The sequence below is a fragment of the Tachysurus fulvidraco genome, chromosome 17 (genome assembly GCF_022655615.1).
Source record: "Tachysurus fulvidraco isolate hzauxx_2018 chromosome 17, HZAU_PFXX_2.0, whole genome shotgun sequence".
In the NCBI taxonomy this organism is placed as follows: Eukaryota; Metazoa; Chordata; class Actinopteri; order Siluriformes; family Bagridae; genus Tachysurus; species Tachysurus fulvidraco.
Genome location: NC_062534.1, coordinates 19,851,438 through 19,921,593, shown reverse-complemented (window position 1 = coordinate 19,921,593; position 70,156 = coordinate 19,851,438). Strand labels below are relative to the sequence as shown.

The 70,156-nt window shown below is 38.5% G+C and overlaps 5 protein-coding genes and 1 long non-coding RNA gene across 20 annotated transcripts in view; 3 read left to right on the top strand and 3 right to left on the bottom strand.

The window, feature by feature from the left end:
* The window catches only part of tmem60 (transmembrane protein 60), a 3,606-nt gene extending 75 nt beyond the window's left edge, over window positions 1-3,531 (top strand). Inside the window, exons 1-2 of one of the 3 annotated variants that reach the window (XM_027136080.2) lie at window positions 1-95; window positions 941-3,531. The exon at window positions 1-95 is cut by the window's left edge and continues 75 nt beyond it. In XM_027136080.2, the coding sequence (XP_026991881.1) occupies window positions 961-1,356 (396 nt within the window). In that variant the 5' untranslated portion in view covers window positions 1-95; window positions 941-960 and the 3' untranslated portion in view covers window positions 1,357-3,531. Of the gene's footprint in view, window positions 96-282; window positions 555-633; window positions 844-940 lie in introns of those variants that run through there. The other 2 variants (XM_027136082.2, XM_027136081.2) reach the window with 2 other exon arrangements.
* Window positions 3,532-5,121: 1,590 nt separating this feature from the next.
* Window positions 5,122-11,939, bottom strand: fgl2b (fibrinogen-like 2b). The gene is made up of 2 exons (XM_027136083.2): window positions 7,725-11,939; window positions 5,122-6,697 (listed from the first exon to the last, which is right to left on the bottom strand). The coding sequence occupies exons 1-2, from the start codon at window positions 11,878-11,880 to the stop codon at window positions 5,988-5,990; spliced, it is 4,866 nt and encodes a 1,621-aa protein (XP_026991884.2). The 5' UTR covers window positions 11,881-11,939; the 3' UTR covers window positions 5,122-5,987.
* A 5,558-nt stretch (window positions 11,940-17,497) lies between these two features.
* Window positions 17,498-38,259, bottom strand: erc1a (ELKS/RAB6-interacting/CAST family member 1a). 6 transcript variants are annotated; one of them, XM_047802262.1, is made up of 20 exons: window positions 38,110-38,258; window positions 37,854-37,946; window positions 36,356-37,236; window positions 31,464-31,841; window positions 30,812-30,886; window positions 30,149-30,304; window positions 28,619-28,786; window positions 28,368-28,535; window positions 28,127-28,264; window positions 27,877-28,017; window positions 26,698-26,838; window positions 26,349-26,542; window positions 26,036-26,047; window positions 25,597-25,684; window positions 25,325-25,456; window positions 24,547-24,707; window positions 21,957-22,104; window positions 21,115-21,216; window positions 18,209-18,367; window positions 17,498-17,741 (listed from the first exon to the last, which is right to left on the bottom strand). In XM_047802262.1, the coding sequence occupies exons 3-19, from the start codon at window positions 37,040-37,042 to the stop codon at window positions 18,323-18,325; spliced, it is 2,934 nt and encodes a 977-aa protein (XP_047658218.1). In that variant the 5' UTR covers window positions 37,043-37,236; window positions 37,854-37,946; window positions 38,110-38,258; the 3' UTR covers window positions 17,498-17,741; window positions 18,209-18,322. The 6 variants fall into 6 exon arrangements, with proteins under 6 accessions (XP_047658218.1, XP_026991946.1, XP_026991947.1 ...); XM_027136145.2 differs by lacking the exon at window positions 37,854-37,946 and having other exon boundaries at window positions 38,110-38,259; XM_027136146.2 differs by lacking the exon at window positions 37,854-37,946 and having other exon boundaries at window positions 25,597-25,691; window positions 26,043-26,047; window positions 38,110-38,259.
* Window positions 33,215-38,371, top strand: LOC113636166. Its single transcript, XR_007138280.1, has 3 exons — window positions 33,215-33,556; window positions 37,498-37,556; window positions 38,236-38,371. It is a non-coding gene; the product is annotated as an uncharacterized LOC113636166 (long non-coding RNA).
* A 1,933-nt stretch (window positions 38,372-40,304) lies between these two features.
* On the top strand, window positions 40,305-60,993 carry wnk1a (WNK lysine deficient protein kinase 1a). 7 transcript variants are annotated; one of them, XM_027136151.2, is made up of 25 exons: window positions 40,305-40,636; window positions 42,786-43,880; window positions 46,727-46,899; window positions 47,245-47,465; window positions 48,990-49,147; window positions 49,804-49,892; window positions 49,981-50,200; window positions 50,317-50,608; window positions 50,691-50,866; window positions 50,983-51,063; window positions 51,177-51,278; window positions 52,661-52,753; window positions 52,963-53,036; window positions 53,246-53,390; window positions 53,490-53,606; window positions 54,086-54,199; window positions 54,278-54,329; window positions 54,436-54,576; window positions 54,666-55,372; window positions 55,475-55,573; window positions 55,659-56,065; window positions 56,156-56,355; window positions 56,433-56,519; window positions 56,630-56,799; window positions 56,954-60,993. In XM_027136151.2, exons 2-25 carry the CDS (start codon window positions 43,137-43,139, stop codon window positions 57,239-57,241), a joined length of 4,950 nt encoding a protein of 1,649 aa, XP_026991952.1. In that variant the 5' UTR covers window positions 40,305-40,636; window positions 42,786-43,136; the 3' UTR covers window positions 57,242-60,993. The 7 variants fall into 7 exon arrangements, with proteins under 7 accessions (XP_026991952.1, XP_026991953.1, XP_026991949.1 ...); XM_027136152.2 differs by having other exon boundaries at window positions 50,980-51,063; window positions 56,436-56,519; XM_027136148.2 differs by having other exon boundaries at window positions 50,980-51,063.
* Window positions 60,994-61,393: 400 nt separating this feature from the next.
* Window positions 61,394-67,387, bottom strand: rad52 (RAD52 homolog, DNA repair protein). Of its 2 annotated transcripts, XM_027136156.2 has the most exons (11): window positions 66,974-67,387; window positions 65,967-66,068; window positions 65,777-65,870; window positions 65,060-65,127; window positions 64,778-64,896; window positions 64,294-64,369; window positions 63,673-63,953; window positions 63,178-63,356; window positions 62,046-62,123; window positions 61,692-61,937; window positions 61,394-61,550 (listed from the first exon to the last, which is right to left on the bottom strand). In XM_027136156.2, the coding sequence occupies exons 1-11, from the start codon at window positions 67,031-67,033 to the stop codon at window positions 61,492-61,494; spliced, it is 1,362 nt and encodes a 453-aa protein (XP_026991957.1). In that variant the 5' UTR covers window positions 67,034-67,387; the 3' UTR covers window positions 61,394-61,491. The 2 variants fall into 2 exon arrangements, with proteins under 2 accessions (XP_026991957.1, XP_026991958.1); XM_027136157.2 differs by lacking the exon at window positions 62,046-62,123 and having other exon boundaries at window positions 66,974-67,386.
* Window positions 67,388-70,156: the final 2,769 nt, after the last annotated feature.

Below are 70,156 nucleotides of genomic sequence, written 5' to 3'. Positions count from 1 at the left end.
GAGCAGGCAGAGATGAAACATGTATGTTCACATTTAAAACACTGCATTTTTAATTCGTTTTGAGTCCGAGCGAGAAGTTGTTTTCATTTGGCTGGGTAAGACATTTTAATAGTGTCAATAAACACGGTTTATTTTCCTGTCGTTTGCTGAAATTGACTAAGAGCTAGGTTGAATCCCGAATCAATCCGTTACGGAGACGAAGTGTCCTAAGTGGTTGAGCTAAGCTATTATTTGTAGCATGTGTAGTGCACTAAACTAGGGAACAGTGAGCGGTTTGGGATTCAGCCCTAGTCAGTCAGTTAGCACGTTAGCTTGGCTGCAGTTGCTAGCTAAGCTTTTGAGCTAGTTTAGCCATTTATAGGCTTCATGTGTAAGAAAACCAAAGTGATGTAACTTGTATAATATACAAACAGCAGACCAGAATAAATTATAAAAGTGAATTTGTCAGATTAGATACCACCATGCATGATTTTAAAGTCAGTGTTCACTAGTATGTTTGCTATTAGCTTTGGTGTAGCTCCTAATTTGACATGTCGAGTTACAATTAATTAACTGTAAGTGACCAACAAGTCTGTCTGTTGATATACATAATTTGTTAACCTCAATCAACGTCAGTGTAACTGCCTTAGAGGAGATGTTTGGGATGGTTGTTGGCTGGTTTAAGTTTATTGTTTTACATACAAGTCAAAAACATTTTTGAAGCTTTAATATCATTGGAGGTTTGACAAACAGTCCAACAATCACAAATATCCTGACAGCAGTAAAACTGTACCTGGCTAAAAAAAAGAGCTTTTATCCGTTTTTTTGAAATGAACATTACATTAAGACACTAACATTAAGTCAGTAAGTGCAACTGTACTGTAAGTATTTAAACATCTAGTGCTTCTTAAATCATGCCTGTGACTAAAGTGTCCTGTTGGTGTCTTTATATGCAATTTAGGACAGAGTTAGCGTTTCTGGATGAGCATGTCTCTCGCACAGCGAGTTCTCCTCACTTGGATCTTCAGCCTCGTCTTCCTCATCATGCTGGTACTCAAGTTGGATGAAAAAATTCAATGGAACTGGTTTCTCGTCTTTCTTCCTGTCTGGGCCTTCGACACCATTCTCCTGCTCATGCTCATTGTGAAAATGGCTGGCCGCTGTAAGCCAGGTTTTGACCCTCGCAACGCAGCTGACAACCTGAAGAAGCGAGTTTGGTATCTTGTGGCCATTTTGTTAAAGCTGGCCTTTAGTCTGTTATTGTGTGCCAGGCTGGAAGAGCTGAAAAAGATACAGCTGAGTTTCATTTGTATCCCTCTGTGGGCTCTTCTTATCGGTGCAATGGTGGAGCTCGGCTACAATGTCTTCCACTTCTGAAGAGACTGACAGGAAGACGTTGGATTGACTCAGAAGGAAATTGAAAATATAATTTGTGTACTATATAACAACATTATTTATAAGTATCCATATGGATTAGAACTACAGCTATTTGTAAAGTCTGAAAAGCCTCACTAGTGGACACATTGATGGTTTTTGTTGTGGGTATCAGGTAGCAGGTCCTACATGCCTACATTTTTTTTTAATCTGTCTTTTTGGTTTCCACATTTTCCTCTTTACCCCAAATGCAGGTGATCATCCAAGACTCATTTGATATCTGAAACTCTTTGCACTGGATTTGTAAGACATTGATGCTAACAAGTAGATAAACTTTATAGCTACAGGTGTAGCACTGCACACATCATAATCAAAATATTTAAAATGCCTTCTATAGACAACATAGCACACCTACAAATAAAACTGAATTTGTAGTATCACCTGAAGGACTACTACTTTCAATTGTGTATTTTAAGATTGCTAAACTGGCTTTGTCACAGCAAGCATATCAATGGAGCTACATGGCCTTGAATGTCAAACATTTCTTGGGTGAATGATTATATTTGGGATAAAAAGGAGAAACTGGATATTTTATTTTTGGCTTCAAAGTATGTTTCGAGATTTCTTCATAAGACATTACATTGAATTTTGGGTATTGTGTTTTCATTTTTAAAATATTTGTGCAATTATTACATACACACCATAAAAGAGATTTCAGCTGATGTTTTTTCATGCACAATAGAAAATGATTGTCTCTCAGCAGAAGCATATTACGTTTAATGCTTTATGTTAATGTGCAATAAACAAACATTATTTATTGCAGAGGTGTTATCATTAAAGAAACCACAGCTTAAATAAAATCAAATTTGCAAAGTAAGTTAACACCTGTATTAACTAAATTTTTTGTAAATAATACATACGCCTATGTTAGGAAAAGTTCGTTCAGATCCTTTCCATAAATGTTTCCATTATTGTGTTACAAAAGTAGAAGTCATTAGTTTTCTGTTCTGAAGACAATTTTGTGTCTGAAAATTTCATGTTCTTTACTTCTAACTGTTAGAAAACTCAGACACTGGAGACACTAAATAAAAATGATTAGTAAGGCCACCCTTAAAAATATTTTGGTTTGCAGTAACAATTAAAATAATAATAATAAAAAAGGTAGGTAGGTCTATTTTTTATTTATTTATTTTTTTTTCAAGTTTCAATGTAATTTTGGTGACGGTGATTACGTAGGTATGACTTTAAACAAATTAGCATATCGTGACGTCACTGACTGGGTCTTCAACCCGTGCCTTCGGGCGCATCATTGCAAACCTTATTTTGATGCTGGGCAATATTTATATTTATTTACAATACTTACTAAAATATAATTAATATTATTTTATTGCTTTTGTATTAGTTGTTTGAAGAGTAAAAAAAAAAGGTCGGTCTTAACGCAAATTTACAACCGGCAAGTCGGTCGGACTTAAAGCAGAAAACAAAACGAAACATTTGAGTCGGTCGGGTTACGGCAAACAAGAATATTTTTAAGGATGGCCTAATTAATTAATCAATCAATTGATATTAATGTAATCTACATTGACATAAAATGTTAACTGTATTTGAAAGACTCTTGTTTAAGAAGTACGCACTGCAGAAATATTCCAAATACAGGTCTAGTCTCCAGATACAGTTTGATTCCTTATGATTAATTAGACAGGTAGACAAACAACCTAAGATAATGAGGCACAATCCAGTCCAACCATGTAAACCAAACAGTTGAGGGCTTTGCTCAGGAGAACAACGGTGGTTCTTTGCTAATAAAATTCCATAAGTACATTGCTGGTACTTTCTCAAGGACTCAGATTTCAACTCACAAACGTATTATGCAAAGCCTTGCTCGCTGAGCCGTCACCCCCAGTGAGACAACGTTCTGCTGTCAAAATTAGTTCTGACACTAAAAACCTGCTGGTATGAATTTGAAGGTTTAGTTATGTTGGTGCTTAAGAAGGTCAAGTTGCTTTACATAACCACAAATGAAAAGTTAAATACACAGAGATGATGATGATGATGAAATATTCTCTCCTTTTTTATCTTTTTTTTTTCTCTATAACTTTATCTATGATGATGTTTTTGTTATGTGTGTAGATCATGAATTATTTGTTCTCGAAGCCAGAATTAAAACATTTAAAACTGTCCAGGCTTCTTGTTATTTTTAGTCCCTGTGTCAGAAAACCTCTACTTTATTACTATGTAATGGTCCAGCTGTCTAACTGGTAGGAAATGGTGCATGCATAATTTTCCCCCACTGTTTCTTATTAGATTACATTTCTTCAATCCAGACACCAAGTGTGGAAACTTGTCTCCAATGCAGAGACCTCTGGTTAATTTATTGGTGTAATATGAGCTTTGCACATGTCTTAGCGAGGGATAGTTGTTGTTCATATTGTATGTGATGTTACATTGCATTTAACTGGAAAGAATTTTGTTTACATTGGAGCACTCATACACTCAAGACATACTAAGTGTTCTGCTTTGGCTGATTGTGCTCTGGCGTTATGCAAAAGTAGCTCTAATGTCAATCGTGAATGTTTTCCCCCTTTTCTGTAAATAAAATGAAACAACCTTTTCTCAAACCTTTTCTCCTTCTTGTTAGGCTTCTGTGATCTGCTGATATCAACAGTTTATTAATGTTTCTATAAATATCGGGAACTACAGAGACCGGAGGGTGAGCTAATTTTTCTTTGTTTCAGGCTTTTAGCATCATTTGAGACATGGATGGAAAGACTCCAGACTTTGGCTTTGCCGAAGTCAAGTGCTAACATTAACATTCCATGCAGGGCAGTTTGGTTAATTGTCATTTAGGCCAAAGGAGTAAATGCTTTTGTCTTCAGTTCTGTTTCAGATGTCTACTCTTTGAATTTTTTTTTTCTAGAAGTTTTTAAACCCTGAGTTAAATTCAAAGTAACTTTTACTTTCATTTTACATAGTGTACCAGTTCATTTTAAACATTACAAAACTGAACTATTTACAGTAGCTAAGCTATGTTACTATGCTATACGTTTTCCCTCGAATATACACATTCACCCTCCATTTTAATATGAACACCTGCTCTGTTATACAGTCAGTGTGGCAGAAGTTTATAATCATGCATATACAAGTCAAGACTTTCAGTTAATCTTCACATCAACCATCAGAATTCACTATGTACTGCAACAGCTATACATATACAGTATGGTTGAAATGACAATAAAAGCTTCTTGACTTGACTTGAGAATGAAGAATGTGTTTTATCACCGTGATTTTGATTGAGGCCTGGATGTTAGTACCAAATGCGCTGGTTTGAGTATTTCAGGGTCTCCTGGGGTTGGTACACACAACAGAATAGTGGGAAAACATTGATTGAATGGCATTTCTGTGAGTAAAATCACCCTGTTTAACATCACTTTCATTCACAGGAGAAACAGAGTAATTAACATGCCATGTCATGAAAATCTTGCCCTCTCAATCCTTTTCAACTGCATTGGTTTCCACAGTCACCAGGCCTAATAGATAACCTTAAAAATTTGATGAAATTTGGAGACTTAGAACATAGATGTACTGCAACTATGTGATAGTCTCATGACCTGGGTGGGAATGTCTAAGGAGTGTTTGTATCTTCTTTAGAAATCCATGCCAGTGAAAACATTTCTTGGAGTCAATTGGGATTTCCCAGAGTATAATGAAAGATGTTCTAGCAGAAAATAGCTAGAGGCATGATGATAGAGACATGAACTAAGGCTTACCTTTGGTGTGTTTATCTTTTTTTATTTGAAAATGACTTCATTGTACATTATACCATCCCTGATATAGTCATAGAAAAGCTTTAATGTCGACACGTATTAATAAAACATGTTCAACCCATTACATACATTTACAATGGTTAGCTTAGAAGAAATATGATTTCAGAAATAAAACATGTAAATAAAGAGCTTATATTCAATGAGATAGAAGAAAATCATCAATTAACATTATACATTTAGTAATTGGATGTATTATATAAACAACATTAATTCGTTCATTCAACACTGTTTATGCTCCTCAACAGATTCTTGTATTTTAAAACATTGTCTTAAAATATGATAATCCCTTTTATTTTACATTTAGGAACATTTGGTTCTGTTTCCTGTAGGGTTTTATTTTTCACTCTAATGCACAGAAAAATATATTTATTCCAACAATCCAGAGAAATGTCAGATAGGAGGGTGGTTTTGCTTTAAATAAAACAACATCTTTTAGATATCTTTTGGACACAGGACACAATTTCTAACTTGTTCACATATACACCTCACATTTACTACCTTCTACTTTACTACTGTCTTCAATCATTTAATTCACCAGTAAGTAAATATAACTATAAAGTCCCCTTAATAAATATTTACTCTATATCTGCTCTGGCCCTCTGCATCAAAAAAATAAAATGGACCAAATTGTAAACCGTTGTCTTAATGTCCTAGAACTAGATAATATTAAAATAGTGCACAACAATCTGTTAAAAGAGAAAGAGGAATTTTCTCCAAGAATTATCCAAGCACATCTAGTGCATGGACAACTTCTTTCTCAAAGTGGCAGGGAAACAGCTGTCCTTTTGATTTTCTCAACATCAACATCAACTAGTCCATCAAAAGCCCTGTCCTCGGTCTGATCATCATTCTAACAGTCTTAAAAGATTGCCGGTCATGGGTTAGATAGGACTCACTGGAAATATTATGCCATGTGCCCCAAAAGATGCCATTTCGCACTCCTTTATATCTTGTCTCATAATACTTCCCGTTTAGGTTTGCAGCCATGCATGCATCAAACCACCATCCAGAGCTGTAGTAGGCGCCACAGTTTCCTGAGGTGTATTGATCATTGTCTCTATCTGGAGTGGTGAAGTTCTTTCCGTTGTGGTTGAACATTTTGCTGTACCGCATAGCATCTCCGGCTGTGCCTGAGTATCCTTCTATCATCAACCTGTAGTACTGGCTTTCATTGGCCACATGAAAGTGGTCGTACTGGGCATAGTCCTTTATCCCATCTAGATCCTCAAATTCAATGCGCAGTACCATGGCTTTAGTTGATGTCAGCCAATGGATCTTTTCATTACCTAGCCAGAACTCACCCTTTAAGTTACCAAAACCGTTCTTATAGTCATTCCATGTACGATTGAAGCTGATGCTCCCATCAAAGCGATGCTGAATTAAAGTCCAACCTCCACCAGAGGACTTCATGTCACAGAAGACAGGAAAAGTCCTGTTGCCTGATATGGTTGGTGTCACATTGTAGATGCCACTTGTTGGGTTTCTCATGATGAAGTCAGAACAGTCTTGGGAAGATTTATCTGTGAACATTTATTCATTTTATTAACCAAAAATATATTTATGATCTCATAGTTAGCAATGAACGATACATAAGACATTAAACATGACAGGGTGAGCTTGTATAGGAAAATAATTTACAGTGCAGTGTTTATAGCAGCTAAAAATGGCTTCTCTTTTTTCTGTCTCTTTTAATTAATAACTAAAAAAACAAAGCTTTTTGACATTTATGATACAAATCTGGATAAAACCTCAGGATAAATACAACTATTTTTGTAACAGGAGCAATGGCTCCTTCTGGAATCCCTATACAGATGAAACTGGTAGCACATCTGGATGCATGTATGCTATTTAGTGAACAGTGAATTGGAAGCAGGAAAGGTGCGTGTGCATAAAAAACACGGTAACATGTTTTTTCCATTGCTTAATGTTCCCCATTTGTTACTTCTTAATGCTGGGCAAATGACTGAAAACTATGTAATGAGCCCCCATTTTGTTATAATAGATGAATCACTTCCATCTTCCTGTGTTTCCTAAGAGCACAACATCTGCTATTCAGGTGAAATATGACATTCAGTTATTATCAACCATTGATCCTTGCAATGAAGAACAGACCAGAAGACTTGACACTTCAGAAAAGTCTCAGACTAACAGTAGGGCTGGAGAGCAGCTGTTGGTATTTACAGTTATATTATGTCATTTCCTGTTATCTACCCAGATTGAATTCACCTAAATGTTTTAGTTCAAGAGATACAGATGTCCGCAAATGAACTCCTCCTAAACCACAGATGTAATTAATCAAAAAAGCTCTGATATTCTCAAGCACTCTAGGCTTTGGATGCATTAAGCAGGCATAAATCATTTTGCCATTGTACTGTAAATATTTTTGAGCGCCAGCTTTGAGTGATAGTCAGTTTTATTATGTAATCATAAGTCCTCACATTAAGCTAATCTACTACAATAGATATCATGGAAGCATGTGCATGTTTCAGGATATTTTAATGGCTTTGATACTGTACATAACCATCCAAAGAGCAAGACATTGCTTACCTCTGTCATTGTTTAATGATTCATGGCTGTTGCGTTCTGACCAAGGAGTTGGACTGAGATCACAATCACCATGACAGTTGCTGAGCAGCTGCTTTTCCAAGCCCTGTCTTTCATTCACGTTGTTAACAGTAAGTGGTTTCTTGTTATCTCCACTGTTGGTTTGCCCATCTGGGATTTTGTATAAGGTTTCCCCTGTTATTATGTCTACAGCAACTGGGTAAGATTTCCCATTATTTGTATCAACTGAATGTCCTCCGTTATTGCCCTTTACTGAGTCAGAGTCTCTTGCTCTGTTTTCATCGGTGCTTTCTGTAGATATTGTTGACACCTTTGAGCCGGCAATTGACTTGACTAAGTCCATAATGATACCTGTTGAGCCAGCTGTTCCATTTTGGTTGCTGTCTGAGAAGTTGGGTCTCAAAACTATTGACTCACTGGATTCTTGACCATTTCTCGCATTCTGCAATTCTTTGTTTCCAGTGTCACTATGAGATTTTTTGGACTCCATTTCCTGGCCGGGGTTTTTGAGTCTGTGATGAACATGTTTATTCGACACTTTAACTCTAGAAGTGGTTTTGGCTTTTTCTGCATGGTCTTGATCCATAAAATGTGGTGTTGTTATAATAGGAGGAGTAAACTGAGACATTGTGCTGTGTTTGTCCTTAAACTCTGTTTTCATTGTGTATGAGGTGGTTGTAGTTGTTGGATAGTTTAACTCATTCCTATCATGCCTTGCCACAGTTAAAGGTATCATCCCATCAGGAATTCGAGTGCCTCCTTCTCTGAGTGTTTTTTTATGTTTTTCCTGGTTGGTCTGTACACTGCTAGATTTAAATGGGGTTTCTGCTGTTCTTCTGTTGTTGCCTTTTGTCTCTTCCAAAACAGGTGGTTGTGAGTCCCTTCCAATGTTATTTACTATGTCCAAAACAAGATCCTGTTGTGAACTTCCACCCAGTTTTTCATGTTCGGTCACAGCAGTTTGAGAGGTGCTTTCACTCTGGCGATTAACCATGTCTAATACTTCGACTGCAGGGGCAGTTTTTGCACTTTTTATATGAGCTGTACTATTTAACACATTATTATGGCTGGATACAGTTTCAGAATAAACACGCGTTTTCACAATACGTGTTGTATAATTACCCTGCCCACTTGTGTATTTTGGGTCACTCGAACCGAATGCTTTACTTTCATTGACTGGTCTTCTTTGCCAAATATATGGTTTTCTACGTCTAGGATCCTTACTTGGGCTCATTCCAGGATTGGTTCTTTCTGGTTGATTTGTGATGTCTTTCTGCTTCTCTGGCCTCCTAGGAAGAAGTCCAGTGGGCAGGTGCCTGCCACTTGTTATCGCATACTTTCTCAAAGCTGTAGTTTTGTTGTTCCTTAATGTCTTTTGTCTTTCAGAATCTATACTCCCTGGGTTTGAACTCTTAATCTGTCCATTCCTGGATTGTGTCATGTTAAGTTTTGATTTTGGCAGGAGCTGTCTTTTGGGTAGGTGATCATTACTATACAGACGGGGATTTGTATCATTTACATTAAGTCTGGAATCAGAGATGTGTATTTCTGATGTCTCATCAGTCGAGTGATTTTGATAAGGATAAGACTTCTTTGTATCAACTTTAATAAGGGGGTTTGAATCTATTTCAGGCTTCCTCTCCTTATCTGTCCCAGGTTGTAGTTGATTTGTAAAAGTACCATCCAGTGTTACTGTATATGTTTGATTTACTTCACTTGCATCTGTTATGTCTGAGATGGATGACCCTGAATTCTTTGATCCACTATCTGTAGCGACATTATGGACTGTGTATAGGTCACTTACAGCATAACTCTCTGAATCTGCACCAGCTTTAAACTTACTTTTGCTGTGATATGTTAGACCTACATCACCTATAGCGTCAGATCTTGACATCTCTTGTCCACGGATTGTCTCAGAATTATTTACTGGGTGTGAACCCACTCTAGCATCACTCCCTGAACCCGAGCCAGCTTTGACCTGGTTTTTGCTGTGCATTATTTGTGGATTGGTTGGACTTACATCAACTGTGCCATCAGTTATGCCTGGGGTGGGCGATCTCGAATTATTTAGTTTGTTGACTGGATTTGAATTCATATGATGCTCGGCATCTGTACTAGATTTGAATGAGGTTTGAGAGTAACTGGACTGTGTTTTTGGATTTATTAGATTTAGATCAACCGTCGCATTAATTCTATGTGAGATGAGTAATGTTGAATTCTTTAGCCCACTCACTGTATCGTTATTAACTGGCTTTGAAAACATTACAGCATCAGTCTCTGAATCTGTGTGAGTTCTCGATTGTTTTCTACTCTCTACTATTTGTGTAGTTGTTGGACTTACATTAACTATGCCATCATCTGTGCCAGAAATGGGTGATTGTAACACATCTTGTCCACTTACTGTCTTAATATTTTTGACTGGATTTGAGTTCATTCCAGTGTCATGTTCTTCATATTTGCTATATTTTAAGGAGGATTGAGAGTTACTACTCTGTCTTTTTGAACCATCTGGAGCTACATAAGCTATGCTATTAGCGCTGTCTGAGATGGGTGATCTTGAATTTTTTAGTCCAGTGACTGTCTCACTGTTATTAACTGCAATTCCAGTATCACTCTCTGAATCTGTGTCTGCTTCGAATTGATTGTTATTGTCTAGGATTTGTGGATTTGGTAGACTTACATCAACTATGTCATCAGTTATGACTGAGATGGGTAATCCTGAATTGTTCAGCATTACTCCAGTATTACCTTCTGCATCCGATCTAGGTTTGAATAGGGTCTGAAAGTTAGTTTTCTGTATTTTGGGATTTTTTGGCTTAACATGAGCTGTGACATTAGTTCTCCGTAAGGTGGGTTTTCTTGAATTCTTAACTCCACTAATTGTATCAACATTATAAACTGGGTTTAAATTCATTCCAGCATCTTTCTCTGAATCTGCGTTCGTATCAGGTTTAAATCCATATTTAGATTTGATTTCCAGTGTTTGTGAATTAATTTGACTTACATTAACTGAGGCACTAGCTTTGTCTGTGATGGGAGATGATAACTTCTTTTGTCCTCTGATTGTGTCAGCTGTGCTAGGTCTTGAATGTCCTTTTTTGCCCTCTTCTTCCTGTTGTTTTCTGGTAAGTTGTTTCATGTTTGGTTCAGGTTCTCTGTTGTTTGGAGCATCAGTGCCACCCGTCACCAGTCGTCTTTCCACCAGTACCGTATCACTTTTTGGTGTCTTCACTTGCTTTGTTTCTACATAACCATCTTCAGTGTCATCATCATCATCATCATCATCATCCGTAACTATAGTATCCACCTGGTATTCAGGAATACTCTTCACCTTGCCTTTTGCAGTGAGGGTTCCACTAGGGTTCATATTATATCCAACTTCGATTTTGCTGGCCTTATGTTTTTCATGCTGTGTAGGTTGTTCACTGTCCAGATCTCCAGGGAATGATGATTCATATAATGTATCCATTGGAGACTGTAGAGTCGTCTTTTTTGTGGTTGTAACTGAGGGCACCTCTTCAAACCTGCTCCTATTTGTCATATTTTTTTGTGAAGAATTAGATCCTTTTGGCCCTTCGTTGGTCTCAGCCCTTGGTTTAGTAGTTGGTGGGTTTACATTCATCCCCTGTTTGGTATTCCTTTGTTTTCCAAAAGCTGTTGGATTTTCTTCCATTTCATCACTGCTGATAATTTTAGGGTCTTTCACCGCAGATGTTGAAATGGTCACTTGAACTGGTCTCTGTCTCTTTGCTATGTCCTGCTGTCTTCCTTTGGTGTTGAGAGTGCCTCTAGAAGCTTGAATCCTTTCTCTATCCTCCTCTTCATTATTTGTCCGTTTGTTCCAATCCATTCCTTGTCTCTCCTTACACTCACGACAGTCCTCTTTGAGCTGGTTCACCATCCGTGTCAGGCTTTGCAGTTCTCTGGCCATCTTCTCCAACTCCCTGAAGGACTTGGGAAGCTGGACAGTGAGAGGAGGAAGAGAGATACTATAAGGGCATGTACTTTCCCCATCCTTGCACTGCCCTAGAGGTTTTAACCTCACCCATGAAGCGCTGTGTTCAGATGGATCCGGACAGCTCTGAGACGCCACTAATGTTAGCAGACTGCCCCACAAAGAAAACACAGACAGCCACATTTTGTCCTGTTTGTTAGATGGATCTGTTAGATCTGCTCAGAAGTGTGAGAGGGATAGTGAACTAAAGGAGCGCCTCCCTTTCTGAAAGCTGTTTGCACTCAGAGAGAAAGTGACGTGGATGAACAGAGGGTCTCTGTTCAGGAATTTGCCTTTCAGCGATGACAAAGTAATTAGAAATCCTTTTATAATTAAAATGCCACTGTAGAAGCAGCTGAGTGCAATTATTTTTACAATTAATTTTTCAAAAAAAGAGATTTTCAAAAATTTGATTTTTAAAAGTAATGACCATCAGTTTGGCCAAAACAACTCTGTTAGTACTCTAACTTAGAGGGTCCAAAAACAACAACAAAAAAGGGCTTCTTGATATGAATGACATTTTATTTGTCTTCAACTTCTGCGTGTAATTGAATATTGTAAATTATGTCAAAAATTAGTTTGAGATTTGGCTCTTATGACCCCAGTCTCAGCGACTCCTACTACATTTACATTTTCCTTTACATTTAAAGTGTTTATCAATTCATTTTTTTTTTTCAGATCAACATGCTTTGTTGTCTCTATCAAAATTTGTGCTCATGTTAGTTCAATAGATCTGGGTATAAGTTTAAAAAATGGTTTAGAGAGAAGTCACAGAAATCACAAGGATGTGTTTGTACAGTGATTAAATTGTTGCTCATGTACTGTAAGTGGTTGGTAAAGAGGTAGATCATCACTCTTGACTTGAAGACAGTCAGTGACTCAGCTATTCAGACAGCCACCGGAAGTTTATTTCACCATCTGGGTACCAGCACAGAATATATATATAAATAATCCTATATAAATACGCTTCTGGAATTGAAGTCTCTTACATAGTGCTTGGTGACTATTTTCACATAAGTCAGCTTTTTATTGTGTGATAAAAACTGTTTAAGATTGTTATTATTCCAGTTTGTTTTTGGAGATATTATTTAGATAGCTGAACTTGTTTGTTGCTGAACTATTTGCTGTTGCTTACAGCTGGACAGATTATTGAAATTAAACTCTAAAATCTCCACTGGCTTTCAGCATACCTAATTTTATCTTTCTATGTGTCAAAATGATTTAAGTGAACGCGGTATTTGTTAAAATGCTATCCGTGATTACAGATAAAATGCCTGCCAAGTGAATTGCGCATCCCCTTGAAGTGGCTGTTTTTGGAGCCGTACAATCTGCTGCATCGCTCTCTGATCTGGAACACACATTGCGCTTTCTGCATATATCATAACCACAACCATGCTAGCATACAGATGTGTGAGATTGATCCTGGCAAGCAGATACACTGCATCCTGTCTCTAATACCATACACACATGCATATGGGAATATGTCGCCTGCTTTGGGGACAACTCTGGTTCTGCTAATGCTGAGATAAAGGCAGTGCTGTCTAAGCTCTGATGTCCTAAAGCTGTTGTTTTTAGTTGTTGTTTTAGTTTTGTTGAGTGCTGTAGCTTTGATTTAAGTGACTGGATTTAACTGCAAACATTAGGCAAGACTGAAAAACTCTTCCAAAAGCCTATTTTTGATACCAGAAGGAAAAAAATGTACACATCACATAGCATGCAATCAGGAAATGTACACTCTAGATGTAACCATCAAATTATTAAATAGATCAAACCACAAAGACATCACCATGTATGGTTAAGGCTATTTTAGTAAAGTGCCCATCACTAAGTCAGGGCTTAAATTCCACCTGCCATGTTTCAACCAGTCAGTGTCTCTGCCTATGTAAACACTGTGATTTTCCATAAACCAGCTCACATAAACATCTGCCCGTCGTTCTGTCTGTGCTACAATATTCTGCCATTTTCATCCCTCTTAGTTTAACAAGTGATATGTGATTTGGAACAGACAAGGCTTCTCATAGCCTGTTGCTCATTGTAGCTTTTTTCTCATCATTTTTCAGAGTACTTTAGATTTTTCTTTGTAGAAACCATTGTGTATAAATGACAATATGAGAAATACAAAATACACATCTGGAATTGTTCCTTCTTTCCTTATGAAGAAGTAAAGATAACATCAGGTCCAAATGTTTGCTATGTAAAAACCTTGACTTCTTTAAGCCTTGGGCTAATACCTTTCACTAATGTGCCTAACTTACCCAACATGCTTCATTTATTATTTTCAATGATGAGTAAATCATTTTGTTTATATACCCTCACCATACACATCCTGTATTCCCACGCATTCATTCAAAAATAGTTTCCAGACATTACACAGAATGGTACAAAAAATTAAAACTGTCTGGATTTGGTGAGCCTGTGCCCACTTTAGCCTGGTATGGAACCTGATGTGGTTTTCTGCTGTTGTAACCAAACTGCTTCATAAATAAACATGTTATGCATTGTAGAATTGCTGTCTAACTCAGCTGCCAGCCCCAACTCAGCATCAGTGGCCTGGTCAACGTCACAGAGATCACATTTTTCCCTGCATTATTTTATCCATTTTACTGCAAAACACATGATCAGCTGATTAGACATTTGTTCCTGCAAGTGATCACTAGCATAAAAATATACTTTAAATATTTAAGATAATATTTTTTAGTGCTAGTCACTGGAATAATAGATTTAATGCATTTCACTTTCAAAATAAAGACTTTTGACATGTGTTTATGTATTATGAACACTAAATGTAGGACAGAAATTGTGTTTAGTCTAGCAGCAGTGCATTTCTATAGAGCGGAGCACCTGCATTAGCACTGTGCCTTCAGTGTGTATATCACAAGTAAATGAACACCCCTAACACTCAGTCCTGACGTTAGCTCACTCTGTAATGTGATGAATAAAGGGAAGATTAAAATTTATAATATTATAAATAATCTAAATAAAGACAGTGTCTACACCAAATAAACATAGGTGGGAATAACCTGGTATTTACTGTATACTTAATGATATAATTTGTGTATAGGTCAAAAATTATGATTTCCAGAATGTTATAAATATGAGAATAATTACAAAGATAAATGTTAATTAAATTTAATAGTTTTCATTTCCATTTCTCGTTCCGTGAACCTATATTCGAAACCAAGTAATGTGAAAACAGCAACATTTACTCTGACATTTCGTGTACACTACAAGCTGATTTTTTTTATTCATACCTCAAAACTCTTAAATGTTTTTAGATCAATATTAAATACGATTTCATTCAGAGTATGATTCAGTTCGTGTATTAGGGAAAACAAGGTAACTAAATTTAAAAAATGTTTGTACAACATAAAACCTCATGTTAAAGTAAGCAATCGAATGATAACATGGTTGTCTGTCATACAGAATAAGTGACAATGAAAGAAAAACAGATTAGTTCGAATTGGGATAGGGATTTGGCCAGATAGTATGTTTATGCAACAGCTTTGATAATAACAACCTCTGGTCAAATTATCCTGGGTTCAGGGCTACATTTTGAAGCAGAAACTGTGACAATTCATACCCTGTGTGTATGTGTATTTATCCATGAAAATACCGCTGCATAAAATAGCTTTCCAAACCTACTAGTTTATTATACTATCCATGCATTCTATATAAAAGGACTGTTGTTGTTTTTTATGTTTATTTTTTATTTGCTTTAACTGGTTTAGATAGACCAATCCTGAAACCTGAATCCATTTCTGAGAACTATGACTAATAGTGGAAGTTAATGTGTCTAGTAACTGCCAAGAAGCTGTTTGTACTTAGCACAAGTGCACAGTACCTTAAATATTTTGTTAATGTAATTAATTGCTATGGAAGCACATTAATAAAAAAAAAACACAGAGACTAAAAACACTGTTAATACATATTTATATACATACACATTTATACAAAGTCAGAATGCTCATACCCGTGTCTTTTCATTTTTTAGCATCTCTATTGTTTTTTTTTTTTGTTTGTTTGTTTGTATGTTTTTTAGTTTGAAGGAGAACTATCCTTTTTTCCAATACACAAAGACAATAGGCCACAAATGCAACATAAAAAATTACTGCAAGAGAGAGACCGAATGAAACTGCCATTTAGGAGAGAACATAAAACCAGCAATGTGCTCTCCTAAACCAGACCTCTAGATGTGGCTGGATGATTTCTGGAGCCTACTTTACTGTAATAGTTGCTACAGTGGGCTTCTTCTGTCTATACAGAGAAATAGTAACACTTAATTGAAGCCCACAGCCACCTCACAAGAGTTGTACAGTATGACTGTCATGAACACTACAAAAACACATCGTACATTATTTGTCTATTGATTTTAGCAGCTGTTACATCAGATTTAAGTGACATGTACAGTACCTGATTTTGCACCACTGACAGAAGGTTGTACGTGGTGAGTTGATGTTTTTCGTTCAACACTTGTACAATGCTTATGTCCTAAAGTTCTTCGGTTTTTAAAAGAAGCATACAACCATTAAAGAAAGTGCAAGAAGGTAGCTACCTACACGGCAACGAGTTAACGTAAGTCTCACATGTCTAACAGATGCAGCTGTCAAATTTGCATAATACTTTACATATGTTTGGCATTCAGGTTACTTTTTAAATGTTTACATAGCACCACCCATCACATTGCAGGGCATTCTAAGTCTGTAATCAACCATAATGATGTAACACAGTAATCAAAAGTAGAAAATGAAAAAAAAATGCATTCACAACACAGCTAACATTGCTGAATTTGACAACTGCACCTGTATTTAAGCCCCTGTGAGGATGTTTTGTCATTTTTTTTTTAAAACTTCTTTCTATGGGGATTTGTTGTCAGGTGCTCATATTCATTTGGAAAGAAAAAACACCTTTCATTATTTATCCAGTATATACAGGAAGATTGACTAATTATACACATCTATATCTGGAGACAGACCAAAAACTCCTGACTGGGGCTTTTAAGACAAGGAGATGACTATTTTAGGTTTGTTGTGCTCTGTAGATCAGAGGATAAAGGCTGAGAGGAGAAGAGAGGAGAGGAGAGGAGAGGAGAGGAGAGGAGAGGAGAGGAGAGGAGAGCAGAGGAGAGGAGAGGAGAGGAGAGGAGAGAAGAGGAGAGGAGAGGAGAGGAGAGGAGAGGAGAGGAGAGGAGAGGAGAGGAGAGGAGAGGAGAGGAGAGCAGAGCAGAGGAGAGGAGAGCAGAGGAGAGGAGAGGAGAGCAGAGCAAAGGAGAGGAGAGCAGAGGAGAGCAGAGGAGAGGAGAGGAGAGCAGAGGAGAGGAGAGGAGAGCAGAGGGGAGGAGAGGAGAGGGGAGGAGAGGAGAGGAGAGGAGAGGAGAGGGGAGGAGAGGAGAGGAGAGGAGAGCAGAGCAGAGGAGAGGAGAGCAGAGGAGAGCAGAGGAGAGGAGAGGAGAGCAGAGCAGAGCAGAGGGGAGGAGAGCAGAGCAGAGGGGAGGAGAGCAGAGGAGAGCAGAGGAGAGGAGAGGAGAGGAGAGCAGAGGAGAGGAGAGGAGAGGGGAGGAGAGGAGAGGAGAGGAGAGGAGAGGAGAGGAGAGGAGAGGGGAGGAGAGGAGAGGAGAGCAGAGCAGAGGAGAGGAGAGCAGAGGAGAGCAGAGGAGAGGAGAGGAGAGGAGAGCAGAGCAGAGGGGAGGAGAGCAGAGGAGAGGAGAGGAGAGCAGAGCAGAGCAGAGCAGAGGAGAGGAGAGCAGAGCAGAGCAGAGCAGAGGAGAGGAGAGGAGAGGAGAGGAGAGGAGAGGAGAGGAGAGGAGAGGAGAGGAGAGGAGAGGAGAGGAGAGGAGAGCAGAGCAGAGGAGAGGAGAGGAGAGGAGAGGATAAAAAGGGATCCTGGAGAGAGGAGGGTTAGATCACAGCTGGCAGTCCCTGGAATTAAAGGTCCATTTACTGCTGTTCTTAAAGGAGACCAGGTCACAGTCCCAGCTTCAGTCTGACTCTCTCCAACCCAGGCTCCAACTGAACAAGACCAAAAAATAAAAAGCAGAGCACCTGTTAATCCCATATTTCACATGACATTTTGGTTTATTGGAAAAAAACACACACACAAAAAAAACAACTTTTGTATGGGTGCTAAAACACAATGTTTACAATATATTTACACAAAATTACAAAAAAAAAATATAAAAAGTAACTTACAATTAATTGGAACTATTTTTGCCCACTAGGTATAATAAGGATTCTATGAAGTAAAATCGGATGCTGCAATGAGCAATCAACATTTGTCAAATACAGATTTTTTTTTAAGTCATATGCATTTTATCTGCATTCAAGCTGCATGGATTTGTGAAAGAGTTTGGTATGAAGATTGGGATTTGTTAAACAGTATAAATGGTGGGGTTCTGTGGGTGAGCCTCACTGATGCAAGTTATAAGAGTTTCATCTATTTCAATCTAATATAAAAACATCTCCGGCAGGATGATTACCAGTAACTGTTGGTGTGAAGGCCCTGTATGAGGGTAGGGAGATTTGGTCAGGGTTGATTTGTACAGAAACAAGGATGGGATAAAAGGTGGCTCCTCTTTGGCTGTCTGGTGTAGTCAGGTGGAGCTCCTGTGTACTGCAGCTCTCCGACCAGCTTTAATCTGCACACACAAGAAACTATTAATCACACACACATGACAAGATGGAGAGGAGACAGCCTCTACCATAACTAAACATTCAAATCCTTCATGGTGCTCATGCACTGAGAGCAGTCTTTACCACCATCTGAGAACAAATAGTGTAAGATCCGAAGACTGATCACTAAAGGTAACCGAAGGTCATTAAAAACAGGACATGTTGACATGCATTTCAACACAGAAACACATGCTTCTGGAGTGTGCAAACATGACACGAGACCTCCGAGACCAAGCTGAGGTAATAAAGAACTCAATTCTGGCTAAATTTCAAGACTTACAGTAAAGGTACATGCCCATGCTAATATCCTTCAAGTACGCTTTAAATATTAGTATTATGTTAACACAGACTATTTGGGAGCATGATGTTAATACTATAGAGCTAAATTCTATTATTCTATCAACACGTTTCCGTTCTGAACGGATACGTGATATTATCACGGTTTTATATTTAATCCTTGATTTACAATGTTTGGATAAGTACAATGTTTAGTTTGTATTAATGAATATAAACTCATTTCAAAACAATATAAATGTAAACTTCTGTAAAATGATTCCTTTCTAATTAGATGTTTCAATGTGAATATTTTTTATAAGATAAGGTATTTATTACATATACATAAATAAACATACTGCCATGTTGAATTCATGATTCTGATTGATCAGAAGGTTGATTATTTTTTCTATAACAGCAGTTCTGACAGTCTTAGTTAAGTCGTAGGTTCATGTTAAAGCGCTCATTTTAATACGTTATCGTATCTGTAATAACAGCTCATTTACAGGGACTTGTATAACGCACGTTCCACATACATGTATGACTAATAATAAACCAATTAAGAGAGTGTAGTTTAACAAGGAAGGAGTCTCCTAGTAACAACTAGAAACAAACAACTGTCATTTATTTACTCATTTGTATGCCTGAAATACCCTTAAGATATACTTCAGACAGAAAGGAAGCTATTTCAGCTATTTGAACTTGCTGTGACCTTCATTCTAATCGGTTCATCTGCTGGTTTCAGTATTAATTCCGTATAAATCAGTCAACCATTCAGTCTTGAGATCGTCCTAATGAGAATGTGAGACATGCTTGGAGACAACCCGAAAAAGAGAGTCTGGTGAGGGAACAAGTGTTTATAGCCAGCTTGCCTTGCGGATGTTTAATAACATGACACAATGTGTTATACTTTAATAAATTAACATTTGCAATCAGTTACTAACAGTTAGTAAACTGCTGAGGTATAAGTGGAATAAAAAACTTCAGAACATGTTGTTATACAAAAATAACAGCCCACATAATTGTATTTATTCCTTACTTCCTTACTTAGTACTGTATCTTACAGAATTGTTAACTAATAATACATCAGCTGTCTAATGTTAGTTAAGGAAACCTTCATGCAAAGCATACAACTCGAGGTATCGTTGGATATTTGACATTTAACACAACCTAATGGCAATGATGAAGTTTCAGTACCTCCATGAGTGTTAAATGTCACATTCCATATTATGAGAAAGTGTTCTCTGCATGCCATACAGAAATCATGAGAGATGCCTGAATTATGTAAGATGCAGCTTTGCCACCATGACCAGGCTGCCACCATGTTTCTAGTGCCGTCAGTTTAAAAGGTTACATAAGTACTAATATAAACTGTGCCCTTAATTAACGGGGGTGAGACAAATTTGTTTGGATGTGGAGTGAAGGAAATGGAGAAAGACAGCAAGCGAGTGTTACATGCGGATCCAAAGCAGCACAAAAATGACAGACGGGTCTAAACAACATGAAGGGCAATGAGATACACAGGCCACATATTAGCAGCACAAAGAGGGAAAATTTAATAAAAAATTAAAAATTAAAAAATTAAAGAAAAACACACGCTAGCCTTCAAGATGTAAACAGAATTTTTTAGTTGGATCTTAAAAACAGACTGGTACAAATGATGGCTTGAAATGTTATGGAGGTTAATATGTGTGTATTGCTGGATGCTCTTGCATGGCTATGGCGGGAGCAGCGTGGCATGGGGAAGAAAAGGGCTGCTGAGGTTGGCTTTTTATACAAACATCAAACAAGTGCTCACCCTTCTAAAACAAAAATGGCTGCCAGAGCGACTACGCCCAAATGCCCTCCTCATCATCCTATTGGTTAAGATGGCAGGGGTTCAGCCAAGTGCAGCATGGGAAAGAAGATCCAGTTAGTGTGTGATCAGTTCCAGGTAGAAGTGACTGCCAAATAAAGACCCAGGTTCAGTTTGGCATGTTTGGCACTTTGAGATCCTTCCCATTATTTTGCAATATAAAACCGATCCTGGATCTGTACTTAGCGACGACTTCTACTGATGTGAATCAGAGAAACACCTCTAGGCTTGAGAAGTCATGATTTATCGAGAGATGAGTCTGCATCAGAGTTGGGATCAGTTCCATTTCATTTAATGTGGTAAAGAACTGAAAGGGAAACTGACACCCGTACGAAAAGGATGTCCATTTCCAATTCAAATACCATAAAAATATACTGCAAAAGAGCAGCAATTGAATAGAAATGACCTCAGCTCTAATAAGGGGTCTACCTTAAAATGGTTTGCTATGAATGAGAAATCTTTATCAACATTTTTAGATTCATCCATATTTAAAAAATGCTGAGGTATTAAATAATAAATGAAAAATGATGGCAAAGGCAGAGTATAATACATTTGAGGAACGGTGTCTGGGCAGTGGATTATGACCTGATCTGGGGATTTTGGAGCTTTGTGGTTGGTCTGGTCGGGTGGCATTTTCAGATGTCCGTCATCATAGTTATCCGCCATGAGCTTCATCCGATTCTGTGTCTAGGGAAAAAAACTAGGTTCAGGTGTGAGTGAAATCCAAGGAGGAGAAAGGAGGAAAAGAGACAGACAGTAGGAGAACAGGTGAAAGGGAAGAAAGAGGAGTAGCCATGGAATATATAGGCTAGACTAGCAAGCTACCGAAAGGCATATAACCCTCAGGATTCCAATATACAATATGATTTAACGTAACTTTTTAAAATCGGTTCTTGATACGCCGAACCTGCTATGATCCGATAGACAGAAACGGTGTGACCAGCTTTGTTCAAAATTCCGAGTTAGGTCTACAGTTAATTCACAGATGCTGATGACATTGAGAAGGATTTAGTTCAAATTTGAGCTTTATCGATTCTAACAAATATCAATGGATTTATAATAAATGATTACAGTTGTTGTCTTTGAAATCAATGCATCAGTCCAAATTTTTCAACCGTTATACTCCATAATTTCACGGTTCATATATCACAGCCGAGAACAATCTTCACCGAGCAAGAAGTTTATTAAAGACACCTGAAGCCCAGATGTATTGTCTCTTTTATCAGTAAACTTTAAACAACATGGTGGTTTCTAGTGGCAACCAAACAAACAACTTGACCTTAAAAGCTACGACTCATCTCCTAAAAGCACACACACACACACACACACACACACACACACACACACATACGTATGCGCAAACACATGCACACATCCACACACACACACCCACTGTCCCAGCCAGAACCCTATGATACATTCCGTACCTGCTGTTTGAGCTGCTGCACCAGACGGTCCTTCTCCCTTCGTAACTGCGCCACTTCCTCATGCGTCTTTTTCTTTTTGGACGAGGACAGCTCCAACAGGGCAATGTTAGCATCCTTCTCACTGATAGCAGCTAACAGAGCCTCCTGTCTACAGGACACAGTAATTGTCACTTTAAAAGGTGTACAAGCCAAATGACACTTCAGTTAATTCCTTCTACAGCACATTTAGCCCTTACAGCACCCTCATTAGGAGTGGCATTACCCCAATGGCAGCATATTTGTCAGCGATTTAAATCGCTAACTGACCGACATTTAACAAATTCATGCATATATAATATTAATAGCGTGCTTATGCTCCATTTTCTAAACATCAGATGACAGATAGTTTCCCTTGAGTAAAGTAAGCATGACTCATTTTCTGCCTCCGTTATCTCTGCACAAACAGTTCGAAGAAAGCGACTCCCACAAGTCAATAAAATGAAACTCATGCCGTTTCAAAGTTCAGTTCATCACCTACTTTGACACATTGATGGGACGCATGACTCAACAGACTACTAATTGTGCAAAAAAAACTTGTTTGTTTCCATATTATTTCAACCTTCCCACATTTTTCTCAAGAACTCATTTTCCAGCAATCTTTTTTGGAAGACTTACAGCTGTTGCTCAATACAGGTCGCCATAGAATGACTCACTTTTACTATATCTCAATTACATAATTCTTAACAATCCCTTACTGACTGAAACACACACACACACTCAATTACACACATCATTTCTCAAGCAATTATTATTACTTGATCACAGGTTGTGTACTTGCTCCCAGTTAAAGAACAGTAATGGTGTCAGGACACAGCCCGGACTTTTGGCCACGTGCCTTTGTTTATCTTCCTCGTCACGTGTCTGCCCCACCTTCGTCTGCTCCTCCCTGTCTCCACACCTGATCCATATTGTGTCATCATTGTCTTTTATATTTAAGTAAGCCACATTGCTGATGGCAGCACGGAATCATTAGTTACGTTCACCCTTCGTTATATCTAGTCATTGTTAAGTCTTGTCATTTGTATTGTTTCAGTTATCGTCTTTTCTGTCTTTGTCTTCATTATTTATTAAACCCCTTTCATTTGAAGCTATCCTGCATACGGGTCTGTCTCCTTCCATCCTCGGTTGTGACAAATGGGCAGAAAATAACACCACAGTATGAAGCCACAGTTAGTGTGGGATGTCACGTTGCGTATCAGTGAATGCCACAAAAACGGACATGCTCTTATTTTTAGTTTCACTGCAATATTGTGATACTGATAATGAAATATTTACATTTCCACCCTGTCAAAAATCTCCTTCTATTCCCTCACTAACAAGACAGATTTTTCACTTTCTGTAATCCAGGTCTGTTCTTCTCGATTTCTGTTTGTATTTCTAGTAAAAGTTTTATTTATTTAAGTTAAAAAAAGTAAATATTGTAGGCTTTCAAGGAGAAAAATGCTTAAAATACTAAAAATGTAGTCAGAGCGCTTATGTAAACTGTTTTCCAGACTTCTATGTAATAATATGTTATAATCGCAGACTCACAGCACAACACAAGGCACGTGTAGGTGAGGGTACAATTAAAATGTGTTTGGATCTCCTTATTTAGTTTCTACCTCAGATGTCACCAAATCCCTATAACTCATTGCAGCTTTAAAGTTCATGACCATCAAGCCATCAAAAAAACAAAACAAAGAACCAAGTAGAATTGTATATAAACTAAATGTCAAACAAGCTCATAAAAGTTCTGATCTGAATTCCAAAGAAGTGACACAGCTTTTGTAATGGAGAGCATCTCTGACACTTCTCTGGAATCCTGCTTGTAACATAAACTTGAATTAATATCTTGCTGATATATTAGATGTTAGATGATGAGTAAATACTCTAAGGTATGCAATTTCTTAAAAATGTCTTAAAATCCCTTTATACATTCCCATGACTAATGCAAACAAATAAAAATCCTTTTTTTTAGCTCTTGTTTGTATAAGAAGTATATTGCTTATGTAATGCACTGTGAGTGTGGCTCCGGCTTGACTGGCTGTGTGGTAAACTTCTAAGTTTACGATTTGGCCTGTTTATAACACACAAATGTGATACGTGTGATAGTGTATGTGACATTTCAAAGCCCACGTTGATAGTTATAAGCACAGCAGTTCTGTTATTGCTGTTTTAAATATCATATAGAGAAACATGACTCTCATTGAAAAGACTCCACCAAATAATAAGGAACTTCCTATTATAAGAGGCAATAATCAGCTTATATGAGCTACAGTGTAACCATAACAACGTTTTCCAATCCTAGCTAGTATTGGACAACTTCATATCGATGCTTGCTATCTGAACTGTAAACTCAATAATTGATAACAGCACTTTTCTGAGGTTTGTTTTTTATTTACGACATGCTTGTCCTCATTTGACGCTTAACTGAAAAGTCTAGAAGCTTTCTAAAGCATATGCTGGAGGTTGAGAACAAAGCACCAACTGTGTAAACGCTCTTAACAATTAACAAATGTTTAGTACTGTGTACTGTATACACTGGAGTGGATACAGTAGCTGTGTGACTTACTTCATCTCCAGAACTTCCTCCAGATGTCTCCTCCTCTCGGCCCTCAGAGTGGTCAGGTGAGCCTCCTTCTCGGCCAGAGACTGCTGAGTGGATGACATCTTGGCTTTCATAGACTCAAGCTCCTGCTTCACCTTCTCCATTGCCCCGAGCAGCTCCTCCATCTGTTTAACAGACAGTTTTGTAAAAAAAGCTGACAGCCCGCCAACTCTACTGTGAGTGTCAACAATATATCACAAACTAACTGCCGATTCCAGGTTAATTCAGGATAAAGGCTTTTATTTTAAGTGGATATTGATTTACACGATCAAATGTTGCAGGGTTCTAAAAACACTTAGATCCTAAAAACAATAAAAACAAAAATAAAGTCAATTACCGTGGATCAGAAGTGGTATTTTTATTTAGCTATTTTGAGAGGGGTTTTGAAGGTATATCTTGATACTGTGATGAAACTTTAAAAAGGCTAAATATATTTTTAAATACTGTAGCCAGCTTTTACATGGAGTGCATATACCAAGAGACAAAACATCTATTTAAGGCTGTTTCTAAGACAACTGGTGAACCCAGGAGGCCCAGAGATGCCCAGACCAAATAACTTGCCTCCTCTCTACATTGTCAAGCTCCTCCCTCCATCCCTCAACCCATGTCTTTTTTCTTTTGTTCACTCCACACAACTCATGGCCAAATTTTTTTTTATTGCAGATTTTTTAAAACAAACTCGAATTCGAAATGTATATGTAAAGAATATTACATACAGTAATGGAGCTCCTATTTTCCATACCTGTTTTTCCTGGTGATTCCGTGCCGCCTCCTCCTGTGCCAACACCATCTCTCTTTCTGCAGTCATCTGTACGCTCTCCCTCAGTGCCTCCTCCAGCTCCTCAATGCGCTCTGCCTTCTGCCGCAATGACTCCTGGGATACAAGGAGTACAGATCACAAAAGCACAAACCCTATGTTGGAGTCCAAATGAGTCTCTTATTGCCTTAATGTTTAGGAACAAGCTGTTTTGGATTTAGCCAGTGAAAATAATGGCTGTGTTTTCTTTTCCTCACCTGCTGTGGGCCATCAACAGCGCTGCGGCCTTTGCCAGCCGACTCCCTGTGTTTCCCAGGCGGCTTCTTGCCTTGATCTTTCATCTGTCTGGAAGAGGATGGAGCAGATTGAGCATGAGAAACAGGCATGGCTTCCACTTAGAATAAAAAAAAAAAGCTGATCTCTGCTGTAAGGGATGAATGAGTGTCATTTTGAATGCAAGTTTTTTGGGGAAAATCTAGCTCAGTATACTGTGTCCACTGTGTTTTGATGCCTATTCAGGGCATCATGATAAAATTTTTGGTTGGCAAACTTCTTACAAACATATCTGTCAAGCAATTCATTCCTTGTGCTTGACGATTAAAGGTCATATGATATGCGAAGATTTTCAGTTCCATTAAAGGATTTAATGAGCATGAATGTACGCTGTTAAGATGCACATGTACTGTATGTACTAACCTGGAAGCCACACTACATGCAGAATTTCAGGTGACAAAGTGAAAATAAGGGAGACAAGAGCAGAAGTTCAAACGTTACTCAGCAGAACAGAAAGTTAAACATGGTTTTAAATTGAACTCAAATGAAAGGAAGGTGTTCCATTAAAAAAAAGTGCAGCGTCATAAAATGAAACAGACCGAAAAAGTTTTCGACGATAATGAATGCATTGACACAGCAATTAAAGCAAACAAAGACATGAGGTTTTTACAGTGACACTGGTCTGACACTGACAAATGTTCACTTTTATCATGAGTGTCAATATGAGCCCTCTGACCTCTCCAGCTCATTGATTTTCCTGTCTTTGTCATTCTTCTCGTTCTCCATCTGTCGTAGGATCTCCAGCAGTCGGTCGACTTCAGCTTGGGCCTTCCCTGACTCCTCTCTGTGCCTGGTCACATCAGCTTCCAGTGAGGCAATTCGCTTGGAGAGCTCTGAGTTGGCCTGTGCCTCAACAGCTGCATTCTGGGCCTGGACAGATCAGCCAGATGTTAACAGCATGATTATTATGCATTCAACCGTATCTATGCTATTATCCTCTTCAAATTCCTCCATAACTAATAATATCAATGCCAATATTAATAACACATCTTTGCCAACACTAACTTTCTCTGACCCTTTCTTACCCTCTTTAGCTGGTTCTCCAGTTTAGAGCACTCTTCCCTCCTTTGCTCAAGGGCAATCTCCAGAGTTTTAAGTTTGGAGTCTTTTTTTAGCCCAGATGAGGCTAAGGATGATGCATGCTCTTTAAGGTCCAGCAAAGAATTCTGCACAGAGATAAAATGACATAAAATTGCTAGTACTTGTGTAATTTAAATCTCTCGGAATCGAATCTGTCTGTCTCAGTGCTTAGCTCGTAAAATTTACATTAACCCAATACTGTTAGCATAAGAATGTCTCTAAGAATGCAGTGCAAAGTCATTGCACAGGATATTACCTCATCATGGGTATTTCTGAACACAAACCCTGAGATGGTGCATCGTGGGATTTTCATCTCAGCAGGTTTTATATACTGTGTAAATGCTGTAACTGAAGACAGTAAATGTGCTGCATATTTATTCCACTGAAAAAATCCAACATATTTTTCATATCAATCTTCAATTCAAGGATTTTCAGTCTTCAATGACAGCATATTTAATCAATAACGTTATCCACTTGTGGTAAGGCTCTGTCACAAATTCCCACCCTCAGTGCACACTCCGGTTCCCGGTACCACACACTGCTTTCACCATCATGTTTTTTGTTTACGAACATGTGCTCATGTTTTCGTTATAGTTCTGGCTCCAACCCTGTCCGGTCTTTCATTACTGCCTCAGTGTGTTCATCTGTTCTGTGTTAAATCTTTAACCAATTTGTCTAGTTATTGCCTGTGTGTCTGAGTATCTTCAGAAAATCTTGTCTGTCTGTACTGTTTTTTGTAGTTCGAGTTACCTGTTCAATGTTTAGTATTTCTTGTTTCGACTGTTGCTTTTGTGCTACTAATTAATTAAGGATTTCCCGATGATACACCTGCCTGTCAGGTTCTCTTGACCCCTGCAAAGATTTTTGCTTTTACTGTAATGTTGTCCATTTTACAGGTCCCTTAAGGCAATAATGGTTCTATAATGAAAAGCAACCAATTAAAATATCATTTTTAAAATGATCATGCACTCACAGGTTAAAATGCATGTTGTGGTATTTGGGTTTGATAAACAATTAAAAACTGTCAGAGGATGATTCATGAATGATCTACATGTAAAAATATGATCCACATGTACACCTAATATCAATTATCCGATCTGGACCTTATGATCAGTAAACCTCACCTCTCGATCTGAAAGGTCACCCTGCAGCAAGCTCACTTTCTCCTTAAGCTCTTTTAGCTCTCTCTTACTGCTGTCCAGCTCCTCGACTTTCTCCCTCTCCTCCCGGTCTCGCTGCTCCTTCAGACGTTCAATGATTCTTTCCTGTAACGAGTGATAAATTAATTACGATTTGAAGCGACACTTTGTTCATTTATTTAATGATCTACGTACTGACTATGTCTAATTCTTTGGCTGTGAATCAACCAGTTACCTTCTCAGCCAGAGAGTCTTCCAGGGTGCTGAGGACCGTATCTGTGTTGGATGTATCAGTTTGCAGAGACTTCACTCTTTCTCTCAAGCTGCTCATCTGCTTCTCTTTATCCCTCAGCTGCTCCTGCAGGTTCTCAATCTGAAAAATGTATTTCATTTATAAATATATATTCACATACACTAGAATAATTAGGTCAAATTAGTATGAGTATTAGGGACAACAGTTAAGTGTAAATTCCAACCTTTTTCTGTAGCACATTGATTTTTCGCTCTTTTACATCCAGCATGTCTTTAAGGTCATGAATCTCGCCATTGAGTGTGCTCTTTTCCTCTGACATGTCTTGGATTTGCTTGCTCTTTTTGTTAAGCAGCGTTTCCTTTTCCTCAAGACGCAACCTCAGTGCATCCACCTAAGAGATTATGGAGTTAATAAGTCCAGAATAAAATTAAAGGATAAACTGTTGGGTTGTTAATCCACTGGTTGGGTTCCTACCTCTGTTTGTAAGATGGCAGCTCGCTGCTCTTTTGCAGTCAGGGACTCTTTGAGCACCTCAATGTGCTGTTTGCTATCAGAGAATTGATTGGTAAGCGTCTCAAGTTTGGTCTGCAGGCCAAGGAGCTGTGTGTCCTTCCTAGAGAGGTCTTGCTTCACCTGGTCCATCTGATTCACAGGAGGCAGTCCAGTCAAGGTCACAAATATCACTTCTATATTTTACAGAAACATTGTGTTACAGGTGGTTTGAGGTCATAGATTAGAACCTAAGGTCAAAGATTAGATCAAAGATGTCACAGTTACATTTATAATAATAAGTGCATGGGCCAAATTCTTTGCATCAATGCACAAAATGTTATAACCAGAGATTCAAAGCCAGTAAGTCATTACTGTTTTATAATGGAAGCTGGATAAAAATTATATTATGTTTAAGGCAAGACATTAAGGGAATGCAGTTTTAATTTCATACAAGGAATCTTTGCCAGTTAATTTTGATAAAATATAAAATAATATATATATATATATATATATATATATATATATATATATACATATAGTATGTGTTGTTAGACGTTACGTAAGATTTAAAATGCCTCTGTGAACTCCATTCAGACCAAGACTTTTTCATTGTGGAGGAATTTGGACACTTTTGTAAACGTTATGTCAATGAAATCTTCAAATCTGAGGGGAAAGGTCAGAGCAAGTGCCTTAAAAATCCTAAAGACCCTTCATGACAAGTACAAAGTGTTCCCTGCCTGGTTTAAGGTTACTGCAATCCACCATGGAACAAGTCTTGTGTGTGGTGTCCTAGTGCTCAAAATGGCAACATGGAGCAATTTAGTTGCCTCACCACATGTAGAATGGGGCTCAGGTGCTATGCCAGTCATAGAGCCGACACGTGATGGACATGACTTAAACAGACTAGACCTGTGCAATGGATAGTGTCATTGTGAAAGTGGGATGTGACTTTGTGGAAAGAGCCTGTGTTTATATGTGAGATTAAATGTATTCAGCCTTACATCCACACACAATATAAGCTCTGATATCTTCTAAATCAGTTGTGGTCTCTCTCCTATTGCTCAGTTTCCACTGGAGGCAGGCCTCAAGCAGGTTATGGGGATATTCACCAGGGCCATGCTGAAGGCTTCACAGTTGGAGTTTTTCCCAGTCTAGAAGTCAATTTTCTGGATGCGGGTGTTACTCTTGTTGTTTGTGCTTATCCTTATGAGAAAGTACCTCCCTGACTCCATTGTACTACTGGGGAATGTTAATGATCATGTTAGAAATGATGGAGATACTTGAATCAGTTTATAAGTGGTTTATGGATAAATATCCTTGCTCGACATGGCATTTGTGTCAGAAGTGAACTGTGGCTAAGTCTCCCGAAAGTTGACAGAATTAAGAAAAAACAGTTAACAACTAATGACCAAAATGGCACTTTCTACCTGTTATATCTAGCCTTAAAAAGAAGCAAATGTTCATACTAAAAAATACAAAAATCAAGATACACCGGAATTGGACTTGTGCTACCTTGTTCTTCATGAACTTGGTGTGGTTACGGTAAACCTCCATTTGCTTGACCTCCTCTTGTCGCTCCTCACATGTGAGCATGTTACTGGAGCGCAGCATCATGACCTGGTCTTCCAGCTCCCTTAGTCCTCGCTCCAGAGAGCTGATCTGTGAGTCCTTTACACACGCAAGACACACACACAAAAGCCTCAAAAAAATAAACACATCTGACATGCGGAGCATGAATACAGTGTTCTGTTCTGCGTACACTGCATGTTAAAGGTTTATATATGCTAAACTGCAAACAATTAAACAAAAAACACTGTAATCTTGAAAAACACAGAAACAATTCAAGCTGTTTTTGTCACAATCTCAACCACTCTGCATCATGTCCCATTTTGGAGTGCAGTGTAAGCATTGTTCATGAACAAAACAGAATCCTTTAATAACCATTTGATCTAATCTAAAACAAAGAACAAGTCTAATCTAAAACATTGATCCATCATCAGCCAGCATCTGGAAAGTCCCAGTTTATTATGTAGTAATTCATCCTGAAGCATGGTATTCAGTAACTACAGATAAACTAATAGTAAAGCTATGTAGTACTGAGTGTGAGGAATGCAAATCTACTCCTGGGTGCTCAAGGGGTTCAGTAATATTAGCCAAAGTAGACATATGTTTTACCTTCATCTCAATGACGGTTTGCAGAGCTTTGGTTTTTGTAGACTCCGGCGTCCCTTCAAGGCGTCGATGCAGCTCCTGGAATCAGAGGCACATGCCTGGCACTTTGTTCACACCATAGACAGAAATAGAGCTTTCAGATGTGTCATTAAACCTTCAGGGAAAACTGCGTCAGCGTCAATGCTATGAATTTGGCTCAACACTCTATCACTCTGCTACAGTCTTATGATCAGCACAGTACTGTAAAAGATTTCCTGTAGATTCCCTGTTCCACATACAGTATGAATGACGAATAACAATGGTTTTGTGAAAAGCGATCACATATTTACAGCCTTTAGCAGACGCCCTTATCCAGAGTGACTTACATTTTTATCTAATTTTTATACAACTGAGCAATTGAGGGTTAAGGGCCTTGCTCATGGGCCCAGCAGTGGGAACCTGGTGGAAGCAGGAATCGAACTCACAACCTTCCGGTTGGTAGCCCAACGTCTTAACCTCTAATCTACCACATCCCTTTTTTTTTTTACATATTTTCACATATTTTGTATTGTTCTCATTTTCCATTTCTATTCTTCATAATCTTATATCCGAAATTTTCACATTTCATATCGCATGAGCATAACAACATGGTATTAGGAATTTATGCATTGCTCACTTCCCGCAAAGCCACCATCTCTTTATCACGCTGCTCTAGCAGGTTCTCCAAGTGATGTGCATGCATCTCCGCATCAGCTAGACGGCATGTGAGCTCGTGGTCCTCCTCACTGGACTTGCTTGATGGCCCTTTGTTGTGCAGCATCTCCAGCAGTTTTTTGACAGAGTCGTCACGTGCTACCAGTGTCTGCCGCTGCGTCTCCAGCCGCAGCTCCATCTCCTGAATGGTGCGGCGGAGCAGGATGAGCTCGCGAGTTTGCCTTTCTTGCTCCTCGCCCGGTTCAAGTGCGAGCGGCTCCCCAGGCGGCTGGAGCAGCTGGTTCAGGTCACGCTGGATGCGTAACTCAGCCTGCAGCGCCTGCACTGTGGTCTGCAGGTGCTGCCATGGATGAGACAGGAGGACAAATATGGTAAATAATGAGTTTGTACTGCTCTCATTTCCCACTGAACATATTAGCATTAGCAGATAGTCAATGCTTTTCAGTGCTTTTTTTTTTCCAACATTCAAATACTGAAACAATACAGAATAAGAATTTCTTAAAGAATTACTAAAGCCTTCCCTAAAGGTTTGTAGTATTAATACATAAAGGAAATACCTACTCAAATATAGGCTTGGCCCTGTCTCTAAAAAAGGACACATTATAGAAATGTATTTAAAAATCAAAAGAAAAAACATAAAAATAAATTTAAGTAAACAAAATATATATTCTTTTCATTCTTGGTACCCACTTAATATCAGCTAATTTGGGTTAAACATCAGGTGAACTGTAATTCTAAAAGAGCAAAGCTTCAGCTTGCGATAAATCACAGTTGCATAATGTTTACTTTCCTCAAAAAGGTGAATAAGATGAAAACCATAAGGAACTGTAACTCTCCAAACAACAGACAATTACGGTGCACATTCTCAGTATCTTAAGATGGCTGCATACAAAATTGAACAATGGTTTATCTGGCATAGACTAAATCCTCCAGTATTACACACACACACACACACACACACAATATATATATATATATATATATATATATATATATATATATATATATATATATATATATATATATATATATATATATATATATATATTAGATTCTGCATTAAATATAAACATTATAAATAAATAAAAACATTATAAATAAATAAAAACATTATAAATAAATAAAAAATAGGTGTCTTGCCAAATGTAGGATATGTGTGTGGCTTGGTGTGGTGTATTGAAGCAAAGAGGAGGGAAGATGGAGCCCCCATGTGGGCCATCTGGAACCATGGTTTATTTACCATACATAACTAAGAACAGGACATTTTATGCCAAGGATACCGAGAATATTTTAAAAAAAAATGAGAAGAATAATGTAAAGAAAAAATAATATACACAACCTTCCTGACTGGGTAATTAGTCATTGCTGAAATACATCTAGGCCACGTGTTATCTAACACGTGGTCATAAATGGTGTCACACCACCATGACTTACTAACATTAGAATTTGGTGTTTTTTCTTTAACTGAACATTGACCATTCAGATTAGAGGAGCAGCAACAGAAAAGCAGTTATTGCACAATTATCTAATCACACACACACACACACACACACACACACACACACACACACACACACACACACATGCAAATGCTGGATGTTAAGATCTAATTAAGCTTAAATAAGCATGTTGCTAAATAACACATAGTACTAATCAGTGTTCACATATAATGTCTCTGAATATATCTGTGTAATTTAAACTGGAAGAGAACAGCATGAGCAGCATGACAATGCCTATCCCACCAAATTACACAGCCATCGTTAGCTTCTTGCACTACGCCCCTTCATGTGTGGATGTGACAAGACAGCCATGTCGCTGTGAGTTGCTGTGACTTTGAGACTAATCACTAAAATGAGAGGGCTCAGCACATGGTAGCAGACAGCATAGAGCACTGAAAATCTGCACACGGCCATCTTCAATTAGCAGCTCAAACATCTAGCTCACAGCAGGGCACTAGGACATTAGATTACCACAATGTAGTGTGTGAACGCATGAGTATAGATGAGTATGCGGGCATGCCGGGACCAGACCGGACCTTTACACTCTATTTACATGGTAAGAAAGATTTTCTGGAAGCTTGCAGAACAAAGCCCATTTATTTCTGATCTCAGTATCATTTTAAACAATGAATCTGAGATTTCCAAACAGCAAAGACAGTCATTTAAACAGTGGCTATGAAAAAATTGGCTGCTTACATCTCTAATAACAAAGCTCTTATAAAATTAAGTATCAGTGTCTGAATTATAAACATGTCACAGGGAGATACTGAGGAAATGTGTGAATAGTGAAAAAGCCTCATCAAAATGTTTTCTTTAAATGTGATTAATATTTGATTTGAGCATCAATTTGGAAATGATAAAACATTTGAGACAACAGACAAATTTCTTTGACTGGCTTTATTTTAGATATCCTGCCTGCAGTATACAGTGAGGAAATTACCCAATATTTGTGCAATTAAGTGTAGGAATCAACTGTTTGCCATTTACTAAAAATTAGCTTATACAGTAGTATGGATAATGTTTAGCACTTTCTATAGTATCAATCATCCATGAGACTTATAAACACTCGTGATGTGACATACTAATACCACTGGATTGTGGAGAATAATATGACTTCAAATTGATGAGAGAAATCTTTAACAGTATTTATCTAATGCTTGGACTGAAGTATGAATATATATGTTTATTTAACATATGTTTAATATATGTTTTATTATCATACACAGTGATAAATATACTTTTGTGTGTATAAGCTGTACCATGTTTTATAGCATTTCTGCATGTACTGTTGACTGGATCTTTTACCCTCTGTTCTAGAGTCAGTTAAAAACTATGAACGAAAGCATGTTTCATCTGTTTTCTGTAAACAGCAAAAGCTAATGATTCACAGAACATAGTCTTTGCTGCACTGAGACCATAGAATTGCTGAAACTTAAAAAAAAATCATTCAATTATTTATTGCTGTTTAGCATTATAGGCCTTAAAGCCTAAATTGTTTATAGTATTATCTAGTGCAAACTGAAATGCTTCATGAAATCTGTTCCGAGGTTACTGGAAACAGTGCCTTAAATCCAAGTACACATCTATAAATAAAATCTAAATATACACTCAATAAAGTTTAAAGTATCATCAACTGGATTCTGAGAAACCTACTAGGTATTGTCTGCTGGCTAGCTTGTTGCTAAGCTTCTCGATTTTGTCTGGTGTTGTTGCTGCACATTTTCAGTCTAAAACATTACATGAATGTTTGAAGTTGTATAGAAAACTGTAACTGTAAAAATGCAGTATACTATAGGTAGCTTTTTATGAGCTTTCAATGCACTGAGAGAGCAAACAAAAGGCACCCTTTCCGTTTCCATATTTTTTTCACTTTGCATGTCTAACAACTCAAGGTAGGAAAGGATGGTATTAAAACTTGTAAATAACTACTTACAAGGCACCACAAACACATCTGTCATCTCATCTCTTCATCTGTGTCATGCTAACATCACTGTCAACACCATCAGTAGATTGCTAACTAGCCTTGCTTTGCAGTATGCTGAACTTTGAGCTCAGTGTTTGCTGTCTCCTACATTGGATTTCTCATTAACATGACCTTGAACATCACTAGAAAACATCTTTTGTTCTTAGGAGTTAACAGTGAAACCTGACTGATATCGCTTATGTTTAAGTACAACTTTAAATGTACTGTATCGGAGAAAACAATAAAAAAAAGAGCATAAGATAACAATTTAGCACTTATCAACAAACACATGAGAATGTTTTATTTTTTCAATATTTAATATGATTCCGGGTGGAGATTTTCTTTAATATTTAAGGTTTCAGTTGGCAAATGCTGTATTAATTATTACACTCTGTTACAGTGGTAATACAGGTAATTCAATTTGTAATAGTTATAACTGCTTCATTATGTTAGTTTTACATACTATTTACAGTAATATCAGCAGCCATGTTCCAAACTTTGTGACAGAGATGACAACTTGTAATTTATTTTTTTGTTGCATATTGGGTTACCACAATTTATTTTCAAGCCATCAAATTTTACTTTCTTTTAAGCACACCTCAATACATCCTTACATGCCCATGCTAGAACTACAGACAGTGATGAATTATAGATAAGAACTGGTGGCTCTGTTATGCTTTGGGAGGGATTTTACTGGAATGGTTTGGTTTTACTTGTCCCCTTAAGGATATGCTACAAATAAACAGAACTTTTACAGTCATCATGTTGTGATGAAACATTTCTATGATTGGAATAGTCTCTAATAAATTGACTCTGCCACCCCAGTCCATGGGACATCAGTATTTACTGAATGGATTAAAATGATATAAATCAAAGACTATGGCACATTTGCAGTCATTAGATATCAACCTATTTGAAAAGCAATAAGAGATTTTATCTGACAGGTTACACAGCCCTGTCTCATCAACACCATCACCATCATCATCATCATCATAAAAAACAAAACAAAAAAACAAACAACTGAGTGAATATCTTTTGGAAGAACACTGACATTTGATCGTTTTTCTGTAGTACAGATCATTCTCTATGTGATGGCTTATGTAGGGATTATTTTAATATGCTTTTGTCTCACAATTAAAGAGCATAGGAGAAGAGCTTAATTAATGTCTTCATATATCCAAATGCAGAGGAGACATATACTGTACAGTATAACACACTGTCAAGAATTCTGCTAAGTAAGAAACACAATATAGACACTGGAGAATCCAAGAACTGTAGAGAGGATAGGATTGATCAAGACATCAATCTTAATCACACCAATTATGATAAATGTGGCAAAAAAGTGGCAAAAAAAAATACCCCCCACACATGCACATATAGTATACTCCTCACCTGAGTCTCATCCTGAATGGCACGGTATTGCTCCTTCCACACTGCTATCTTGGAAGCCTCATCCTTGCGCAGTGCCCGCTCCTTCTTTAGTTCAGGGCTCCAGAAGGTCTTGATAGAGCTCATTGATGAGCTGAGTTTGCTTTCTTTCACCTCCACCTCCTTCCTCAGGAGTTCATTCTCCCTCAGTACCTCCTTCAGCTGCGCCTGCAGCTCCATTATGGTGTTGTCCCTGGCCTGGCGCAATGAATGTGGCACAGTGGATGCTGTATGCAGCTCTCCTCCAAAGCTCATGGAGTCTGTGGACACAGTAGGCACCATGGCCATGTCAGGCGTGCTTCCGGTGACTGTTCCACGCACGCCATATGGGATGCTGCCCCCGAAGCGCCCAGTTGCCATGCCACTTTTTGGGATGTCAGAGGAGGTGGCTAGAGCCACCTCATTATCACTCATGTACATGGGACCAGACGTGGCATAAGCAGCGTTGAGGGATTGGATGTTCTCCATGGAGAGGGTTTTGCCCCCAGGGCCACCAGGCCCACCACCACTACCCCCCATGCTGTTGGTGCGGCGGTGTCCCATTCGGGGTGAGCGTGGCAGCCGGGGAGAACGGCCTGAGTTGCTCTGGCTGTTCCGGCTCCCACTGTGATTGCCTTCCATTTTGCTCACAGAGCGAGAGCTGCCGTACATTCTGGCAGAATACAACCAGTAGACCAACTGAAGACAGGAGATGTATGTACCACACCCAAGCTGTTAAAAAACAGCCATTCTTCTTGTATGTAACAATATATTCTTACTTTCCCCTTTGCACAAGAACAGCAGCTTTCTATGAGCCGCCTGGGAGAACGGTCTGTCCGTGGCTAACGTGGAACACCTACCGTGCCCTGCAAAAAAATAAAAGGTAGAGCCTGTATATGAAAACATGGCATGCCAAAGGATAACTGCCATGTGGGTCACTGGGATGAAAGAGTCACCTTTGTTCCAGTTAAATGCATGCAAATGGGCATTTAAACCCTTTTCTCTATTTCAATGAATATTAAGGCCTAAACCATGGCATTACTGTTCAACATCATGCGTGCATCATATTCCAACAGCTCATTAAATCATGAAACATTATGCATTTTTTTTCTTCTTCATCATTTTAGGTCACACCTCTCGAAATATATCTAGACTACAAGCCACCAGGTGACGTACAGAAGAAAAGGTGGGGTTGCACCGTATTCACATTTAAAGCGTTTAACAAACAAAAAAACATAACCTGTCGCGTTCAGACACGTACAGATCTCTGCTATGCGTTTAAACAGCCGTGCATATGATCATTACCAGTCGGATTCGAGCATGATTCGTATATAAAGCCTATTTCTATAGGCGTGAGCTCTAGATGTGACCGAAGAGGCGCGAGATGCGCAAATACCAGCGCGTGCTCTAACCTGACAAATTCTTATTTCTTAAAGGTGTCATCTATTTTATTGTGCAGATTTATCGTCCCCAGCAGTCTCACCTTGGTGCAATTATTCAGCTATACATGCATCCTCCCCTTGCCCTTCTCCAGCCATCCACCTCTTTTATTGCCTATAGAATAGTATCCACTCCTCTTAAAAAAAAAGGATGTTAAACATTTAAGTGAATAATTCTGTTCCCTACCAAATACGCTCGATGGATGCACACTAAAAAAATCATGCACATCCATTTCATTCATCGCAATGTATCTCAACACAGACATAATAGCAATCAATTTCTTGCAAAAATCAAATTACCATCTGTTGTTTAAAGTGTTGCAGTGTCCAGTGTCCAAACGGCGCCTTTCATACAGAAGCCTATTTCTCTATTTTGCTTGATGATTTTTTTTTATTATTATTAGTATTATTATTTCTTATTTGCAGACATTAGCAGCATCCTTTTCCCATCAAAGCTGGAAGGAGTTCGGTGACGTAACGCCTACGCTGCGCGCTCGCGACGTCCGCCTGCCTAATCGGAGTGGGCGGGGCTAAAGACATAGATTACGAATTCCACGAAGGGTCTATAACGAAGCGGGGCCGCCATTTTGTTTTGTCTATACCAACTGATGTGTGGCTTGAAAACAGTTGCTTTAAAGTGTCCAACTGAACACGTTGTATCTGGGAAATTTCACACACATTACATATCTGTATGAATGTGCAATTGTACAGGGGGTTCTAATAAAATATACAGTTTGTGTATATAAGTTGTCCTCATGGTGTAATTATGCACTTTTTTATGTTTTATTTGGTCCACGACATTTCCATTTCTGTGTAAAAATACACACAAATCAAGAAGTCGAGTATTTCCAACAGCAGCGACAAGAAAATGTGTACTTCAGTACTTTTATTTCCCAAGAGATTACAGCTATTTGGATTTGTTATTGTAAGCTAAAACCATCTGGAATGGTGTTATACTTGTACATGTGTAATGACAATAAAGTTGAATCTAATCTAATCTTATGGCATCTTCAGTCATTTGGAATGCAATTCTCAGTTTGGAGGATGAATAATAGCCAGAGTTTTTGCTTCAGTGAAACTGTATGGTCCTTAGCTTTTCAATCGTGTCCCTCACCCTACGGTCCTGACATGTAGGCTATAGCAATGCTGGCATGTTTTTTTTTTTGTTTTGCAACATTTTTTTCTATATATGTCTTGACATATCATGTAGAATTTGACCTTCGGCATTTTTTCCTATTGAGTTTCATAACCTTTCATATTACTGATATAAAAATGTATCAGAGAAGATTCAACAACATCGTTGACCCTAATGAGCTTTCTATTCCAGTGCCATCAGTGCCAACAATGCTTTCCATTAAGGAATGAGGTATAGGAATGCTGAGCAATTCAGACAAATTTGGGCTTTTTTTCTTTATTCACTATTATTGCTATGCACCGACACACCAAGTCAAATTCCTGTACATGTAGACCCTACAGTGCTGGCAATAAACCTGATTCTAAATTTGCAAAGCACACCTAAATGATAGGTGTACCTTATAAAATGGAAACATATAAAATGATGACTCAAAAGTGCCCATGAGTGGCTTCACACTAGCAAGTGACAGAGGGGCATCAGGCAACTATTCATTTTCTGTTAATTTTCACCACAGAGCTGTGATTTCACACACCAAAAACAACCCACAAAAGTTATGGAAAATAGCTGATTGGGGGCACAGATAAAACATACTAACGTTACTATAATCTAGATTCGCTCTATAAGTCACCCTTAATGTTTATTTAAAAATTAGAATGGCACAAAGGAGACACAGGCAGCAAGAGTGATGGAGAGAGTGTGTATATGAAAAAAACAACATGAATGATGAAGTAAGCTTTAAGAGAATATAAGAAAACAAATTATAGTTACGTTAAATGTACATAAAATGGTGTTTATATGATATCTTAACAAGGGAATGAGAGTAGATACTGTTTAAACAAATTAGCAAATTATCACAAGAAATAAACTATAGAACGCTAATAACCATTAATCGTGTTTTCCCGCTTTGATTTTCAGGTAATTTATTCGTCAAATATAAATATTCTGAAAATATTTTGAAGATAAACTAAACTCTAAACTCTGTTACTGTTGTAAATTCTCAAACATGTCAGGAAAGATGGTTCTCAGACAGTTTTGACACGATTTCATGTCTTTTAGGGTTATCTTTAAAAAAAAAAAAAAAAAAAAAAAAAGGAAATGTCATTTAGGCCTGGAATCAGACACACCTCTTGAGAGACAGCTGTAGATGACATCATTCCCTTATTTACCTCAAATTGAGAAAGATTAATGTTTCGAAATGTATATAAAAAAAACTTGGTCATATTTAATAAAGTTTTGCGTATCTATGTGTTTATCTACGTATTTTAAAAATCGTCATTCTTGTTCCTTTGTTGTGGTTGCTAATTGTGTTGGTACATTTCCAGTATGTTGTCGTGTTATGCTGTTTCCGTGCAGCAGGGGGCGCTACACTGCGTTAAAATGTTATTTTGGGCTGTCTCGGGGGAAGAGAGAGGAGAATGCGGATTGTTCTTTTGCCGGCTGTGGTTTATGGTATCGGACTGAGATGGAAAAACTATAAAACGCCTATTTATGCCGCCATAATTCCAAATGAAGTCCGTCGAGTGGAAATCGTTCGATTTACTGACGCTGTAATATGGAACGTTGACACGTTTGTGTTGTCATGTACACTTGAATAGAACCGGAATGGAATCCCGAGCTTGTGGTCGCATTTTATTAAGACCGTGGTACTGACTTATTTGCGTCGGTTTCTTCGTTGATCTCCATCTGAACGAGGTAATTAAACTGATAAAGACCTATAACAAAGAATCCGCGTGCATAACCTCAAGTCTCGCGAGAAGCCGCGAGGTTTTTAGCACTTTGACATTCGAACTTTGTAATTCTGCCTTTGGGTCTCTGTCGCCTGTTTACGGCGAAAGTGAACAGACCTGCCGGCTATATGGTTGATCTGTACTGATTAAAGAGGTATCCTGATACGGTAAATTAACTGTAAACGCGTGCAGTCGTAGCAGTTTGACTTAAAAACACAAGTCGTTTCAGACGTCGTGTCGAACCCGACAGTTAGCTTAGTGGCTAACGGAGTTTTGTTGGCTCGCGCGCGGCTTTCAGAGAAACTGGAGATAATCGAGGATGACGATGCAAGTCTTTTGGGTTAGTCTTAATTTCAATATATCTCATTTTAACCGTGTGAAAAACGAATCTGTGTCTCGTAACCGTGTGTATCACGTGTATAATCACGACATTCCGTGTCTCTATGTTTCCAGTTAGCAGCTCTAGCGGTTGGTGTTAGCATTAGCATTAGCCAGCTCGCGTTATAGGGGACCAGTAAAGAAAAGCCAAGGCAGTATTGAATTCGTGTACTATATTATTAACAATATATATTGATGTATGTTTGTATATTTTCATGACAATCGTGTAGTGAATAAAACGGTGGCTTAAACATGAGCGGTTAGTGATAGTCATTCATTGAATGCTAGCCGTTAGCTAGGAGTGCGAGTCTAATTAGCGAGTCTGGCCAAACTCATAGCAGTCAGATGGTTAATATTGGTTAGGTAAATAAATGTTTATTATGACCACCCGGTTCAGTTTGACCTTTATTGGTGATCGTATTTAAGCGAATGAAGATCTAGGAAATAGAAGTTTTTTAGCCACCACATCCGCTAAGTACATGTCTGTGGATTTGTGATTGCTAGTGTTCTCTAACAGCTGATTCATGTGTCTGCTTCACTAAATGTCTGTGTCCAACCTTTTTGCAGTTAACGTTAGCATTTTTATAATGACTGGTTATTTCATGAAGCTTTCAAATGTCGTTCGACACTAGTTGCTAAGTTCCAATCAAGTGTCATTACTTTTTTAAAACCCGAGGTGACACTTTGTCATGAAAATGATTTTGTCGTCTAATAGCCTTTCAGTGTGTTTTAAGACTTTGAAAAATAGCTAAGCTGTTCTTCTCCTGTACCTTATTTTTTGACATGTGACACTTTTTTGACAACTCACTGTACTTCATTCCTCGACAGATCTTGTCTGGCTCTGTTCTCATATCTTGTGATAGATGCATTTTATGTGAGGATTGTATTTATTTATTTATTTATTTAAGTATTATTTGGATGTATGAGTTTTTCAGACATCAGTGAAGTCATATTGCCAGAGGACATCCGAGTAATTATGAGCTGTTAACAGTTTAAGTGATATCTATATAAATCACAGATGGGTGTGTTTTCTGTTTATGCTTTGTCGTCACACAAATTCAGTGTCTACTTACACCTTGCTTTAATTCAAAGTGTCTGTTTCATTGTTTGTTATAAGTGCTTGTCTTAGGGCCACGGTTAATCATTAGGGCACATGACTACAACATATGTGCCTGTTTTTGAAACTCATCTAAGATCCCCATTTAAAGAATTCCTCTATTTTATTGTTCCGAGTTATTATGCTCTGCCAATAAATTTATTTATTTTTTGTTTGTTTTGGGTAACAGCCAATAGAAAAGAGTTTGTGCTTCCTAGTAAGTTGATACTGAAGAAAAATGTGCCAAAATTCTCTCGTGTTGTTTTATCAGCATACATCTTTATAAACATGTCAGTTCTGACCATGTCTCATATGAAATTAATATTCACACCGATTGTTCTGTAAAAGGGAAAAAAGAAAATATGTTGTAATTTGTTTAAATACAGTAACACACAGTCTATAAATAATAATACCCTGACAGATTCGGATTACGTCTGATATCCCAGAGATACTACAGTTCTAATTGAATTACTTAACTTCTTTTGTTAAACTAAACCAGTTTGAATAGGGTTTTGCTTGCTTAGTCTTGGTCTCCCTAAAGCAGTAATAAGAAAAGCACTGTGTTATTAAAAAAAAAGTACTGCACACTTATGTAGTAATATGTTTTTTAAACACTAAATTGTATTTTGTTTTGTTACAGTGAAACAGAAGCTAGGATCATATTTGGAACCTTGTGCAACCTTGTGGCTTACAACTGCAAATCAAGTATTACAGCCTGGCCTTTTCATGTCACACCTTATGTTGAACGAACACTACCTACATTTTGGCATACAATGGATGACCATAGTTTAACAGTTTTTGTGCTAGTCTGTGAACTGTTCACTCCCTGCTTCATTTATAGTGCTCTTCCAGTGCGTTTCTCAAGCCCTTTAGTCCATAAGAGCATTGACTTTATTTGAGCAATCCCCAAAAAACTTTAGGCTTTTTCAGTATATTTATTTAAGTATATGGAAGTTATCTAGGTCTGTCTCCTCACTCTGTGAGTGGAGTTATGTCTGAAAGTTTTAGAGAAAAGATGGTCAAGTTCCTGTCCCCTGCTTCAAAGAACTCCAATGGCTCCAATTCAGACACACAGTTGGGTGAACGGATTGGTCCGGAAGTCCGCCGTAGGCACCACACCATGGAGCGGGACTCGAAAGCTGAGCATCGATTTTTTCGGCGCAGTGTTATTTGTGACTCGAATGCCACGGCTTTGGAACTTCCTAGCAAAATTGTTTTCCTGAATGCACCACTGGAGTTTTCAACTGCACCCACTGATCCTAACGCAGATGAAATCAAAATCACATCTCAGACTGAGAGCACTACGCAGACTGATGTTCCAAATGTTGTTGTGAATGTGGAGGGAGATAAAGATGGCATCCAAGAGCAGATAGTTGCAGAGCAGAGGCCGGTCGTGTCAGCCTGTCCGGTTGTGGAGACGAAGCAAGAACCATGTCTGGATCCAAACAGCAAGACATCAGAGCAGGAGTTAGGCAGTAGCGTAGGCACAAAACAGGAAAATGATAAGGAGGAAGATGAAGACAAGGTGAAGGCTCGTGTAGAGGCAGGGCAACAGCGAGAGGCTGAGAAGAAGGACCAAGAGGACATAGAGGAGGTGGAGACGAAGGCTGTTGGAACTTCGCCCGATGGACGATTTTTGAAGTTTGACATTGAGATTGGACGTGGTTCATTCAAGACTGTGTATAAAGGATTGGATACGGAGACAACAGTGGAGGTGGCATGGTGTGAATTGCAGGTAAGTCGTTTGTTTTATTTTTTTAATGTGTTAAATGAATGGCACATTTTAAAATATCAGTCTACTTTTCAAGTATTTATTCATTTTTAAGGCTGTTTACTCCTACATAATTTTATGTATCTTACTACTACCACCTGGCAAATTGTAGCTCAGTCTTTCTTTCTTGATGGCACCCGAAATCAACTGTGTTTAACATTTATTTTCTGTAGTTTTACTGGAAATGGAGACCATTAATCACAGAACTATATAATGCTGATACTGCAAGCTTGATTCATCAGATAAGTGCTCAAGTAACACTGCAGACCACAGGGCAATATCCTGCTGCTGGAAACATCAGCTTGTGACCCACTTGTTGCTATTTGCCTTTATTGACTTCCTGTTTCCTCCTTTCGTTTTAGAAGGTCTAACAGAGGAAATGTAATAGACACTTGCGAGAAGTTGTGCTTTGTGAATGCAACACACTAGTGCACATTGAGAAATTGGGTCAGAGTCTCTTCTCATCGACATGAACAGCAGATCTGTGGCTTGTTATGGCTTGCCTTTGCCCTCACTGCCCCTCCTTCTAATTGCTGTTGCTGCTGGGTAATGACAGGCCAATGCATGTGGTCACGTGAGCTGCATCTCTGCTGCAAAGAGCCTTCAGGTCGAGCCAGTTTGGAAAATGTGCTGAAACAAAAGCTGCAGTATCTATTTCACTCTCACTCTTTTTTTACATGTTCTCTCACACTCTGCTTTCTCTGAGGTTCTTATTTCTTGCACACACTCATCTTTTCTTCCCCTCCCACTCTCTTTCAGACTTTTTTTTTGTTCGACGTGTCATTTTGTCTACCATTTCCTTTTATATGCAGCATAAAAGTGCACTAAAATAAATAAACATGAGCACCAGTATGCAAAATAGATGAACTGCTTGTGCAAAGCACTGGCATGCTTCCATCTCATAACTCGTATCTCACATGACACGTTTGAATAATATTTAAGTCTGAACCCTGAAAAAGTTTATAAACAGTTTCACTTCTGTTGTGTTTTGGAGAAGTGATTTTTGTGCTGTCAAAGCAGTTTGACTTTTAAATAGCTACTGAAAATTAATGTGAAGATATTCCTTATGTTTATAAAATAAATCATTTTGCAACAGTAGAATTGCCTTGATTAAAAAACCAAACAAAAATGAGCTGTTCCTGTATTCCAGTGTGTTATGTTGATCTGAATTTTATTAAAGGTGCCTTATCTGGTTCTAAGAAAGTATATAACGGCACCTTGAGCTTATCCATATTAAGCTTATTGTACATGTTTTAAAAAAGTTAAATATTACTAACTTTTGAATAAAAAGTATTTGAATAAACATGAACATTAATGCACAAAAAATCATTTGCCAGAGAACTGCAATTTTATACAGAATGAAAATTAATTTTCAGGTTTGTTTTATTTACCCATGAGCCTGCTATTGAACATGATCATATTTAAAAGATGGCCTGTTTGGTTATTCTGCACGATTTGATTTAAGAACAGATTAACTACTTAATAATCAGTGATTGCAAGCATCTGGAGTCCGTGACAAAATACAAAGACAAAATACAGACCAATGCAGCTCAAATGTGCTGTATTGAATAGACACATTCAGTGCTGGTCAAGCAGGGAAAAGACATTGGAGTTTCTTTTGGACCATTTACAATTCTAAGACCGAGCTCCTGTTTGGCACAGCAGAAAAGCCTTTGGTGGACCAGGTCTAGGAAGCAAACGGCTGTGCTTTCTGGGTGTGAGGGATGGCATTACTCTCTCTCCCTTATCAATCTCAGTGACGCTAGACCAACATGTACATCTGTGAGGTCATATTGAAGTGGAAGTTGGTGGATTTCTAATTGTATATTTGCAATGCGTTAGTGTACAGTACTTTTAATGTTTACATCCGATTGCTTGTTTTTTGTAAATCTTTGCTTATGCGCTTTATTTTTATAAACTTTGATATATTTATGCTTCTTCCCTATTATTACTATGCACCATCACACCAAGACAAATTCCTGTACATGTATACTGTACAGTACCTGGCAATAAACCTAGTTCTGATTCTGATACTGATTCTGATAGCACTTTTCTCTGAGTATGTTACACTGCCCTCTGTTGCATGAGCAGCATTTCTAAAGTGTAATGTAATGGTTGGCTTCATGTGCCCATCATGCATAGTTATTAGCTGTTGTTATAAGGAGAAGCTTGGTGGTGGGTAGGAATTGGCAAATGATCCAATAAATGGAAACGTGCAAATCTTTTTTTTTTTTTTTTTTTCTTCCTCCAAGTTAAAACCTGTACAAATTCCTCTTTTTTAATCAACACTGGTGATCGGCCCAGCAGCATTCCAAGGCTACAAGCTGAGGAGCTTTTCACATGCACATATTATTTCATGGCTGCTTCTGTGGACTACAAATGTCTGTAGATGTCAGCAGGACATGGTGTAAAGTTGAGCCCTCTCTCCACCGGTTTCCGCTCCCAGCATGCCCACATCTGCATTGTTTTTCCCCGCACTCGGTTGTTTATCACCATCTTTACAATGGCTTTAATGTTCTGCTTGTAAAATAAAGACAGGGAATGATGATTTGGGGGATGGTGCTTTTGGAAGATCTCCAGAAGCTGGAAGTTTCTCATTCTGGAATTGTGGGTAATTTCATGGTGAAAATTGGGTCATAAGGGATTGCTTAGAGTTGGTGGAAATTTAGCACTATTTCAAGCATGGTTACATTATTCAGATATTTTATCTGTGCCAGACCACATACAGTATTGTTGGTAGTATTTGTTTAACATTGCCAATGTATTAGACAATTATACACTTATCTTGCAATGTTTAAAATTCCTTCCAGGACCGTAAGTTGTCCAAGTCAGAGCGACAACGCTTCAAGGAAGAAGCAGGTATGCTGAAGGGCTTGCAGCACCCCAACATTGTGCGCTTCTATGATTCCTGGGAAGCTCCCTGCAAAGGAAAGAAATGTATAGTGCTTGTGACGGAGCTTATGACATCTGGCACCCTAAAGACGTAAGTGCACAATAATTCGTGTTCTCTCTAGACTAGAAATAATTTGGCAGGAAGAATAAATTCTTATGGGCATGTGGTAGCCTAGTGGCTAAAGCAATCGGAAGGTTGTAAGTTCGATCCCAGGTCCACCAAGCTGCCACTGTTTGGCTCCTGAGCAAGGCCCTAAACCATCAATTGCTCAGTTGGATAATGAGATATTGTAAGTCGCTCTGGATAAGGGCGTCTGCCAAATGATGTAAATGAAATAAATATTATGTTGTCAGTGTGTCGTCAGCATCCTTGGTTTAAAAAAAATATAAAAAATCCAGATTTCCCATGCTGATGGTGGCATGTTTTGGTCCGCAGGTACCTGAAGCGGTTTAAGGAGATGAAGATTAAAGTCCTAAGAAGTTGGTGTCGACAAATACTGAAAGGGCTTCACTTCCTTCATACAAGGTCTCCTCCTATCATCCACCGTGACCTCAAGTGTGACAACATCTTCATCACTGGGCCCACCGGATCTGTTAAGATCGGTGACCTAGGCCTTGCTACTCTCAAGAGGGCTTCTTTTGCCAAGAGTGTGATAGGTACGACCCTTTAAACTACGATACACAATTTCTTTGTTCTTTTTTCTGTCAACTCGCTTTGCGGGTTTGTTGCCAGGAAGAAGAAAATTTGTCCTCTTCTGAAGTTTCTTTCTCTTCTTTGGCTTCTATAAGTGTGATTTTAACATTGTGGTGCGAAGTCAGACCACAGTGTTTCTGTGAGCCCCCAAACCACAGCAAACCAGGGCCCCTGCTTCTCGCTCACGCTGTCTCTCCACACGGGATTCCTTTCCCTCTTCTAGGTCCAAAATTGTTTTGTTAATCATATTATCCTCGGTGTTTTAAGAGGCCCTTATTTCAGGTTCCTCCAGAGAGTAAGTAGTTTCTTAACTCTCTTTTTGTCAGTGATGTGCGTAGTTGTATTGTGGCTTGTCTGCAGGCAAACCTGATCATGGCAAAGGGATAGCACAAAAGCTAGAGGTGAGCCCTGGGCTTTCAGGTACCGTTCTGAATGATCTTTGTCCTGTGGTTTGGATATTGGTGGTCTGTTTCTTCAATGAATTACGTGATGTTGATGCTAATAACTGTCATTTTTCTTTTTCAAGGGTAGATCTTCTGTTTTGAATTTTTTTTTCTTTCAGTGTGTTAAGATCCAAGCTTTAATCTCTCTCCTCATTTCCTCTCAATTATAGACTTAGAGTCCATTTATCATTTTAGGAAACTTTAGACTCTAACCTCAGATCTCCCTTATTCTACTTTAAGGATTATTTAGTGTACTGCGGTAAATGCAGAAAATGGGCCTGGTAAGTCAACCAGTACAAAGTGACACATTACAAATCTAAATCAATTCCAAATATAAGTTTTTCTGTGTGAGGTCTTTGTTTTATTGGCAGTTTTTTTTACTGCATAAACTAGTGTGCAGAACCGCACTAATCAGTGACTAGCTATGGAATATTTTATGCTTAGCATTTTTTATTTGCTCTTCCTTCTTACAGGCATCAGAAAGGTAAGTACATTTAGGGGGATTTGCAACAGGGTAACATTTGTACATAAGAGTTCTTTCCATAGCTTGGATTTTAGCTTCCTGTAAAATTATCAGTCCTGGGCTATTGACTGACCATTGACTCACCCCCCAATATTTCCTAGTAATCTGTTTGGCTAACACTTAACATTGTCTTAAACCTGGCTTTTGTAAACATCATTAAATGCCTAACACCTTTACTGTAATGCCCAGTCACCCCTTCTGTAGACTGAGCTTGAATTCTTTGGTCAGTCCAGGCCTTTTGGTAGGTTCTGTACTCTAGTTTTGTTTCCATAGCTCTGCCCTAAAGGCCTTACACTGAGAAACTTGGGCTTCTTATCATGACGGTGTAACTGAGAACAGTTTATCCCCCCCCTCCTCCTCTTTTTCGCTTTCTATCCCTTTTTCGCTCTTCCTTCTCCCTCTCTCTTTTCTCACAGGATTTGGAGGAGGTCCACTTCACCTTCCTCTTTCCTCTTCCAAAGGGAGGGTGTTATAGGGAAATGAGAGAGAGAGAGAGTTCTGAACCGTTCTTTTGATTTAAGGTACCCCTGAGTTCATGGCGCCTGAGATGTATGAGGAGAAGTATGACGAGTCAGTGGATGTCTATGCCTTTGGGATGTGTATGCTGGAGATGGCTACTTCTGAGTACCCGTACTCCGAGTGCCAGAATGCGGCACAGATCTATCGCAGAGTGACCAGCGTAAGTGCTCAACTTTTTGCTGGAAGAGAGGGCCATGTGAGCTCGCCCTCCTCCCCTCTCCTTCGCTCCATTCTTATAAATCTTCCCCTTTTTGGCCTTTTATGAGGCATTTTCTTCACTCTTTTTTTCCCCCCTCTATGAGTGGTAAGTTGTGTTTTCAAGAATTCCAGTATAGGTACGTGCATCACCATATACCGAAACCCAAAGTGACCTCAATATGCACATTTTCTTAGTGGGTCTTCAGAACAGGTTATATAATTTTTTTTATATTATAAAAATTATATACACACACATACAAAATCAGGTAAAATAGTGGTAATAAAATGTTTCAAAACTTTTTATAAATGAAATAAATATCTAAAGCAATAAATTGTACAGAAGATACCAGTAGAGAAGTGATTGCAACCAGAAATATTCTGTCTATTACCACTTGTAGCCTACATAAACTAAATGCTTTCATTTAAAATGCCGGTACTGGAAAATGGTTCAACATGTACATTGTTTGTAATGTACATATAGTATTATTTGACTTAATATTTAAAGTGACATCGTAGACGATTTATTAACATAAAAGGTAGTAGTTAGTAGTATTCTGAGTTTGATTCTGTTTGCAGGCTCCGTATGATTTGGATGCTTTCTGTGTTCTGATTTTATAGGGAGTGAAGCCTGCCAGTTTCGATAAGGTAGCCTTTCCTGAAGTCAAAGAAATCATCGAAGGATGTATTCGTCAAAACAAAGACGAGAGGTTTGTTGAACAAATTCACAACAACTGAACTCTTCTTAAAGCAAGTTTTATGTCTCTTTCTTACATGTCTTTTTTTTCCTTCTTCCAGATATTCCATCAAGGACCTGCTGAACCACGCCTTTTTTCAGGAAGAAACAGGGGTTCGTGTTGAGCTTGCTGAAGAGGACGATGGTGAAATGGTGGCTATCAAACTATGGCTGCGCATTGAGGATGTTAAGAAGCTCAAAGGGAAATACAAGGATAACGAGGCCATTGAATTTTCCTTTGACCTCCTCAAAGATGTCCCAGAGGATGTGGCACAGGAGATGGTAGAAAAACTCATTGCACCTACTGTTTTCTCCCCTCAGTGACTTCTCTTTATGGTTTAGCCTTCTAGTTTCCCAGGAAAAAAGTTTTTGTTTTTTATTTCTTAATTACTTTTCAGGTTGACTCAGGCTATGTGTGTGAGGGTGATCATAAGACCATAGCCAAGGCTGTGAAGGACCGTGTGGCTCTGATCTGTAGGAAGAGGGAACAGCGGAAGCTTGTACGGGAAGAACAGGAGAAGAGGAAGCAGGAAGAGGAAAGGGGTCAGCAGCCTCCCAGTGAGCCAATTCCTGCTGACTCCTCCACCACAAAGCCTCATACTTCGACTTCGACATCAGTTCCCATAGAGACAGAGGAGCCAGAGGGGGATCAGCACCACCTGCAACAGCAGCCTGGAGTGTCTGTTTCATGTAAGCAATATAGTAAAATAATTGTATTACGTCATTTGTAATGGCTGGGTCATGATCTATTATTTATTTGTATATCCTACAGCTGTAGGTGGTATAGAGGGCCAGTATTCACTGATTGCATCAGAGTCTCATCCTGTTCAGCCAGTGCTGCCTTCTTATAGCTCTATGCAGCCTGAGCAACACCCTCAGACCTCTGCCACACAACACAGCACTCATTCCCAACTTCCTCAGCAGCATGCTGTCCACCTACATGGTCTGGTGGGTCATTATTGAGATTGTTTGTTAGTTTTTCAGCAGGATTATACACCATTGTAAATAATCAGTTATTTGCAAAGCTTGGTTTTTGGTTTCATGTCTGTTGTTTTATTTAGCAGCCACAGGTTCCATCCTCACAAGGAAGCAGTACCCAACCTTTGATTCCTGTATCTCATACTGAATATATTGCTCCACAACAGGTACTCATCAAGTCTGCAGACACTCTGATACTGAACATGTATTGCTCAGATTTGAGAGAATTAGATTTCAAACACCAACCATCTGTTTTTTTTTTGTTGTTGTTGGCTGGCAGACCACTTCTGTTCAGCCTAGCACCTCCCAACAGCCTAACCAGCCCCCGATGGACACCACACCACAGAGTTCAACTCATCCTCCAACACCACACAGTTCTCAGGTGACCCAGGTACACCTCAGGCCATTCTCACTGCACATTTAGAATCCAAAATCTTAGAGTTGTAAATGTTTCCCTTTCATTATCAGAGACACCTGGAATAAACACACTAACCATAAAACAACCTGGTTATGATGGTTACCTGATGGTAATCGTTATGATGCACAACCACACCAGTGTTAGTCTTTATGGTAGAAGTACTTAGATTAATCTCTCTATCTAAACAAGAACATCTTACAGTTGGTACAAAATTCAGCTGCTAGAATTCTGACTAGGTCCAGTGCAAGGGAGCACATCACACCTATCCTGGAAAAATTGCACTGGCTTCCTGTTAGTTTTCGTATTGATTTTTTAAAATTCTCATGTTCAGTTATAAGGCCTTGAATAATTTGTCCCCTCAATATTTGTGAGAGCTGTTGACCCCCTACATTCCTACACATGCTCTATGCTCTTCCGAAGCTGGTCTTCTAACTGTCCAAACAACACGGCTAAAACTATGGGTGATCGGGCTTTTTTTTTTTCTTTGGCTCCCAAATTGTAGAATTCCCTGCCCTCAGAGATTAGGAATGCAGAATCCCTGGGTGTTTTTAAATCCCACCTTAAAACTGTTATTTATTGGCTTTTTATTTTTCATATGGTTAGTTTTAGTGCCTGTATTGTTGTGTGTATCTTTTTATTTTTTATCTTTTTATGTCAAGCGCTTTGAGATGCTACTTTTAAAGGCGCTATACAAAAGTTATTATTAAAATTATCATCATAATCACTATCTATTATGCCTGAAAACCATTCCATTTAAAGATTTTTCCCATGTTATATAAAGTCATAGCACTACAAAAAAGCATTACGTTCTGTTTGTGCCGGTTTCCTATGTTACTGTGTGGCACCAAAAAAACCCAGATTCAACTGGGAATTTTTGGTAGTTCACCAGTAGCTACTGAAAAGATGCATTTCCAGTTTTCTTGTGCTGAAGGTTTTGGTACTTCAACTTGTCCCTTAGTGTAGGTGCTTTCTCTACTTTCACCTACATATAAAAGCCATTTAACTTCTGCTTACATAGTCCTAAATTTCCCTACATTTCTCAGTGTTCCTCTTTTCTTTTTGATGCCATAATTCATACTCATTTTATGTGCTAGAACTGGAACTTCATATTTCACTGGAACTTCATATTTGACATCTTCCCACATGTGTGTTCTTTTCCATTAAATTCTTATGCATTAACAAAAACAGTCGACAGAGTCATAACTCTTACGTCTGTGTTCTTATCTTCATTCTTCTATACTCATTAAACATGCCATAACTTCTTCAGCTTTTTTTATCACTAACTTCTTCATTCTTCTCGTGTTTTTTGAATTCCCAACCTCTCTTTCTTCCATGCTGGCTGCCAGATATGGCCAAATCAACTCAGCCCTCCTGTTTTCTCTCCACCTCCAAATGCCGAACATCTGTATTTCTTATATCAGGGCTCTCTGTTACTCCGGGTGCGTAGTAGAAGGGTCTGTTTTCCACCAAAAAAAAAAAGCCTGCCATCTTTCCTTCAAGCTTTCATTTGAAAAGTTAATAGTTAGAGGACTGGTCTATAAAGTATTTAAATCTACCCGTGTCTTACAAGTAGCTAATGAGTTTATTCAATTTGTGATAACCTGATAAATGGTTAAGGTAAATTTAAGAATGTTGCTTTTTATTTTAGGCTCCTCTAAGTGTTTCCCAGTCTCCAGATCAGCCTCAAACACAGTCCTTGCTGATTCCACCATCTACAGAGAGGTATGTCTTAAGGAAAACAGGTTTAAAGGTTAACTTTTTTTTTTTTTTTTTTAAACCCAAAGCTAGTCATGCTTCAATGCTAAATGCCATCTGGAATGTTTTATGCATTATCTGCATTTATTATTCATTATGTATTGGCTGTATGTTTTGAAGTTTTTGGCTCCATCTGAGTAACCTATCTGAGATATTGCTGTTATTCTTTATTTCAGTGGCCTGTCAGATGCAGCTTCAGGGTTGAGCGATGGGAATGAGAGCAAGCAGGAGGCTGGTTCCACAAAGCGCCACCAGCGTCGCTCAGTCCGTAGCCGTTCACGTCAAGACAAGTCTGCCAAGCCCAAGCTTGTTGTGCTTAATGTAAGAGATATCAAGTTCTTTTTGCTGTTAGTAGATTTTCTAGGAAATGTTACCTTCTCAAATCCCTTATCATGTTTGTGTATGTAATTTGTGTTTTAGATTTCCAATATTGGTGACCGAGTGGCTGAATGCCAGCTAGAAACCCACAACAGGAAAATGGTGACGTTTAAGTTTGATCTGGATGGAGACAACCCTGAAGAAATTGCACACATCATGGTAGCCTTTTTTTTCTTTTCAGCGGTCATCACTGTAAAAATATGGAGTTGTTCATTTGTTTTTCTTTCCTTAATGTCTCGTCGTAGTCCTTAATTTGTACTCGTAAGTACAAATAGTGCCAGACTAGTGCAAAATTCACAGAAATTCTGTAATCCCTTTAACCTATTTTAAGTATATACGGGGGGAAGTATGTTTGACCACAATGTCTTTGTGCTAAAATTAAAAGTGTGGAGGGAAATTAATATAAAGAAATTAATGAAATACATCAGTGTAGTACTTCCGTTATGACCTGAAAACATTGTTTTGCTCGTCACAATTTTTTCTGATCTCTGCTCAATCCCTTATTGATTATGATAGTTTTCTGATTATAATTCACTTTTCATTTCCATCAAGTTGGACTTCCCTCAACAATTTCAACTGTATTTATTGGCAATATGCAATACGATTAGGTTAAAAAAATAATTTTGCTGTGCATTCAGGTCGAGAGTAACTTCATTCTGGAGAGTGAGCGGGAGTCTTTTATAGATCAGGTGCAAGAGGTTATAGACATGGCAGATGAGAAAAGAGAAGCTGCTAAAGACGGCTATTCTCAGGTAACGAAAACTCAATTTTAACCAACACTCATGGTAACAAGTATGGGCAAGTTTATTAACATTCAGTGTTCAATATAGGTGATAAATGATGCAAAACAAGTACCTGATCTATCGAGTCCAATTCTGCCAGGTAAGCACAATTTATCAGAAGTTTTTAGATGAGCATTTATATTGTATCACAACTTTCTTTTAACAATGACTTTTTATTATTTTTTATTATCTACTTTTCTTAACAGGCCTGCCACCCAGCATGGCTGCACAGGTGGTGCACTCAGCAGGGCGGCGTTTCATTGTCAGCCCTGTACCAGAATCCCGACTTCGAGAGTCATTTTTTGGCCCTCCATCAGCTAGCACATCATTTGGAGATGAACTAGCAGGTGAGTCATTTCTTCTGAAAAAGAGACGAGGATCTTGCATTGGTATGCAATATGCATTTGACTGAGCTACTTTTTTCCCCTCATTTTAGTGTCTGATCCTGCCCCAGCTAACTATACACAACCGGGGCAAACCATTCTGTCTCCCAACACCAGTCAGCCCTCAGTATTACCCCCTCAACCTGTATACCCAGGCTCAGTTGCAGTTGCTCAAAGCACCTCTGTAAATGTGCCTGTTGGTTCCACTTCCCCACCTACTTCTGCTCAGATACCCCAAACAGGCAGGATATCTCCTTCCCTTGCCCCATCAGATCAGCCCATTACTCCGCGTCGTACCTCCCTTCCCACTCCAACTATTCCCTACCAGCTTCCTGAGAGCATAGCTGTTCCAACCTCCACTGCAGAACAGCTGACTCCTGGCCCCAGTTCTACCCCCACACCTATACCTGTAGTTGTTGGGGAGAGTGAGGGGGAGATGCAGGGAAAATCACCAGGCATCGAGGATATCCAGGCACTGGACAAGAAGCTTCGTTCTCTATTCCATGATCAGAGTTCGTCCTCTGGCTCCTCAGCCCAGCCTGATCCATCAGATGTGGCCCCTACCTCCTCACCTCCCAACACCATCAGTTCTCCACCGCCTGGTCTGGCATCGACTGCAGGCCATGTGACACCATCTAGCTTGTCTTTGAGCTCCAGTGGGAACTTTGCTCCTGGCATGTTTGCCTCTCAAAGCCAAGGAGTTTCAGTTACTGTACAGGTGCAAACTAGTCAAGTTGATACTGGTGTAGCAAGACTGCAGGTAGGCACTGTTGTCGCTTTCAGGATTATGCTGGTGTCTTTGTTATGATGCATTATTTTTAACTGATTTTTATTCGGTTTTTTTTTCTTCCTCATCACTTAGAATTCTGTTATTGGACCCCAAGACTGCCCGACCACTGTAGAGAACAACCAACCAGTGATGCCATCAACTAGTGAAGGTTTCAGACGTGGTCGATTTCAGGTAGTGAGAAACAATCCTGTCTTTTGGTTAATTAAACTTTTCGACAGTCAGATATAAAGAGGCTTTTTAAATAATCTTCATTTAGGTTTCTGTGTCCACCGATGAAGCCATGGAAAGTGCCTCTTGCCAGATTACTATGCCGTCATCTTCATCTATAACTACTTCTTCGTCTACATCCTCAACATCCTCAGCAGGCTCAAGCCCTGAAAATACTGTTCATAAGTATCAAACCCTGCCAAGCCCTGGGCATGACCCTTCTTCTGCACCTACTCCTTTTCCTGCTACTACGTTTGGGCGCTTTCAGGTGACCTCAGATGTCAAAGTTGGACGTTTCTCAGTTACTCCAGCTGCAAAAGAGGATGCAGACACAAAAGAAGAGGACGATGTTGGTGTATCCACAGTCCAACCTAACTCCCAATGCTTCTTGAGCAGCGATGACTCTGAGCCAGAGGATGAAGCCTTTAAGAAAGCGATCAGACAGCTCAGGGAGAGGTAGGGGGAGTTCAGAGAATCTTCAGATTTTTAATCCTTCTGATCCTTTTGATTCTGTATTTTGTTCACCATTTTTCCCCCTTCTAACAGGCATATGACTGAGATCCAGGCCTTGCAGTCTAAGCAAAAGAAGGAGATTGATGTGCTGTATGCAAAGATGGGCAAAATGCGTCCCTCTATAGCGGCATCCTCCCCTATAGCTCTGGCAGGAGGCAGACGTAGGCTCACCAAAAGCAAGAGCAACAAATCCAGCCGCAGTGGCAGCATCCACAGCAGTCCTCATCAGCAAGGTATACCAAGTTAATTTTACACTAGATAGTCAATGCAAAACTCCTCTGTTTTTGAAAATCCTTTCCTGCGTTTGTAGTAGATAGACGAAACAAACAGGCTTCAGTCAGACAGTTGACAGAAGGACAGCTTCCGGATTCACTTGCTCAGGATGTTCAGTCAGAAGGTAAATGTTTTCATTATTTTTTGAGGGGTTGTTGAACCTGTATTTCTTATTAATCACAGTACTCATTTTTTTGTGGTGGTTTTTTTTTTTTTTTTGGCTGACCATTATAGGGCCCACCATGACAAATAAAGAAGAAAATGTGTCAAGTCAAGCTGCTAACCTTCCACGAAAAGGCACATTTACAGATGACCTCCACCAGCTGGTGGATGATTTTGCTCGGGACGCCATGAGCCACTCACAGGTCAAGAAGAATAGTAAACAAAATTCACAAAGCCTTGATGTAAGCAGCATTAACCACATTTCACATTTAATAGTTGTATAAAGTCTTTACATTGTAATTGTAAACATTATGAATTAGTCTTTTTGATATCTGTAAAATGCTTTACCTTTTTAAACTTGGGATTATTTTGTGAGCAGACTTTTTTCTTTTATAGACAATTCCTCGCAAGTTCTCTGCACCAGGACAGCTGTGCTCCATGGGTGGTCCTATATGTGCTCCTTGCTCCAACACTTCAACTGGAAGGAAAGGTTCATTGTGCTTGACATCCCAGCAGCACACCTACCCTTGTGCCCCTTATGTTCACACACAGTGGCCAGCAGCAAATGCAACAGGCTTGTTACAGCCTACAGCCACAAATGCTCTCCAGCCAGGGTTCCCTGCAGGAGCTCCCAAAGCAGGAAATAATGGTGGAAACAATGTGCGGACCAATCACACAAGCTGAAATAAAGGGATGTCACAAGGCACATGGATTTAACTTAATTGTTGTCTGTGAATGGTTTTCAATCACCTATAACCAAATTTTAGTTCCAGACTAGACTTAATCTCTGTCTAGCAAACCACCTTTACAGGAGGCAGCACAGTAAACAGGAATATACGCTGAAACCTCTGAAGCTAGTCTCTATTTGAATCTGTGGGGGAAATGTAAGTAGACTGTTTACAGTAAACAGCAGCTAGAAAGCCTGTGAGGGTCTCATTCTGTGACTTGGTTAGTATTGTTGTGATTTTTTTTCCAGAGAAGACCAGGAGACTTGGATTTCCTTGTACAGTAGTCTTTATTGTAGAGACACGATGAACACGAGTCTTCAAGTCAGAACGTACTGGCACGGGCGCTGCAGTCATTAAGTCTGACTTAAAGTTGTAATGCATTGTAATTATACACATTTTAGGGGCAGTCCCATCAGATTGAAACAAAACACTCGGGTGACAACCAAAGCATGGAAATGTGTAATCACCCACCCTTAATCTCATTAACATGAGTCGTACTCAGACCCCTTCATTATCATAGGAATGAGTTCACCTCTTATGCTCGGCATTCCTTCGTGGCTCAGACTTTAAAACAAATGGCCACCTTAAACAATGTGACAAATGGTACAAAGAGACAGGTGATGTCCTGAATTACATTGCCCTTTCCTTTCGTATTAATGTGAGACAGGAACCACAAGCCTGATATAAAGTTTGAATTTCACTAGCATTGTCATTTGATTTGGCTTCTACATGATACACAAATGTATACTAGAAATAAAACAAGGACTTAATTATTATCCCACAATTACCCATTTGAGAGTTCTAATAACTCTCAGAAAAGATTTGTCAGTAATAACATATAAGTCCTGCTCAGTTTTCTATTTACAAAATTTCTCTGGCCTGAGTACTTTAACATAGAGCCAGTATTTTTGCAACTTTGAGAAATACTTTTCTTTTTTTTTTTGGTGTCCCTTAATGTGATTAATAGTTCTTTGTTGTTTTCTGGAGTCCAAAGCTTATTCAGTGCACATTGTAGCTTGATATATGATGTTGATTTTGTCTTCAGGTAAATGAAGACAGGAAGAATTGTTGTTGTCTGCCAGTCCTGAGCTGTAGTTCTGCAGATGTCTTCAAATGTCGGTGCTTTGGTGCAACTGTTGCCTTGGTTGTCAGTGTTTTCCAGTCCTTGTATCTGTACAAGTGGTCTGTGTGTGCTAGTCTATCCCTGCAGGTGGGGGAACTACTTTACAGTGTGAGACATGGGTCCAAGTTCCTTTTCCTTTACATAGTAGCATTCTGCCAACTTCCTTCACTACTTCCCCTTAAAATGTGTCCTGTTTGCTCTCTCTACTTGACCTGATTCTTGTGGCCTAAATGGACAATGAAGATTCCACTTCATTGCAAGCATTCAGGCATTTTTTTCTCTCAATTTATCTACAACTACCAAGACATCAGTCTTTCCCTTACATGGGAGCATTGAGATGTAATTTATTTGTAAGTGTCTACAAGGCCCTGGTGGAGCTGGCTTTTTCCACACGGCTAGGGACTCTGGCCCAGTCAATCTTTGGCCCAATAATATTCTTCAGTATCCTAAGGACCCCTTCTCGAAACTCATCTTTGCTGGCATGTTTGAAATCAGAAGTATTCACAGTAATTTCTAAACAATTCTTCCCTGATCAACGGAGGATAACACACATTTTTAACTCCTTCCTGACAAAGTAGAGGATAACCATGTGTACTGGTCTGTAGGTTCTTTGGATAGAGTGACACTCACTTTGCAATGTTTTGAGTAAGTTTGGTGAGATGAGAAGCTCTGTCTGGGTCACGGCACCATCTGTTGTGAACTTTTTGCAGAGAAGACCAGGAGACTTGGATTTCCTTGTAGTCTTTCTAGTAGACACACAAGGCAGAACGTACTGGCACGGGCGCTGCAGTCATCAAGTCATGTTGCAATTACACACATTTTAAGGGTTAGTCCCATCAGATTGTCACCCGAGTGTTTTGTTTCTATCAAAGCATTAAAGGATGTAACAGCCCCACACCAAATCCTGGAATTTCACCCACCCTTAATCCCATTAACATGAATGAGTTCACCTCCTTTACTTGGCATTCCTTCTTGTCTCAGACCGTGAAACAAATGGCCACCTTAAACAATGGGACAAATGTCAATATATCAGAGGGATGTGTTATAGGGCAATATGACTCTGGGCCTTACAGGGTGGATGTGTACAAATTTACAACAGTGCTAGATTAAGACAAAACTAAAGCTTAAATGGCCTTAATTACTAAGCGTTGGTCTCTTTAAATGGAGATGCATGGATGTCATGCTTTATAATGTAAAAAAGTTCTTAGTATGCAGCTAAATGGTAAACATTTTCTTAAGCAGCTTGCCGTTTAGCTTAAATGTGTCCTTATCTACACTGTATAGTAATTAAAACCAGCGTGATTAGTTTGGATTATAAATGCTGCCAGTACAAATCTTCTGTACCTAAGATAGACCGCAATAAATGGGATGAATAAAGTAAGTTTGTGGCAAAAGAAAAGCAAAGAAAGTTTGTGAAGCAAAGAAAAGCTTTGGTTTGGTTGTAACCGAGATTCAGGTTTAAATCATAACGTTATTGCATAGTCATGTAGTGAGGGACCTGCTTGTTTTTAGATTTCAAAACGTTAAATGTTTATCAAAAAAAAATCTTCAATCTTAGAATTTGACCTAAAACAGATGTGCAATATATGAAGGTTAAAGCAGGGTGATGGAGCACTTGACAAACCTTTACACCTTTTTCCATTCTAAGTATTTGCATTGTGACTTTTGTATGTGATTGTATTTGACTATATCAACTCCTACTGTAACTAGATGGATGTATCGAGGGCATGTGGGTTGTAGGCGTTCTGCAGTGGCTACAGCCTGTAGCTTTCTGCAGACCCCTGGACTGCATGCTTATGGGGTGCCTTCTTAAATGATTTTGTTGTGCTAGCCGATGCACAGGTATCCCCTATATAATGCATTTTCTCTCAATCTATTTGTCATAGTCCACACTGGCTATTACTATAGTGCTCAAATTGGTAGAAAGTTCTCTTGGATGAAAAATCAATCACCGTATATAGATATGTTGCTGTGAAGTTAAATTAACAATATATCTAAAAATTCACTTTCTGCAGATTACAGTATTGCACAATTTGTCTTTATACTCTCAATACCACTCTCCTAAACATGATTATTATACTAAGCCACAAACACAGTGCCATTCCCAAACAGAAGTGATTTTCTCTCACCTCTGAAATGATTCGCTCGACTTCTCTAGAGAAGGAAAAACGTTACTGCAATGCAGAATATGCACCGTTTTAAAAGGTTAAGCAGGCTCTGGAGGCTAATGTTACTTTTGATACTTGAGTGCAGAAATTTTTCTAAACCTTTTCTTTAATCATATTTTCAAAACCACTTGTTTGGTCACAACTGTTTTTAAAGTACCACTCTCACATCTCACACAAATCCAGCTATAATACTTGCATTGTTCTCAATACTGCATGTGTTCAACCCGGGAATATTTCACCTGTTTATTAAATCAGCATTAAACTTTTAGGTTAGAAAAAAGGTAATATTGCTAAAGCATTGATTCTCAGTTTTGTTTCAAGTCTTTTTTGGTGATTATATTGATGGTTGTGTTAATCTTGTTTTTTTTTTTAAAGTGTATATACACCAGAGATGAATTAAAACATTTTGGAAATGTTTTGGAATCTGGTCTTTAGTTTCTCACCACACAATGCCATAATTTTACAAAGCCAACAAGTTTAGAATAATTCTCTATACCGTTATACTATTATATACCCTCATCAGTTAATTTTAATAGAAACACTTGCCATTGTGCAAATCAGCCAATCATGGGACACACTGTATTTTAAGTTCAGAAGAATTGGTTAAAAAAAACAACAATTCTATGGAATGAAATGCGTTAAAAAAAAAGTGTCAGCAGAGCGCAACTACAATAACTAAACTACAACTGGATGGGCTACATCTGCCTCAAGACCACATCTGGTTCTGCTGTCAGTTGGAGACAAGGGTTTGAGGTGGTAGTCACTGAAGCCTATTTCCAGTACAATGATTTACATAAGAAATTTTCATGTCTAGAAATTTTTTTGAACAACGTTAAATATTTATTAATACCAACAATTCTGTACAAATAACAAAATGCAATAAATTAAATTCAAAAACCATAAAATGTCATAGGTTCAAGGCTCAAGCTTCCTTTTCTTCATGTACTGCCCTTGTCGGTATGGACTCTGCAGACCTGTAGGATTTAAGAATTTTTGCACATGGTTTTGCACAAGTTATATCATTTAAAGAAATTATTTTCCTTATAAAGTACACAGTTAATTCCCTTATTATTGCTCCTTCTCAGTCACTTATCCCTTGTATAGATTAGCCTTACCTGTTCCTACAGCGGTATTCAGGGCTGCTGAGTTATTGTGCCTATAGTTTGTGGGTCCTCCTTGCCCCTGATTGTCATGCGACCTAAACGATGGCCTTAATGTAGTGGCTCTCTGAGGAGTTTTACTACGCGTCACCATTGTGTGCTCACTCGGTGTAGCAGGACGAGGCAGCCCTGACGATTCCCTCGCTGGGTCCTCAAGCATTTCGATGCCATCCAGAGTAAAGTCCCATAACTCTGGGTCATCTGAGGAAAAGGTTTGGCCAGTTAGGGAAATTACCTTAGACACTAATTTTCACTGCAGTTCTGCAACCATGAAAAGGAAGATGAAGTCTTCATACTGCAAACTCTTACCGGTCATACATTCCTCCTTCTTGACCAATGTTTCATTCCCAGAAGGTGTGCTATGGTTAATGGGGCCCAAAGCCTGGCCTAAGGAGACAGTACTGCTATAAACAAGGCAGTTTCCCCCTTCACATACAACCACTGGCACAAATGGGAACCAAAGAGAATTTAGGATTGAAGCTAGTTCCCAAACAAACCAAGAGAAGATAGCAGTAATGCCAAAATTAAACTTTGAGTCACCTGTATCAAGAATTACTGCCATCTCTCAAAGCTTTTAAACACAGTGCATGTTAGTGACACCTGGTGGTCAAAGGATGGAGGGCAATTATATTATTACATCTACAGTAAGTGCATGCTTCTGATGATTTTGAGCTACAGTAATTAACTTTGTGCTCCAAGTTTAAAGGGTTTTGATATCTGAATAGAATAATGGCAAAAAGGTAACACTACACAGTGTCAGACCTAATAATTTCACTTGTAATATCAATATCAATCATGTTTATGGTAAAACAGATCAAGCATCAGTAGTTTTTCAAAGCCTGATGCTTTTGTCACTGCTTTTATTAATAACAGTACTTACCTATTGTATACGGGCAAAAAAATAGATAAAGACTACAGTGACTGACAACGAGAAACAAAGATTTTGCATATGTTGTACTATTGTTCATCATAATACAGTGAAATGGAAATCAACTAAAGACTTTATAACTGCTCTAAAGCCAAGCACTCAATTTTATTGCCAAAAAGTAGTAAATTATTGTTTGTCTAGATTTGGAAATTTAGATGTTTGTTTTGGTTAAGAAATTAAACTGCAAAATTTTACAGCACCACCAAACCAGACTAGAGATTTGTTTTATTTTCACTGTGTTTCTTGAAGGGTTTCTGTCATAACACAGGATGCTTCAAGCCCCACCTCTCAAATTTCCCTAAGAAAGTACCAGAGACCACACAGACTAGAAGCTTTAATACTGGATAATGAGGGATTATATAATCATAGCTAATGAGGGATAAAACAAATAATTGCAGTGAAAAAGCCCTTAGGTCTATCAACCCAAAGTAATACTGATTCAATAACCCGTAATTCCTAAAATCCGTACATCACTCTTAGGTGATAAGCCATTGGTGGATTTCTTTGTTGTACCTGTGTTAGTATTAGATGCTATGGGTTCAGTCTTCGGTTGCACGTTGTCTTGCTGCATCTTCCTTGCCTCCATTTCTTGTCTGAACTTTTGCTGCAGCTGCTGCTGCCTCAGCTTCCTCTGCTGCTTAGAGTCCAGTGCAGGGTCAAAGCAGGACAAATCGGCCATGTCCGTAGATGATCTGACCACAGAGACAGAGTGACTGCGTCAGCACACTGGATTTTACAAACAACAAGAGCAGCTGCATAACTGGTGTGGTTTAAACCAACATTTCATTGCGGTGTTGCTTCGGCAGGATGCCTTGTGTGTTACGCCTTATGTAAATCTGAACCGTTGTATATTCTGTCATGTAATTTGAATGTGCTGTTTAATTAAAATGGGATGTAACAATATTCAAAACGTGTCATATTACTTTGTTTTACATGATGCAATTTTTTATTTATTAATGAATAAAAACAACATTTGACTGGCTTCATGAGGGTTGAGGATTATGTTACCTGGACATGTAAGTGGACCTGTTTTCACAGTCCTTTTGAGCTGAGTTGTTGACTGAATGAGCAGTCATATTTGGGACTGGGTCCCTGGAGCTCACAGTGTTCTGAGGCTTTTCAACCACTGGCTGGATTCTAGTCTGTACTGACGGAGAGTTCAGTACTGCTTCAGCTGAATTACTGAAAGCCTTGGAGTCAGTGCGGGACAGGCAATTGTAGCGAGCCTTCTCCACCGCCGGCTCGTTGTCGCTGCGCTTTGTCTTTTGTGGGTCTAAAGGTGAAAGGGGCTGCAAGAGCAGAAAACTAATCAGTAACTGCATTTTCACTTCTGGATTTCACACATGCCTGTCATTTCCTTCTGCTAGGTGAAGATAATTAGAGGAGGTTGGTATTACGCAAAAGAACATGAAAGTGTGTCATCACTTGCCATGGTCATCGATGTACACAGTTGTGGAAAGTTTGGTTTATTTTATATAACAATAAAGGATAAGTAAAGCAAAGCAACTACTTTATAGGAAAGAATGAACATGTTGAATGAAACATTTTCCATAGCATAAGTGACAAAAAAACTGAAAAACCGAAAATTCTGTGAAATTGTGAAACAATGAAGTTCAAAGGGTTGCTGACCTTCTTGGGAATCTTGTTGATTGCGATCAGATACTCCTTGTTAAGGATGCAGTTTCCAAGAGCATTTCCAAAGCACCTAAAAGTTAATATCCTCTGAGTGTAATACAAATCATTCCAACATAAATGCACTGTGTTAAAATATATTTAGCTAATAATCTGGACTTAAAACATTTTAATATCATACTCCAGTGCTTTTGCACATCATCTTGATCTGCTGCATGCAAGTGTGCAAAAATGTTATTTAAGAAAAGTATTTGCAAGTTTTTGTGTTTGTGTAGGTAACACAGAGACAAATCCTGTCTGAAAATAAAGATTTAGAGCCAAATCTAAAAATACATGTTCAAAATTCATGATAATGTTCTTTGTTCTTTTCTCACCTCGGGTAATTATGCCGATATTCCTTTTTGTGGTAATGATGTACACACTACAGATGAAGTAGAAAAACACTGGAGTTTTCGTTTAAAAACAGAAATCATGTGATTACTTTAGCGCTCGTTTCAGCCCATCTGTAACAGCCTCTTTTCTGGCCTTCTCCAGAGACAGCGCTTTGGACTTGAGCCCCTCACTTACTCCGTAACCCACGTCTTCATGGAATGAACCATCCTGAGACAAAGACATGCACCTCACATACTGGACATACCATTAAACTGATATTCCACTCATTAAAGAATAACCTACACTGGTCCTTACGTAGATACATTTAGACGCTACTTGTGTTTATTATGCACAGTTAATTAACTAAAATATTTTTTTACAGCTCTCTTACCTTTAATTGAACTTTCACAAATGCACTGACGCCAACGTAAAATTTCCCATTAATCAGATCCACAAAATCTGCACAGAGTGAAGAGTGTTAGAAGCATGTTGCTTAATGTGTCTGCATAATAACAACATTAATGATAAATACTTATAGTCTTTGTTTTTTCCAGCAACATTTTTCTTGATCAGGATTATGAGATATTGTGATTACTCAATACTATATGGCCAAATGTTTTTGTACACCTGACCATGTGTCTCATTCCCCTTTTAATTCCCCCTATACTGTTATAATAAGCACCACGCTTCTGGGAAGGCTTTCTTCTAGACTTTGGAGTGTGGCTGTGGGAATTTGTCTTCAATAAGTTACAAGAGCATTAGTGAGGTCAGGCACTGATGCCAGGAGTGCAGGCCGCTGAGTTTCCCAAGACTTTTCCTACTAAATCTTTGGCAACCCATGTCTTCATTGAGATGTGTGCACAGGGGCATTGTCATGCTGAAACTGGTTTGGACCTCATAGTTCCAGTAATGGGAAATTGTAATGTTACAGCTAAATAATTACTCTACCATTAATCTTGTGTATGACAACTCTTATTCAGAATGTAATAATAATGTCCATTACAACAACATTTATATTTGTAAGTTAATAAGGACAGTAAAATCAAATTGGTTGAGGCAACACAGTAAAACTATTCACACAGTAAGTGTCTGATTACATTGTCCTTACCAACATTTTGTTGAGAAATTGAGTGAGACCAGCCATTGTAGCCAAACATTTCATTAGCCAGACTGATGACCTTGTGGCCCTCAATGTAACATACCTACATACAGACAGAAAATATTTAGACAAACTACAAAATTGAAACAAAAAACATCATACTAGGATATAATAACAAGTATGAAATAAGTCTCCTTACCTTTTGTCCGCCTCCTGCCTGCCGAGTACTAATGTACTCGGGACCGAGCTTCTGTCGAAGAGCGTTCTGTATGGCCTGGTACTCCTCAGCAGTGTAGCGGTACTGAAACAACATCATTATCATTATCAAGAAGTCAAGTCAAGTCAAGAAGCTTTTTATTGTCACACTTTCTACAACTTATACTGAACAGTTTAATATCAATGATTATTAAATTTGGACATGGTGCGGTGCTTCAGTCAGACAATTTCAGGGTTATGTCCTGTATTGCAGATTCAGGGTTACGTCCTGTATTGTAAGTAATACATCCTGATTTTCCCCTAGGTAGGTAGGTAGGTAGGTAGGTGTTTGGGTTGGTTGGTTGGTTGGTTGTGTATTGTTCCCTGTGATAGACTGGTGTGTTCCTGTCATGTGTCCAGTGTTCACAGGACTGGCTTTGGTTGCCCCACCACCTTGACCAAGATAAACTGGAACTCATGGACAAGTAGATAGACTAGAATCTATCAAAGGATGCATCTGTGTATGGATGTATGAATGAACGGATAATTGAAAATCCATGGATGGATAAATGAATGAATATAATATACGTATCATACAATGCCAAAGTCTTAAGACATATCATACATCTACATTACACAGTATTATCTTTCTAAAACACCAAAGCTGTAGACGAATCACACAAATTTAGACACACTGTTAATGCATTATATTTGCACATTATAGTTTTAAACAATAATGTGCAAATATAATGCATTAACAGTGTATTATATTTGCACATTATTGTTTAAAACTATATAATGTGCAAATATAATACACTGTTAATGCATTATATTTGCACATTATATTTGCACATTTTAAACAATAATGTGCAAATATAATGCATTAACAGTGTATTATATTTGCACATTATATAGTTTTAAACAATAATGTGCAAATATAATACACTGTTAATGCATTATATTTGCACATTATTGTTTAAAACTATATAACTAGACATGTACAGTACATACCTGTCCAAAACACATGCTGGCTGCCTGCTTTTTGTCTCCTTTTTCACTACAGTGTTCCATGTGTAGCTGCGTTTACTAACGACTTAAATGATGCATACAGCAGTCAGATTACATATGGTTTATTTTACACGCTTTATTGTTAGACGGCGGCTGCCATATTGGACAATAATTAATGAGCTAGTTAGAGTTAGCTTCCATTCTGATTAGCTTCTCCTGCTGAGAAAGTTGTCAGAGTTTAACAAGAAAGTCGGTAAATTATATTCTTTGACATGAATTCGAATATGCAGTTTAATCCTATTTTAATTCTTAAAAATTATATTTTTATTATTTGAATATTTTTAGTTCCCGCCTTGAGGAAAACAACAGCTGCTCGTGCCTATCCGCGCGTAATACGTCATACGTTTATTGGCTGAGTCCCAAATAACCCAGAACTCATTTAAAAGTGCACCAAGTATTTAACAATGGGTTAGGGACCCTATCTAGTGCACTTATTTTCTACATGGCGCCATTTGGAATTCAACCAATATGGCTGAACAACTGTATTAGTGGGCATTATATTTCTGTTTATTTTATTTTATCTTGTTTTATTTTTATTATTTTTTAATTACAATAAAATTATAAAATATTTTTCCTTGAAATGTAGTTCTAGCTAATTAGCTTGAACTAAAACAGCTTAAACAGTCACTGATAATACAGTCTATATATTTACATTGTCTTCATTAATTAAACACATTACAACTGATAAGTCAGACCTCAGTATTTAGCATTCTCAATTTTGTAATCATAATAATGTTAGAATGCCTGGATCAACTTTCATCCTAACCAGGAAAAAGTGGTTACTAAATATGAATGAATGTTTTATGATACTGTGAAGCCTTACTACTGACAACACGTAGGTGGCTTGGTTATATAAAAACAATGTACAGATTTGTAAGGAAATATTTCCTTATAAAGCTATGTGAATCTGTAAATAATCATAATCACTATAATGCTATGATTTGCACATCAATTTTTAATGGAGTATTTTGTTCTTTACATAAAACAATGGAATGAAAATGTGTTTACCCCCTGTTCCAAAGGGGCCACCTTGGCAGCCTGTACATAGCCTGACTTTTCTTGCTAGCGACTGATTCATAAGCATGATTGTGCTCGAACTGTCAAACACAATGGACAATCTCAGCATCTTGGTAATAAAATACATCCCAGTTTATGGGTCATGTCAGGCAGGGTGGCTGGTATAAACGTGTTAAGCTCAAACAAAACAGATTTCCAAAAATGTTTGATTTTTGTTGTCCCCATCAGATTATTTTCTGTTAATAAAAGTTAACAAATAATCATAAGCAAATGGCTGAGCTCTTGAAGCCTCACTGAAGAGTTCGAATAAGCTCCCCCTCCTGTCTCAAAGCATGTGCTGACCAACTAGCTCCTATCTTCACCCATATCTTCAACAAACCACTGAAGCTGTGTGAGGTTCCCTCATGCTTTAAACTCTCCACAACCATCCCGGTCCCCAAGAAATCCTCTATCACTGGACTGAATGACTATAGGCCTGTTTCTCTGACATCTGTCATCATGAAGACCTTTGAACAGCTGGTATTGGCCACCTAAAGACTGTAACAGAACAGATATATAACAGAACATATACTGGATCCCCTACAGTTTGCCTACCAAGCAAACAGATCAATGGACGACACACTCAATAGTGGGCTGCACTACATTCTGCAACACCTTGACTGTCCAGGGACATACGCCCGGATTCTGTTTGTCGACTTCAATTTGGCTTTTAATACAATAATTCTGGAAATTCTCCACTCCAAACTCCTAAAGCTCACTATACCCCCTGCCATCTGTCACTGGATCACCAAATTCCTGACAGGCAGGAAACAACAGGTGAGATTGGCAGGCGTTACCTCCAGCATTCGGACAATCAGCACTGGCACTCCTCAGGGATGTGTCCTCTCCCCACTGCTATTCTCCCTCTATGACTGCACTTCAAGTGACCCGACTGTTAAACCCCTGAAATTTGCAGATGATACTATGCTCATCAACACTACTTCCCCTCACAATATCCAACATCTTGGTGTCATCTGTGGAGTCCTTCAAGTTTCTGGGCACTACCATTTCCCAAGACCTGAAATGGGAGTGCAACATAAACTCTATTATCAAAAAGGCCCAGCAAAGGATGTACATTTTATGTCAATTAAGGAAGTATGGTCTTCCACAGGAGTTGTTGATGCAGTTCTATACTGCAGTCATTGAATCTATCCTGTGCACATCCATCACCATCTGGTTTGGAGCAGCAACAAAACAGGACAGGAACAGACTGCAACGCACAGTAAAAACAGCAAAAAAATAAATAAATTGGTGCTCCTCTGCCCACTCCCAAGACTTGTACCATACAAGAACCAGAAACCGGGCAGGAAAAATCAATCAGGGACCCTTCACACCCTGGACACAACCTCTTTCAGCTCCTCCCATCTGGCAGGCGATACAGAGCTTTGTTTACCAAAACTGCCTGATTAACAACTCACCATAATTATATTCCCTGCTTCATATCTATAAGTTCTGCATTATCAGAACCATCAGTCATCACATCATCCGTATACGTTACACACGCTACTGCTGCTGTATATTGTGCAAAAAGCATAATACTGCACAATACTGTTATTTGCACTACCATGCACTTCTCACACCTTATGTACATAACTGATAAGTCATATATTCTGTATTCATATTTAATACTCGTACTGTCTATATTGTCTCTCATCGTCTGTATTGTCTATGTCTTGTATAGTATAGTGTTATTCATGTCTGTATTTTTGTGAGTCACAAACAGCTGGAACCAAATTCCAAACAAATAAACATAGACAACACCTCAATTCTGAATGAATCTCATGCCTAAATGCTATAATATTTAATCTAGTAATATTCACAGGCCTAAGCTCCCATATGTATTTAATTCACATCACTTTGTTTTACACGACCTTCAGTAAACGTGTCAATATTACATTATACTAGAAAGCACCACTGTCCTACAACATCGGTTCAATCAATATTTTAGTGCACTACCAAGGCAGATTACACAGACAGTCCCTTCTGTGTTGTATATACTGGGTGTATCCTCCTGTGCAGGATAAAAAGCATCCTGAAAGATGAACCAATGGACGTGCAATGCAGTCTACT

Excerpts from the sequence above, each read along its gene's own strand:
- fgl2b (XM_027136083.2), bottom strand. The coding sequence starts at position 11,880 with ATGTGGCTGTCTGTGTTTTCTTTGTGGGGCAGTCTGCTAACATTAGTG. Across the intron at positions 6,698-7,724 it reads ATCATTAAACAATGACAGAG|ATAAATCTTCCCAAGACTGT; the intron begins GTAAGCAATGTC and ends AAATGTTCACAG.
- erc1a (XM_027136145.2), bottom strand. The coding sequence starts at position 37,042 with ATGTACGGCAGCTCTCGCTCTGTGAGCAAAATGGAAGGCAATCACAGT. Across the intron at positions 30,887-31,463 it reads AGATGGTGGCTTTGCGGGAA|GAGCTGCATCGACGCCTTGA; the intron begins GTGAGCAATGCA and ends CTCTGATTCCAG. Across the intron at positions 28,536-28,618 it reads CTGCCATCTTACAAACAGAG|GTGGATGCACTGAGGTTGCG; the intron begins GTAGGAACCCAA and ends ATAATCTCTTAG.
- wnk1a (XM_027136148.2), top strand. The coding sequence starts at position 43,137 with ATGTCTGAAAGTTTTAGAGAAAAGATGGTCAAGTTCCTGTCCCCTGCT. Across the intron at positions 50,201-50,316 it reads AGGATGTGGCACAGGAGATG|GTTGACTCAGGCTATGTGTG; the intron begins GTAGAAAAACTC and ends ATTACTTTTCAG. Across the intron at positions 56,520-56,629 it reads TCAGGATGTTCAGTCAGAAG|GGCCCACCATGACAAATAAA; the intron begins GTAAATGTTTTC and ends TGACCATTATAG.
- rad52 (XM_027136156.2), bottom strand. The coding sequence starts at position 67,033 with ATGGAACACTGTAGTGAAAAAGGAGACAAAAAGCAGGCAGCCAGCATG. Across the intron at positions 64,370-64,777 it reads GGGCTGAAACGAGCGCTAAA|GTGCTTTGGAAATGCTCTTG; the intron begins GTAATCACATGA and ends ATTAACTTTTAG. Across the intron at positions 63,954-64,293 it reads TCAACAAGATTCCCAAGAAG|CCCCTTTCACCTTTAGACCC; the intron begins GTCAGCAACCCT and ends CTGCTCTTGCAG.